Below are 71,221 nucleotides of genomic sequence, written 5' to 3' on the forward strand. Positions count from 1 at the left end.
TATGTTGCCCAGGCTGGATTCAAGTGATCCTCCACTTCAGCCTCCTGAGCTGCTAGAGGCTAGAGCCACTGTGCCCAGCCTTAGATTCTAAATAATTTTATTTATTGCACTTACATAATTATTATCTATTATATTACCAAATGCTTCATATACTAAAAAAAATCAATGTGTAGGGGCTGGGGATGTGGCTCAAGTGGTAGCGCACTCGCCTGGCATGCGTGCGGCCCGGGTTCAATCCTCAGCACCACATACAAAGATGTTATGTCCGCCGAAAACTAAAAAATAACTATTAAAAAACTCTCTCTCTCTTAAAAAAAAATCAATGTGTAGGAATATTGGATTTTACTTTACCCCCTCAACTTTTTAGTGTTTGTTTGCTTCTAGGTTTACCAAATAATAATAAATGAGTCCAGTTTGCCATTTTCTTTGAGGTATGATAATAGAAAGTCAAGAATATTGGAAAGCATGTTCTGATATTTAAGCCAGGTTTCATTTTATTTTATTCAGTTTGCATCTTTCTATGGTCTACTAAGTAGGTTTTCTTTTTTTACATAGAACACATGAAAGAACTATTTGCTTTTATGTTTGACTCTTTAATTTTGACTTAATTATAATATACACAAACAAGTCCCTTGATCTTGCCTATAAAACAGTTCCTATAGCTTCTTAGTACTTATGGGGCTTTTATATAACCCCTGACTGGCTCTTATTTTGGGGGCCAACTAAGCTAATGCATATACAATTATCTTAGCATTTTGGAGAAAGAATACCTCTGACACTAATTTAAAAATAGCCTTTTTTTTTAAAAAAAAAAAAAGCATTTAGTTTTTGGTCCAGGATTGCATTTTCCAAATTTTCTTTCTTTATAGCAATAAATTTAGTTAAATAATAATAAAAACACCTCTTTGAGGAGAAGGAATGAAAAATGCGTTATGTACATTGTTTTCCTCATTTATTGATCCCTTCACTAATTCACATATTCCGCCTATTATTACAAAATGTGCAATACTCTTGCAAAGTTTATTCCACAGCTTTCTACATTTCCTTCTGAATTCATCTTAGTTTTATACCAAGGGCTTGAGAATTTGATTTGGTTTAATCTGTGAGCATTATATTTTTTTCCCGCACTAACACACATTTCTCTCACGTTTGTTTGTGACGTGCCCCATATGTAAAAGCGACGACCCTCGTGTATTTTCAAACATGCAAGCCTGTTCTGCTCCAGGGCTTTTGCTCTATGACAGGTTGCTCTGCCCCTGCTCGCCACCTCGGGGAGCCTCCATTTCCCAGGCAATCCTTGTGACACCAACTTTATTTTTACCAAGTTACGAAATAACTGCTCGTTTGTTCTTCACAGCGCCCGCCCCCCCCCCCCCCCCCCGCAAGCTTGTTCGTTGAGGACGTGCCACCGCTATTTCCCGGTGGGGAGCAGCACTGGGCTAACGAAGGCTGCTCAACACATTCCCCTTAAATAAACTCAGCATTTTCACTTAGCCTCGCTGATGGGGCCTGATGGCAACTTAGCATGAGTCCGCACAAATCGTGTTGGAAATGAAATCGTGTGTATGCGCCTGCCTTGTGTCCTTGCAGAGCCTCTGGACCCAGACTCACCTTTCCCACCCTGACCCTCGCTCGAGTAGTGAAGGTCTGGGAATCGTTTCCCTAACGACCCAAGCGCGCCTCCATCCCAGCGCGCGCGGAAATCGCCACAGTCTCTGCCACGTCAGCCGGCGCGCGTGACGCCAGCGCGCAGGGAGGGGCGTGGCGCGCGCGGAGTCCCGCCCCTACATCCGGGGCTTAGGTGGCGGCGGTGCCGCCGCGCGGGGGTCACGTGGCTCCTTCCTTTCCGTCTCTGGCCGGCTGGGCGCGGGCGACTGCTGGCGAGGCGCGTGGACTCTCGCGCTCGTTCCCCTTCGTCTCCTCTCCCGGCCCGGGCCGCTAGGGAGTTCGCTGACGCCGGGTGAGCCGCGCCTGCCGCCAAGATGCCGGCCTATTTCCAGAGGCCGGAAAATGCCCTCAAACGCGCCAACGGTGAGTAGGGTGTCGGGGCGCGCCGGCGTGGGGCAGCCCGAGGCCTCGGAGGTCGAGGGCCCAGGCCTGCTGCCTCCTGCCCGGGCTGCGCCCAGAGCCGAGGTCGCTGCGGCCTCATTCGCCGTCCTGGCCCGGGTCTGGCATGGTTTCCTTCTCACTCCCAGCGACTGGGGGTGGAGGCGTGGATCGGAACCGTCGTACGGGCCTTACTCCCTCTGCTGCCTGCTGGTGCGACGCGGGGCGGCGGTCCAGTAGACAGTCCTGTCGGGGTCCAGCTCCTTCCTGGCGTCCGTCTCCAGCTGGCTTTGCAGACAGACCACCTGGCTCTGGTCCGCTTAGGCCCAGCGCCCCCGACCGCCATCTGGGAGTGCCCGGGAGGAGGAAACATGGCTCCCTCCCGGGGACAATGCACGCGAGAACCTCTGCCCCACCTCCCCCAGAGGCCGGGAGTCCGGCAGGTCCACCTCCGCCCCCCCCCCCCCAACACCTCTGCCCCCTAGACCCGCGAGGTGGTTTGCCAGGTCAGGGTCCACTTAACCCTTCATCCAGCCACTTAAGTGCACTTTGGGGCCTCTGACCCATTTAACCCGTTTCCTGTTTTTTTTTTTTTCCCTCCTCCTCTGGCATTGATTGGGGCAGTCCGAATGCCTATTCCGAAACATGGGAAGTTGGAACAGAGTTAATATAAAGGGACTTTAAGGTCCTTCCTAAACTGAGGCCTGGAAGGAGAATGGTTTCCCCAAGGTCACTCCGGCAGTTAGTTGTTAGCCGGGAGACTAAAACCAAGGTCTCTTGACTTCCAAATCGGTTTTTTCCCCCCCTCTCGTCATAGCGCTGCAGTTTGCTATTTCTATTTCCACGTGGGTAGTTAAACCCTCGCGCTTGCAGGAAAAACTTGTGCCCCCTGATCTGTTCCAGAGGCACTTACTACATGGACATTATGGGGGTGCAGATGTCTTTTGCATATCTCTGTTCTTCAGAAACTTTCTTGTTCAGGGTCCCCCCCACCCGACTTTTAAACGAACACACGTATTTTGTAAGCACCCGTAGCTCTTATTTTCATCTTTCCTACATCCAAACAAGTTTTGGGTCTTACCCATGTTGTAGATGGACATACCGTGTCTGTTAACAGTTTTATGTTTCAAGAGTTTGTTGTGTTTTTTTTTTTTCTAATTCAGTTTGTTTGAAACTTCATTTTGTGAAAAGACCAGGGGGAGTCAACACAAAAAATTAATGAAAATTAATGTATTGTTGATAATGTCGGGATCAAAGATGTGTTGTTTTCATACTTTAAAATAAAACTGAGTTTTTTGGGGAGGGACTAGTCTATGGAATGGACTAACTGCATAATAATTGTGTTCAAAACATTAAAACTACAACATAGATTTGATCCCTACCCATCCTAAACAGTAATCTAATGGCTAGAAGAGACACTTTAAGGATTTAAAACAAATTTTTTAGGAAAGAAAATATAATGGAATGGAAATTTATTGCTACAGACAAAACTATAGCTAAATTAATTACTTTTTTGATGTATTGAAACTTAGAATTTTATAATGGTATACAAAATAACTTGCATGAAATTTCTATTCTGCGCTGTTATTATAGATGAATTTTGGTCAGTTGCATGCCTCACCGGCAGACCCTTGTCTATGCTAGCAGGATGAAGTATTGTGGTCTCCTTGGCCTGAACATTGCTTACATTGTGTTCATAACTTGTTTCCTCATCACTCCATTTGGAATCTTCATATAAGCTTATTTCAGTAACTTTTTAAAAATAGAAAGGATGTAATGTGTTTCAAATCTTTTTTCCACAATTTCCAAGTTGAAATAAACTTGATTCATGCAGGGCAAGTTGGAAAGAATTTGAGAGTAAAGTAGTCAAAACGAGAGATGGATATTATGGGGGAAAACTTGGATCATATTTGTGTAGTTTTTAAGTCCTGTACTGACTCCTTGTACTTTGGTGGCTTTTGTGGCTAGAGATGCTTTAACTTCCAACTAATAGCTTATATACATTTGATCTTTTGAGTGAGGTATCTCTTAAAGTGTCAAAGGGATCAGATTGTGAATGGCACATGGCACTGCTTACCAAACATTAAGTAGAACGATAGGGCTGGGGATGTGGCTCAAGTGGTAGCGCGCTCACCTGGCATGCGCACGGCCCTGGGTTCGATCCTCAGCACCATGTACAAATAAAGATGTTGTGTCCACCGAAAACTAAAAAATAAATATTAAAAAAAAAAAGTAGAACGATAAAAGGGTATTCCACTCATTGGAAATTAATTTTATCTATAACATTGTAACCCCCGAACATCATTACATTATCTTAATAAAATAATATATTTTAGTAGAATAAACCTCTAAGTCACACTGAGTGTCTGTATTAGGGCATTATTTTTTGAAAAAGTGACAGTAATTGTTCTGGAAGGTAGGAAATTGTCCCAGCAGTTATAGGCCAGAAATTAATATCTCCTTATCATTGGGAGAAAGTGCCTTTTCCAGATTATGTTGTTACTAGTGTCAAACTAGGTGCTCCTGACCCAATAACTGCCTTTTAGTTTATACTTTACAACCAATGCCTTAAAAAAATGAAATTGTTATTAACCCCACAAATGGAGTAACATTATAGCTTATCTATTTCTTCTATTGGCACAGATTAGTAAAAAGGACTGACCTAAACTTTCTCTTTATTGATAGATACATAGTTTCAATTGTGTATTCAAAAGATAAACTCAGAGTGCCCACCCTCCTAGTAATAGTCCTAATTCTAGACTGATTGATTGATTTGGTTGATTGATTGATTGTGGTGGTAGAGATCAAACCCAGGGCCTTATGCACACTAGGTAGATGGTCTACCACTGAGTTCTATCTCCAGACCCCCAGATTTTAATTTTAATTTGTAGAATATTCTGAAAATCAACATTTTAAGTATTAGAATAGAACAATAATGCATAATAGTTCTTTCCAGCCTAAAAAAACTCCCCCAGGAGGACCTAAATCTTCCATATGAATACACACACACACACACACACACACACACACTCACACACACACATATACATACATATATGAATCATAAAGACAGGAAAACTCATCCTTGTGAATTACAAAAAATATTTCCATTCTAGTTTTTCTTTTAACATCCTTTGTATCCATACTTTGTTTTTTAAATTTGGTTGAGGTGAGGGTGTTTCCTAAGTTTGGTTTTTAATTTTTTTTTAATGTGTTTTCTTTAGCTTGCTTGAACTTGGGATTTGGAGTTATAAATTTTGTTTAATCCCAGGGATTAAACCCAGGGATGCTTAACCACTGAGACACATCCTCTGCTCTTTTTTATTTTATTTGAGAGAGGGTCTTGCTAAGTTGCTTAGGGCTTTGTTAAATTGCTGAGGCTGGCTTTGAATCTGAGATCCTCCTGCTTCAGCCTCCCAAACTGCTGGGATTACAGGTGTGCCTCACCACAGCCAGTATGGAGTCATAATAAATTTAGATCGGTTGTTTAGGAAGTGAAAAGTACTTGGTAGTTCCCTGACCAAAACTTAAGAATATTGTTAAGAAACTACACTTCCATTTAAAAACTGTATTATCTGATTTCTTTATTTTTAAAATTTTAATGGTTTTGTATTTTGTCATCACTCCTTGGTGGGTTTTGCTTTCAAATTTAACTCATTGTTCCTATTCCATATTATAAGCATATTGATTATGGTTACATATAGTATTTTAATATTTAAATCCATGTGTGAATTAAAAATAAGAGGTCATTTTAGTGTTACTACTGTGGTTTTCTTAATGTAAAGGATAAATTTGATTAAAGACATTTTCTCCTAAAATTTTGACCGATGGACTTTTGATTAAACAGCTTTGGAAAATTCCTGAAGCACTGGGCGCTCTTGGCTTGTAGCTGTAATTCCAGCAGCTTGGGAAGTTGAGGCAGGAGGATTGCAAGTTCAAAGCCAGCCTCAGCAACTTAGTGAGGTGTCCTGAGCAATTCAGCAAGACCTTGTCTCAAAACTAAAAAGAGCTGGGGATGTGGCTCACTGGTTAAGGGCTCCAGGTTCAATCCCTGGTACCAAAAGAATAAAGAAAGAAAGAAAAAACCCTGAAGTATCAGTGGGTTTTAGAAAATAACCTTTTGCATACTCCAGGAGGAGGATAAGTAATTTAAAAGGAGATGCTTTTTATTCCAGTAAAGTTTCTGGTTGTACTTTGTTTAATTAGTGAGTTTTTCCCCTCATTTAAGACTGACTTCAGTTGAAGGTAAACTTTCACCCATAATGGTGTGGGTTTTATATTTGCATGTGAAGAAGATTTAATATTATAAGGGATGATTCAAGGTGTTGTATAAAGATAATTATTTCTTTCCATATTGTGTGATTTGTCCAGTTGCAAACTTTTTTTCTTTTGTAGCAGGGATTGATCCAGGGGCACTTAATCACTGAGTTTTACATCTTTAGACCTTTTTATTTTTTATTTTGAGACAGGGTCTCAGCAAGTTGCTTAGGTTGTTGCTAAATTGCTGAGGCTGGCTTTGAATTTTTATGGTCTTCCACCTCAGTGTTCTGACTGCTGCGATTATAGGCATGTGCCTGGCCCAAATTTTTCAATATGTCTTGAGAGTTGGAATATTGTTTGTAAGTTTCACTGGAGGAAGGAATATTGGGAAGCACCATTCCTGAAAGATGTGGTAGTTAAAAGAAGACATAGTAGAGAATTACTGTATCTGTAGATGTAGTAAAACCCCCAAGTAAGAGACTGTTTGCCTAGCATAGTTACATGGTTGATAATGCTGTAACTTTTTTAGGTTAGCCTTTGTTTTGGTGCTGGAAATTGAACCAGGGCTTCCAGCATGCTTGCTGTCTCCCCACCCAGCATCCCCAATCTTCCCAGCCACACTAAAGAACAAGAATTATTTTGGGGGGTGGGGGGTACTGGGAATTGAACTCAGGGTCACTTGACCACTGAACTACATCCCCAGCTCTATTTCATATTATATTCAGAGACAGGGTCTCACTGAGTTGCTTAGTCCCTCACTTTTTGCTGAGGCTGGTTTTGAACTTTTGATCCTTCTGCCTCAGCCATTGGGATTACAGTCGTGTGCCACCACCACGCCTGGCAAGAACAAGAATTCTTTGTCCAAGATTTTTTCCTTAGGAGAAAAATACAGATCTTTAAAAATGGAGATGCAGTGTTTTAAGATATTTTATAGTGTAAATTAGTGATTTAGTTCCTTCAAATTTTTTCAGATGTGCAGTTGGAAGATTTTTCTGTTTGTGTGAAATTTGGTAATTGCTGAATTTTAAGCCAAACTTAACCAATTGGCTTGGATAAAATACCTCTTTTTCTCCCCAATTACTAAGTGTTTGGGCAAAATAAAACAAAGGGTGAGAAAAAATAAGATTTGCTTATGAGTCATTTATTTCTCTTGAATTTCCAAAGGAACAATATACATAGAATTTAGGATTATAACTGTATTATTTTTCCTTTTTTTTTTTTTTTTTGGTACCTGGGATTCAACCCAGGGGTGCTTAACCACTGAGCCTCAGCCCTTTTTTTTTTGAGTCAGGGTCTCACTAAATTGCTCAGGGCCTTGCTCAGTTTCTGAGGCTGGCTTTGAACTTTAGATGTTCTTGTCTCAGCCTCTTAAGCCAGGGATTGTAGGCATGAGCCACTCACTGTGCCCTGATCAAACTGGATTTTAAAATGTTGCCACAATCAGAATGCCTTCTGACTTAGGAATAGTAAATTCAAAAGAATTTTGCTCTATTACACTCCAGATTTTTCAAAAGTTACTCTGTTGTATACAGTTCCCAGTTTTTAGATGTACACAAACCTTTATTCTGTTTATTTATTTATTATGTGGTGCTGAGGATTTCCAGTTTTTAAAAAAACAATTTTAGAACAGTGTGAGACTTACAGAATTATTATGAGAGTAGTATAGTTCCCATTTATATTATACCCCATTGTACCTTTTTATGAACAAGTTCCTTCAGTATGGTACATTTGTCACAACTTTTAGACCAGTAACTGATAATATTTAATTCCATACTGTACTTGGATTTCCTATCTTCCCTGGTGTCTTTTTCTGTCTTGCATCTCATCAACAATCCTTCATTGTGTTGGGCATGGTGGTGCATGCCTATAATCCAAGTGACTCAGTAGGTTGAGGCAGGAGAATTGCAAGTTCAAAGCCAGCTTCAGCAATTTGGCTAGACGCTTTCTCAAAATGAAAAATAAAAAGGATAGGGGATGTGGTTCAGTGGTTAAGCACCTTGGATTCAACCTCAATCAAACAATTCTACATTGTATTAAGTTGACACTTCTAAGATTTCTTGGTTGTCACAGTTTCTTAGTCTTTTCCTTGTGTTCTCATGACCTTGAAAATCATGACTGTTTTAAGAAATACCGATAAGGTATTTTGTAGAATGTCCTTTGTCTTAGTCCATTTGTGTTGAAACAAAATAGCACATCCTGGGTACTTCTGCAACAACAGAAATTTATTTTTCACATTTCTGGAGGTTGTGAAGTCCAAGAACAGGCTGCCAACAAATTCCATGTCTGGTGAGGGCTTTATCTGCTTCCAAGGTGGTGCTTTGTTACTACCTCCTCTGGTGGAGACTAATGATGTTTCCTCAATCTTACTAGTTCCCTCTATTAAAGTCCTGATCAATTTATGAGGGTGGAGCCCTCTCATCTCTTTAATATGGTTGCATTAGGGCTTAAGTATCAACAAGAATTTTGGAGGACGACACATTCAAACCATAGCATACTATAGTTATAATTTGTCTTAATACTTTTCATGTTTAGACTGGGGTAAATAAATGGAAAAACAGACCATGTTCGCAGATTCTGAGACTCAGTATTATTGGTTCTTTGAACTCCCATTTATAGATTCAGTGAAATCCCAGTCAAAATCCTGGCAAGTTATTTTGAAGATGATACCAACTAGTTGTAAAATTTGAATGGAAAGGCAAAGGACCTAGTTTAGTCTGCACAAAACTAAAGGACAAAGATGGCACACTCTACTTGAATTCAAGACCTTATCTAAAGACTACAGTAATCAAGATAGTGTGGTATTGACTAAAGAGTAGGCACATTAATTAATAGAGAATGAATGGAACAAAAAGCCTAGAAATAGACCCTGAAAATTTCAGTGTTGTCAACTGATTTTAAGTTTTAAAGGCAATCTGATGTGTTTTTCTGCCTCAAGTGTTAGTGTAAATGAGCAAAAATTTCACCAGCTAGTTGAAAGTGACTTTGAAGTTGAACTTTTCTAAGTTGATAGAAATTTTCTTTTCCTCATTGTTTCAATTTCTGGAACTTTTAAGTCATAGTGGAATTGGCTGAAGTTGTTTTATCTGTACACTATTTTGACATAGTACCAGACTTTTAATTGTTCTATCTTAGATAATTATGGCATAGCTTTTTTAGATGTCAAAAATATATGTGATCTAAAAAGTCTGTAATGAGAAGTTACAGCAACCAGTTAAAAATGCAAGATTTAGACTTTTGTATATGTAACTGACTAATTCTACTGAATTATTTTTTTTTTTTCAGAATTTCTTGAGGTTGGCAAAAAGCAGCCTGCTCTGGATGTTCTTTATGATGTTATGAAAAGTAAGAAACATAGAACATGGCAAAAGATACACGAGCCGATTATGTTGAAATACTTGGAACTTTGCGTGGATCTTCGTAAGAGCCACTTGGCTAAGGAAGGATTATATCAGTATAAGAACATTTGTCAGCAGGTATAGACAGAATTCAGTTTTATATTTTAAAAGTGCTTCTAATGATTTGCAGAAGAGTTTACCTTTCAGATATATTTTCTATCATATAATTTACTCTAAACATTTGGGAAAAAGTGGTTTAAGTTCTTTTTCTTCCCCTCCTGCTTAGGTGAACATTAAATCTTTAGAGGATGTTGTTAGGGCATATTTGAAACTGGCAGAGGAAAAAACTGAAGCTGCTAAAGAAGAATCCCAACAGATGGTATTAGATATAGAAGATCTGGATAATATTCAGACTCCTGAGAGGTATGAATTAAACCTTTGATAAATATTTTGATAGTTAAGTCAGTGTTTTTCTTTACATGGGTCTCCATCATCCGCACTTGAAGTAGATGTTTATCAGAAGAAAAAAAAATTTTATTTGAAGTTTTAAATGTGTAGTAACCCAAACAGTTATTTAGGTAATACTGGAAATTTGTAAAAGCAGAAAATTGAAGCATTTAGAAAGATAGCTGTAATACAGATTGGGAATTAGATGTAGACAATAAGTGTGTATGAAGTTGTGGAAAAAATTTGTACTATTTTGTTGGTTTTGATTTTTTAATCATTGACACAGTAGGAAATATGTCTCATTGTTTTCAACATTTAAAATTTTTTTTTTTTTTTAAATTTTTTGTAGTGTTCTCCTAAGTGCTGTAAGTGGAGAGGACACTCAGGATCGGACTGACAGATTACTTTTAACTCCCTGGGTAAAGTTCCTGTGGGAATCATACAGACAATGTTTGGACCTTCTTCGAAACAATTCTAGAGTAGAGCGCCTCTATCATGATATTGCACAGCAAGGTAAAATGACAATGTGAAATCCAAATAATTTGATTTGAAAAGTTGACTTTAGAATAGATTTTTCCAGGACTGGGGTTGTGGCTCAGTGGTAGAGTGTTCTAGCCTTGCACATGTGAGGCGCACTGGGTTTGATCCTCAGCACCACATAAAAATATAACTGAAAGAAACAAAAAAAGATTTTTCCAGAAGTTTAACCTCTTTTTCTCCAAGATACTTCCAGGAAACAAGCCAGTTTTACCCTTATTGAAATGGATTGACATTTGAGTATTAAACAAATGACTTGAATAAGAAATTCATTACCAGTTAAGATAGTTCCATATGAAATATATGCCATTGATGTCATTTAAAGAGAGTTTTTAAGAAGTCATTTTGGAATTCTCTGGTTGACTGAAAAAACCAAACTTTCCATTGTTTTCTGTTAAACTTGAGTTCCAATTTTGATAGTCCTTTGGCTTAAAAGGATTCTATGAAAAATGTTTTTTCTTTCTTTCTTTTTCTTTTTCTTTTTTTTTTTTTTTTTGATGGGTACTGGGGAATGAACCCAGGGACACTTTATCACTGAGCCACATCCGTAGTCTTTTTTTATTCTTGTTGATGAGGGCCTCACCAAGTTATCTGAGGCTGCCCTGAACTTGAACTCCTGTCTCAGCCTCCCAGGTTGTTGGGATTTTAGGTGTGCATCACTGTGCCTGGTATGTTTTCCTTTCTTAAGCAGTAAAATTGAATATAGAATTAGGCCTTCTTGGTGATTGAGGATCATCTTAATATCTAATTGTTTTTCTGCATACACTTAATTTTTTTTAAAATATTTTTTTAGTTGTAGATGGACACAATACCTTTATTTATTTTTATGTGGTGCTGAGGATCGAACCCAGTGCCTCACCCACGCAAGGCGCATGCATGCTCTACCATTGAGCCACAACCCCAGCCCCAAACACTTAATTTGTGAAGGACTGTATTGAAAGTGTCTAGCCTCTTTACCCTTATTGTCACTTGTTATACTTTTCCTGTGGTGAATGCAGCCTTTTTACTGTATATGACTTTGCTCTTGGCCTTTTGTATTTTACCCTTATGACAAACTTGTGTCTGTGAAGCCAGTCTTACAGGGATGATGGGCTTTTCTTTATTCAAATAGTAAGTACTAAGTGATTTGCAACTAAGAATGTTTTACTGTGAATACTGGGAACTGTGCTTTTTTTGCTTTATGTTTTGGTACCTGGATGCTTAACCTCTGAGCCACATCCTCAGCCCTTTTTTATATTTTATTGATACAGGGTTTCACTGAATTGCTTAGGGCCTTGCTAAATTGCTGAGGCTGGCTTTGAACTCATGAGCCTCCTCCACTGGGCTGTGTTTTGTTTACGTGGCTAGCAATGTCAAGTTTCATTGTCTATAAGTGAACTTGTTTTTTTGCGGGTAATGTGATATAAATACTAACTTAAAGTTAAATTGCCCCACTTTGTTTTAGGCCTTTTGAAATAGAAATACTGTTTTATTTTTAAAGAGCAAAGGAATACTAATACTGCATATACATAATAATGTATAGGAAATTATTATATTTTAATTGTGGAGCAAGTGGTTTATATAGATATCTGTATATAGTTGAAGTTAGTTTACTGTAAATACCCAGTATATATTTTGTAATTTTAGTATGAAAGCATGTTGCATTTGTGTTAGTGAAATATGTAAGTTAATTGTATTTTAGCCTAGAATATTTTACTTGTTTCAGTTTGAAGTCGTATAAGTCTTTGAAGGGTGAGTTTTTCTAAATGCCAATCATTTACAATTTGTAAATCCCAGAACCATATTTTGGTCTCAGGCCAGGAATGATGACACTGTCCTTTTTTGTTTTGTCAAGGTTCAAAATAGGGCACTTGGAGGGAGTTGCCTCTCTTCATAACACATTCAGATGCTCAAGATGAGTTTGGTGAATCTTGTTAACATGGCAAATCTTAATAAAACCTCAAGTACTCAAGTCAGTAGTGGAAAATGCCTAATATGTTTGTCAATTATGCTTGTAGCATTTAAATTCTGCCTCCAGTACACCCGTAAGGCTGAATTCCGTAAGCTGTGTGACAATTTGAGAATGCACTTATCACAGATTCAACGCCACCATAACCAAAGTACAGCAATCAATCTTAATAATCCAGAGAGCCAGTCCATGCATTTGGAAACCCGGCTTGTTCAGTTGGACAGTGCTATCAGCATGGAACTGTGGCAGGTATGTTGTGGAATATTAGCTTTTTCTTCTAGTAATAATCGGCATTACTTTTTTCCCCTTAGTGAATATCTTCATCTTGGTATGATGGTTATCTGGAGCAGGATGAGTTCTAGACAGGAAGTCTCAGTTTTCAGGCCTGTGAAGTTTGGGCCTAGTCATGTAATCTCTTTTAGAGTTAGTTTCTTTTCCTATAAATCGGTACATTTTCAGTGCTGCTCAAAGTGTGTTTCTATGATTGGTGCCAGTCTAAACTGTTCAGTCTGGTGAAATAAGTATAGAGGAGAAAAGAACTTGCAAAGGTGTTTTGGTTTTGCTTTTTTGGGGGGTTGGGGATACAAAGGATTGAACCATAGCCTTTTACAAGGTGAATACATGCTCTACCACTGAGCTACATCCCCAGGCCCTACAAAGGATTTCCCCCCCTAATTGGATAATGAAAAATGAATTTATTTTCTGTTTCACTTTTTTTTTAGAGAGAATTTTTTTAATATTTATTTTTCAGTTTTTCGGTGGACACAACATCTTTATTTTTATGTGGTGCTGAGGATCGAACCCAGCCCCCCGTGCATGCCAGCGAGCACTTACTGCTTGAGCCATCCTCAGCCCCTCTTTTTCACTTTTATAGTAACATTATTTCATAGAAGTTTTTGTGGCGACAGATTGGAAATTACTGTTCTTTTAGAGATGGAGAAATGCTGCCCTGGACTTTTGCCTAAGCACTATGGCTTAGGAAGTATGCATGGTGAATACCACATATATAAAAGCTTTTATATATTTGATGCAAAATATTTAATTGTAATTACAAAGGAACAAACTAAAAATTGTAGTTTTTCAGCCAAGTGAAAGTGTTATTCGATTTCCCATTCTTATTTCATAATGTTTTCCCCTTTATAGAAACATCCATCTTAAAACACTACCTATAGAGGACAAATAAACATACTTATTATAGGAAAAAGGAGATAAAGTTAAATGTTCTTCCATTGTCATATCACACAGAAATTACTTGTATTTATGCTGCTGTTACACCTTTTTAGAGTTTTCCTTTATAAATTGCACTAAGTGGTATGATGATATGCGAATATTTGCTGCTTTTAGTCTATTCTATTTACAGTATTTCCTAAAGAATTTTGAAAAATTTGAAAAGTTAATGGTTGTTAGTTGTAGATAAATGAAAAGAACCATGTGTGAAGGCAGATTGATGCTTTTAATATTGTGTGTTCTGTGTTTTAGGTTTCATTCAGAGATTTGAACTAGAATTTTTTTTTGTTTCCGAATGCAGTGACTAATTTATACTACTAATTCTAGGAAGCATTCAAAGCTGTGGAAGATATTCACGGACTATTCTCCTTGTCTAAAAAACCACCCAAGCCTCAGTTGATGGCAAATTATTATAACAAAGTCTCAACTGTGTTTTGGAAGTCCGGAAATGCTCTTTTTCATGCATCTACACTCCATCGTCTTTACCATCTATCTAGAGAAATGAGAAAGAATCTTACACAAGATGAGATGCAAAGGTAAGAATGTTGTACTTGAAGAGTAGTATTGAAATTACGTATCATATCTTCTAAATGACCTATTAGAATGGTATAAATTAGGATTTCTCAGCTTCTGTACTACTGACATTTTGAGCTGAATAATTCTTTGTTGCAGGGCACTGTCTGTGCATTGTAAGATGCCTTAGCACCATTACTTAATCTCTACCCATTAGGTGCTAGTAGCAGTCCTCCTAGTTGTGACTACCAAAAATATCTCCAGGCATTTTCTTGGATAATACTCTTGGTCCTAGGAGTCATTCTTTATCTGATAGCCAACTCCATTAAAAACCCACATGAGAAATAGAGGAGAGAGAGAAAGAGAGACAGTGAACCTTTTATCTGTGTAGATATGTGAGAGACATGAGCCTTCTATGTACAGGTAGTCTATTCTTAGAAAAAAATTAGAGTTAAGATAATTATTGCATCAAGTTATTTTTTTCCCTGATTATACAACCCTAACTGTAGAATACAGATGTTCCTTGACTTAGATGGGGTTATGACCTGAAGAGACTATTGTAAGTTGAAAATATGATAGTTAAAAAAAATCATTTAATAACCCTAATCCACTCAGCATCATAGCTTGACAGCATAGTGCATTGCAGGGCATCCGTGTTGACTCTCATGATTGTGTGGCTGACTGGAAGCTGTGGTTCCCTGCCATTTTGAGAACATCAAAGCCTATACCACTAATTTGGGGAAGAAAATCAAAATTCAAAGTACTGTTTCTCTTGACCACACACTTTCACGTGGTAAAGCCAAAAAATTGTTAAGTTGAAGCATTCTAAGTTAGGCACCGTTTGTTTTTGAGAGTTATATACAAACATGAAAAATTTATGCAAATACAAAAAGAAGTGTCTGTAACCTAGCAATCTATAGATTAAATGTTTCTTTTTAAAAACACATTATATATAGCTTATTTTCTTTCAGTTACTTTTTTTTTTTCTTTCGGTAGAAAGAACCCTCTACCTGGGTTTTCTTTTGGGGATTGAACCCTAGGCCTTTTTTGTTCTAGGCTCTACCACAGAGCTACACAACTCTATACTTCGGTTACTTTTTAAAAAGTAATTAGGCACTTCATACGCCACTTATTTCCTTGAATTGGTTGACATTATTATTATTATTATTAGGATTAGAACGAAGGGCTTTATGCATGTAAGGCAAGCACTCTACCAATTGAGCTATATCCCCTAGCCTGACCATATTATTTTGGTTTTCTGTAAAATTATATATGCCAAATTATTTTTCTTAGAGGTTTATTGCAATGTAAGGAACCAACTAAATCTGCTAGTACTTTGCTACTTTCTTTGAAAATCTTGAGGATAGTATCCGTTGTCATTCATTGTTACATAATTCACTATATAAGAAAAAACATTTTTCCCTGTAAGATACTGATACTGTCCCTTCAGGGAGTACTGTAATAGTAGCAAGCATCAAGTTATTTACTTCTGTGTATGTTATTTGGTTTAATATTCACAAAAACCTTGTGACAAAGTTCAGTATTTTGCCTAAGGTTACAATATTGGAAACAGTGAGGCTGAGGCCTCAGAGTCTGAATTCATTGACTTTTGTCTTAATGTTTTAGGGCAAATTCAGCACCCCCCTCCCCCGTTTTTTTGGTACTGGGGATTGAACCCAGGGGTGCTTAACCACTGAACCACACCCCCAGCACTTAAAAAAATTATTTTACATATCTATATATAGACATAGATAAAGATATATATAGTGCTGAGAATAAAATCCAGTGCTTCACACATGCCAGGCAAGTGTTCTACCATTGAGCTACAATCCCTGTGGGTCCCCTACTCCCATGTTATATTTATTTGGAGACAGGGTCTTGCAGAATTGTGACGGGCCTTGTTAAGTTGCTGAGGCTGGCTTTGAACTTGTGCTCCTCCTGCCTCAGCTTCCCAAGCGCTGTGATCACAGAAGTGTGTCATTGTACCTGGCATTAATTTTTTCTCCTTATTGCCATTTATTTATTGGGTTCAGAAAATGTGTCTTTTCTGCCTGTTGGCCGCAAAAAAGCAGCAGCAATAGTGAGTGGGTGGATTGAAATTGTGATTCCATGAGTATTAATTTAAGCAAGGTCCATTTCTCTTTTGATTAATCCCATATGATGGGATAATGTGGGTGTGATGTACATCTTCTGACACTGGCATATCATACTATATGACTAAAGAAAGGTGATTCTGATCTGCTTTTTCTGCTCATCAAGCAACATTTTGACTTAACAGATTTAATCTCTTTACCACAGAATGTCTACCCGAGTCCTTTTGGCTACTCTGTCCATCCCTATAACCCCTGAGCGTACTGACATTGCTCGACTTCTGGATATGGATGGCATTATAGTTGAAAAACAACGTCGTCTTGCAACATTACTAGGTCTTCAAGCCCCACCAACACGAATTGGCCTTATTAATGATATGGTTAGTATCAGTCTGTGTTTTTACAGCTTTGGACAGAAAACTGATAAAGTTGAATAATTTGTGATTAAGTACTGGGAATTCTGATTAATTGTCAAAAGGATTCTCATTTTATACCATTGGTATAAATGGGGTATTTCCAGATGATCATTTCCAATAGGTTAAATTGGTGGGAGCTTTGATATAAGAAGACTTGGACTGGTTCTGAGGAATATTGTGGGACACTGAGTCCAAGGAAGTGTAACAATGGGCAAGCATAGTCATATTTCAGGAGGCTATAGGAAAACAAAGCAAGCTGACTTATGTAGCATTTTCACATATGGATGATGGGGCCCAGAGAAAAGGGGCAAGCTTTGGACCTTATTCTAGACACCTAAGACACTTTTTTCTATTAATGTTTCATTTTATATGTTTTTTTTTTTTGGTACCAGCGATTAAACCCAGAGGCACTTAACCAGAGCCACATCCCCAGCCCATTTTATATTTTTTAGGGACAGGGTCTCTAAATTCTTAGGGCCTCGATAAGTTGTCTTTGAATAACTGCCTCAGGCCCCGCTTGGATTATAGGTGTATGGCACTGTGCCCAGCTATTGTTTTATAGCTTTAAAGCTGTGGCTCTTAATCATTATTATCCACTTAAAGCTGTAAAGTAACAGTTGTTGTGTTCAAAGGATTGTTTCCAGATCCCCTGTGGATACCACAGTCCCTTATTTAAAATAGTGTAAATTTGCATATAATCTCCTAAAAACTTAAAATAAGCTATAGATTACTTATGATATTTAATGCAAAGTTAGTGCTTTGTAAAAAGTGATTTGTAGCATAGGAATAGGGCTTGATAGTTTGGAATGTACCCTTAAGACTCTTTACAGAACAATGAGAAGAAAATAAAACTACAAGTAGCCAGGAGTGGTGTCTCATGTCCAAAGTTCAGGAATTTGAGGCTGAGGCAGGAGGATTTGTTACAAGTTTGAGGCCATCCTTAGCAACTAATCGAGGCCCTAAGCAGCTTAGACTCTGTCTCAAAATAAAAAATAAGAGCTAGGGATGTGACTCAGTGGTTGAGCATTCTGGGTTCTATCTCTAATATGGGGAAAAAAAAAAAAGTACATATATAGCAGAGATGCAGTCTCCCTCCCCTAGTATTTCCTATATATGGTTGGGTGATCCTGAGGATGTAACTGCCAAATGAATGGAACACTGTCTTGTTGATGGACATTTGAGGTTTCTCTAATTTGGGCCTAATAGAAAGTATTTCCCTAATTTTTGTGATAATTTGCACAGATTTTTTTGTTGGTAATAAATTGTCTATGGTGGCCATATTTGTGCCAGTATCTTACTAGGTTGGCTTAGAGTTAATTCCTTTTTAAGTTATTTCACTATAGACAGATGTATAATGTGGGGCAAGAAACTCCCCTGGGTTATAGTTTAGATAGATTTAGGTAAACTTTGGTAAATTTAAGGGGGTTCAGGCTTTACAATCTTCAAATCCATTTTACAGATTTCTGACCCCATTGTTTTCTCTAAATTTATACACCGTTAGACTCTTAGTGGAAAATATGTTGCTGTTAAACCTTGTGCTTTGTTTACTATAGGTCAGATTCAATGTACTACAATATGTTGTCCCAGAAGTAAAAGACCTGTACAACTGGCTGGAAGTAGAATTTAACCCATTAAAACTCTGTGAGAGAGTCACTAAAGTAAGCATTTGTCTTTACGTTTTGGTTTTGATACCATGTAGCCAGCATTATTGCAGTTTCGGGTTGTATTTATCTTTGTTAAAAGATAAGTATTATCTTATGTTTGAATCAGTGCACATTTCATTGTCTTTTTTCTTTTATATCAAGAGAAAAGATATTTCTGATGTGCTAAACAAACTTGGAGGTAAATTAGCAGCATGACTGTCTTAGCCATTGCTGTCAGTCACCTTCAGACAAGTATCAAAAACCTTCATGTTAAATTTTCTATTTCTTTGCATTTTATGATGTTTTAGTGTATTAAAAAATTGAAAGCATTTCAGATATTTTAGTATTTGTTTCTTAAAAGTATAATTCTTTCTAATTTAATGGATTTTGTAGGTTTTAAATTGGGTTAGGGAACAACCTGAAAAGGAACCAGAGTTGCAACAGTATGTGCCTCAACTGCAGAACAACACCATACTCCGCCTTCTACAGCAGGTAAAAATACAAATACATGTTTTGTGGAGAAAGTGGAATTTCCTTTTTTGAGCATTTCTAGCATTTACTGGAAAAATTTAGAATTGCCCAGGAAGTGGAAGCTTTCAACAGTTCTGCCCCCATCCAAATTAGTCTGATTTGTTTTGAAAACAAAATGAAACAATGTTTACTTACTTTCTTGTTGAACCCTATCATTTTGCATTTTTCTTATTACTAAAGTAGGGTTTATTTGTTTTTAGAACCAGGGATTGAACCCAGGGGTGCTTAACCACAGAGCCACATCCCCAGTCCTTTTTTATTTTGAGACAGGGTCTCATTAAGTAGCTTAGGGCCTTGTTTAGTTGCTGAGCCTGGCTTTGAACTCTCAATCCTCGTGCTTCAGCCTCCTGATTGCTGGGATTACAGGCCTGCACAACCATACCTGGCTAATGTAGGGCTTTCTTATTTCTTTCATACCTATGTGGTTTTTTCATAGCCAGGTGGTATCATGGTGTACTTATTAGTGAAAACCTGTATTTATAGATTTTTTCCTGTTAGAAAATGTCACAGCATTGTGCTTCTTACATATACCTGTGTTTCCATGTGCATGGGATTTTCTTTAGCATAAGCAGTGGAATTGTCTTACACAATTACACAAATTTTCAACCAATTCTTAACAAGAATAGAGAATGAGACAACCTTTCTCTTTGTTAACACTTGTTATAGTACAGTTTTAAGTCCAACATCTTCAGTAAGGTGAAATGTTATTTTTAGTAATAGCTAAATGTTCTTTTTGGTTTTCATTTGGTGAGGGGTTCTTTAATTATATATCCCCTTAAGTATATGCACATTTCATTGACCTGCTTTCCTTTGTATATGTGAGCAGTGTTATTTCTTATGTGCTACACAAATAGTTGAAGGTTAATTAGCAGAATAACTATAAATAGTAATGCTGCCAGTCTCCTTCAGACAAAAAATTTTACAAAAAGTGTTTAAAGGTACTAGATGAATAGTAATTCTTATTGATAAATATGTGAGCTTTTGTATGTGTATGGTGCCGGGGAATTACATGACCAGTTAATTTTGTTTTATGAAACTAGGATTTCAAAAGATGACACACTTGAGGAGGAGAAGTATAATATGATGATTTACAGCATAGGAATAGGGCTTGATAGTTTGGAAAATGTACTGTGAAGATAACTGAGGTTCAGTTTTGTGTTTTTCTGAACAGTTGGATGTCACGAGATTGCACATCAAAAGTGCTGAATAAATGGCAGCTGTTATTATCAACCCTGTGTTTTTTATGCAGGTGGCACAGATATATCAGAGCATTGAATTTTCTCGTTTGACTTCTCTGGTTCCTTTTGTTGATGCTTTCCAACTGGAACGGGCCATAGTAGATGCAGCCAGGCACTGTGACCTGCAGGTATGTACTATAAGGGGACATTGAGGTGGGCAGAAGTTCCCTGAGGACTAGAAAGACATATACCTTTTGTTTTTTGTGCTTCTGGTATAATGGCACCTTTTTTAAAAAAAACTACTTTTTTATACTTAGCATTCTTGTTAACTTCTTAAATTCAGTTGAATTTTATTTTTATCAAGATACTTGTCGAATGATTTCATGTTAATATATCAATTTCATCTGGTAATTTAATTTGCCAAGGTTCGTATTGACCACACTTCTCGGACCCTGAGTTTTGGATCTGATTTGAATTATGCTACCCGAGAAGATGCACCAATTGGTCCTCATCTGCAGAGCATGCCTTCAGAACAGATAAGAAATCAGCTCACAGCCATGTCCTCAGTGCTTGCAAAGGCACTTGAAGTCATCAAGCCAGCTCATATACTGGTATACATGTTTTTTTGGGGAAATGAATTACCCAAGTCGTGAGGGACTCTTATGCTCTTTCACGAAAAGGCTTGAGATGATATCTGAGAGAAGGGAGATTGACTATTTTTTATTCACTTGGTAATTTTGTTATTTTATCAGATTTCTTAGATAAACAAATCACTTTATTATCTTTCAGCACAAAATACTGCAGAGGTAATGTAGTAACAGATCATGTAATATAAAACAGAAGGCCGTTCATATATTATGACCCCCAAAGAGTGAAGTACACAGTGATTGGGCTTCTCCTTCCTGCTTAAGTTGTTTGTGATCTCAGTTAGTATTTCTTTGAGTATTTAAGGTAGATTTGGGCACAGAGAAAAGTTGACCTAGCAAGTAGAAATGGTTCTTTAGCTAGGTAATTGCTATCAGTGACTGAATAGGTGTAGCATCACAACAAATGGCTTGGGTAATGCTATCTTCTCTTATTAAATGAAAATTCAGATAAGGGCAGTGCATCAGGGTTATTTTGTACATTTTTTGATGTTTAATACCAGGGTCTGTTGCTTTTAATGTTTTAAAAAATGCATTTGTTTTGAAGCAAGAGAAAGAAGAACAACATCAGTTGGCAGTGACTGCATACCTTAAAAATTCACGGAAAGAACATCAGCGTATACTGGCTCGCCGTCAGACAATTGAGGAAAGGAAAGAGCGGCTTGAGAGTCTTAATATTCAGCGTGAGAAAGAGGAATTGGAACAAAGGGAAGCTGAACTTCAGAAAGTACGCAAGGCTGAAGAAGAGAGACTGCGCCAGGAGGCAAAAGAGAGGGAGAAGGAGCGGATCTTACAAGAACATGAACAAATCAAAAAGAAAACTGTTCGTGAGCGATTGGAACAGATCAAAAAGACAGAGCTGGGTGCCAAAGCATTCAAAGATATTGACATTGAAGTATGTAGAATATCACTTATTAACAATCGAGTTTGACCCAGGTCTTCTGTTATTCTTGCAACCATAGTCGTTTGCCATTAATTGGTTTATTTTGGGGTTTTAGGATATTTCATGCATTTTGTTATAGCTGTCTTGGTGAGTTAATCTGAGAGTAAACATTTGATTTTAATTGGTCCATGCAGTTTGTAACCTGTGTCTTCATCTGTTGGTAATTTGGGTGGATGTAAAGTGGAGGAGGCAGAAAGAGATGTTAAGATTGTGTATGTTTTAATTTAGGATTTGATTTAGAAAGCAGTGTGTCCTTTTGATTGTTAGGTAGTTCTTTTATGTTTATATTAATGATGGTACATTTGAATTACCTTTTAGGATCTTGAAGAATTGGATCCAGATTTTATCATGGCTAAACAGGTTGAACAACTGGAGAAAGAAAAGAAGGAACTTCAAGAACGGCTGAAGAACCAAGAAAAGAAGGTAAATGAAAGGTCCATTAAACTTTCAACACAAATTAAAAGAAACTGGGTATAGTGGTATACACTTATAATTTTACTTAGGAGGCTGAGGCAGAAGAAGGCCAGTTTGGGAAACTCAGCGGGAATCTATCTCAAAATAAGGGCTAAGAAGGTTTGGTAGAATAGTTGTCTATTATATATGGGTTCAATCCCCAGAGCTGGATAAAAATGTTTATAAAAATGTTAACAACTGAATTCATTTTCATGCCATTCAGATTGACTATTTTGAAAGAGCTAAACGTTTGGAAGAAATTCCTTTGATAAAGAGTGCTTATGAGGAACAAAGGATTAAAGACATGGATCTGTGGGAACAACAAGAAGAAGAAAGAGTAAGTTTTTCATTTAACTAATATTTTTAGGTTGTAAACTGTAATAAAATCTTCTGCCCTCGATGGGACTAGGGTTTCACAGTTGACTTATTTTGTTAAAAATGGTGATTTAATATCTGTTTACTAACAGATTAATGGAAAGTAGAAATTTTTACAGTAGAACTGAGTATGGTGTAGCATGCATGTATTCCTATTTACTTGGGCAGCTAAGGCAGAAGGATCTCAGCAACTTTGTGAGACTGTGTCTCAAAATAAAAAAAAAGGGTTGGGGAATTATCTAGAGGTAGAGCACCCCAGGCTCAATCCCTAATAGCAAAGAGAAAACGAGGAAAAAAAAAAAAGGAAAATTCATGGTCTAGATTACAAACGGAGTAACACAAAGGACAACTGGAATGCTTATTTAAAAAATAACTTTATGTACACTTTATTTATTTTTTATTTTTAAATATTTTATTTTTTTAGTTGTAAGTTGGACACAACACCTTTATTTCACTTATTTATTTTTATGTGGTGCTGAGGATCGATCCCAGGGTCTCGCACGTGGGAGGCAAGCGCTCTACCGCTGAGCCACAACCCCAGCCCTAATGTACACTTTAAATGGGTGAATTGTGTGTGTGTGTGTGGCTCAGCAGTAGAGCGCTCGCCTAGCATATGTGAGGCCCTGGGTTCGATCCTCAGCACCACATAAATAAATATATTGTGCCCCAACTACAACTAAAAAATAAATAAATATTTAAAAAATGTATCTCATAAAAATTTCTGATATCATGGTACTAAATAAATCCTATCTCTTAAATGATAGCTCCCCCAGGACTCCTTGTGCCTGAGTGCCTTCCTGGGGACCTGTGGGCAAAAATGATGGTTATCATGCCACTTTTATTGGAAGATGGAAGAAGGAAGGGAGTAGTGATTGCTAATTGTTTGAGAATGTTGGCAATTTGTTTGGAGTGATTTAGTAATCAGTAATAAATACTTTCAAATTTAACTGTATTGTGTACTTGCAGATTACTACTATGCAGCTAGAGCGGGAAAAGGCTCTTGAACATAAGACTCGAATGTCGCGAATGCTTGAAGACAGAGATTTATTTGTGATGCGACTCAAAGCGGCGCGGCAGTCAGTTTATGAGGTGAATATACTGGTTTTAAGGAAAAGTTTATTTATGAGCTTTTTAGTTTTGCTTTAATATTCTCTGTAAACACAGTGGTACATTCTGTCCTGAGTTAATGTGTTTACTAAAGAATATTCAAATGTTATTTTAGTAGAAATATTTTGGAAAAGTTTTCACCTTTTCTAAATGTGAAAGTCTCTTTGTACAGGTTTGTTTAATGTTTCAGAAATGAAACAGCAACTTTGAGATCAGAGTTCCTAGGCATTGTAATTTTAATAATTTTATCAACAATGTAAAATGTAAGAAATTTGGCATGCAGATATGGTTGGAAATTCTGGTCTTTGTATTTGGAGGTTCCTTTTTCGGGTTCTAAGAAATGTAGTTTGTTCTTTTGGAAAAAAATTATTATTTTTTTGGTTGGGGGACTGTTTCATTGTAGGAAAAACTTAAACAGTTTGAAGAGCGATTAGCAGAAGAAAGACATAATCGTTTGGAGGAGCGGAAGAGGCAACGTAAAGAAGAGCGCAGAATAACTTACTATAGAGAAAAAGAGGAGGAGGAGCAGAGGAGGGCCGAGGAGCAAATGCTGAAAGGTAAAACCACATAGACATGGTTGGAGGGATGGATTCTGGCTGATGTCAAATGTAGTGTTTGGCAATCTTATTTCATAGAAAATATAGGAATCTAGATAGGTGAATTTTTAGCACTATAGCGAACTGTTTTCAGAATCCAGGTTGTTACATTGAAGATGCTGTGTCCTTTGTGGATTTGTTTCCACATATTTGATCCTCTGTTTTTTTTTCTTCCCCCCTGCGGTACTGGGATTAAATCCAGCGGCTCTACCACTGAGCTACATCCCAGCCTATCTATTTATTTATTTATTTTCTGAGGCAGGGCCTTGCTAAATTGTCCAGGCTGACCTCAAACTTGGGCAACTCTTGCTTCAACTTCCTGAGTCTTGTTTGATCTTTTAAAAATTCATGCTTTTTGTTTTTCATGACTGAATTCTGTAAAGGTATTAACATTGATTGAAGAATGAATGCCAAATGAAGGCTGTCAAATGGTCGTCTGTCTGGAATCTCAGATTTGCAGGAATGGAGGGAGGGAATCTAATCTCATCCTTGTTTTCTTGAATATCTTATGCCATTTAGCTGTTTTATAATTTCGTTCTACTCTGTGCATCCTGTTTATTTAACACTAGAAAATTAGGCGTAAAACTAGGGGAAAAAGTGCTGGTGAGAGGAACACTTAGTAACCAAATAAATTATATAGAGCGAGAAGAAAGAGAGAGGGCTGAGCGTGCCAAACGTGAGGAAGAGCTTCGAGAATATCAGGAGCGTGTCAAAAAACTAGAAGAAGTAGAAAGGAAAAAACGCCAAAGGGAGTTGGAAATTGAAGAGAGAGAACGCCGCAGAGAAGAGGAGAGAAGACTTGGCGATGACCCACTTTCTAGGAAGGTGAGCACAGATGATTTTCTGTTGTAATGAGTTTCATGTTTGTCAGCTAACGTTCTTTTTTTAAAATTTTTTTTTATTGCTCAAAACATTACAATAATCTTGACATATCAACTAATGTTCTTGCATGATACCTAGAAGGTGACGTGACACAAATTCTCTCTTGGGCAGAGATAAAACAGTCTGCATCAACTGAGAGCTTGTTCAGGCCCACGCCCAAACCTCATGATTCAGAATCTGCAGTTTAATCAGATTCCTAAATGATTCAAACACTATTCTAAATATTTATAATACATATTGTCAAACTGACCTGTATTCTCACTACAATCTTGTGTCTCATGAATTTAATTTCCTGATTGATTGTATGTTACCCACTTAATCAAAGAACTCTTAAGCTTGTTCTTTGTGTCCCTACATTAGGCTTCTCTTGGTTATTGCGTTTTTCACTAGTTTCTACTGTCACCGTTTTTTTTTTATTGTAGATGGACACAATACGTTTATTTTAAGCTATTTTTATGTGGTGCTGAGGATTGAACCCAGTCCCTCACATGTGCCGGGCGAGTACTCTACCACTGAGCCACAACCTCAGCCCTGCTGTCACCACTTTCTTCTCTTTCTGCTTTATGTATCTGATGCCTGTCTCTGTATTCTTCCTTTTCCTTGGAATGTGCCCACTTTGCTCTTTAGAGAAAACATTGTTTTAACATTTTCTTTTCTTTTGGTACCTGGGATTGAGTGCAGGGGTGCTTACCGTTGGGCTACGTCCCCAGCTCCCCCACTTGTAGAATTTTTTAAAATATATATATTTTTTTAGTTGGCAGTGGATCTTTTTATAATTTTTATTTTTAAAATATCTTTTAGTTGTTGATAGACCTTTATTTTATTTATTTACACATGGTACTGCGAATTGAACCCAGTGCCTCACTCAAGCTAGACAAGTAAGCTACTGCTCAGCCCCAGTTCCAGCCCCTATAATTTTATTTAATTACATGCAGTGCTGAGGCTCGAATCCAAGGCCTCACACATGCCAGGCAAGTGCTCTACCAAGCACTCTATCACTGAGCCACAACTCAATCCCTAATTTTTAATTTTGAGATAGGGGCTTATGAAGTTGCTTAGGACCTCACTAAGTTGCTGAGTCTGGCTTTGATTGAATTTGGCAATCCTGCCTCAGCCTCCTTTGTTGTTATAGGTGTAGGCCACTGCATCTCGTGGGTCAACTTTTATTTTAAGAGAAATAGCTTGGCATGACATTCTCTGTGTCACACCTGTATTGGATGCTTATCTTTATGGAAGGACCTCATGCTATTACAATATGGTCTTTACTTTTACAATGTATATGGACAGAGTTTTGGGGCCCCGCCCCCAGATTGAACCAAAGGGTATTTTATCTCTGATCTATATCCCCAGGCCTTTTTAAATTTTGAGACAGACTCACTGAGTTGTATAGGCTGGTCTTGAATTTAATGATCCTTCTGTCTTAACCTCCCAAGTTGCTGGTATTATAGGCATGTGCCACTGCACCCTGTAGGATTTTTATCCTTGTTGCTAATTTCCAATTTTATTTCTGTGCATTCGAAAATACATTGTTAGGTTTTTGTGAATATTTTTTTCTGTTGGACAAAAAGTTTTGTATATATATGTATGAAATCAGAGCTGCTGTGTTATTTAAAACTTCATCTTCTGAGAAAAGAAAACAGACCTCCTGTAATTTATGTTTTAAAAAATTCTTTTAGTTAGCTTTCCTAAATCCATCTGTCTATACTTGTAGTCATTTTACCCTATTATAGTCGTGCCCACCCCATGGCTATAAGGGCATACCATTACTGTAATGCCTCTCTTTTCATACTGTCTGCTTCCATATTCTTGAGAGCCTTTTTTCTTTAAGGCAAACTTAAGGACTTTTCTCTGCTTATTTTTATTTCCTCCTCTTGTGGTTACCACTAATTTTCCCTAAAATTTATCTAAATTTTTATAGTATAAATTTTAGTTTCTACTTCTACAGAACAAACCAAATTCTGAGCATGACTTACTTAGGTATTATTGCTGGGTATATTTTGCCTCAAGATCATTACAACCTCTTCTCTTTCTACTTAGGACTCCTTAGCAGTAAATTTTATGGCTATGTGAGCAACTGTTAGTTTATTTTTAAGGTATTTGTTTTATTTCAGTAATAATTAAGAAATATTAATTATTCTGTCAAAAATAATAAGTTATTTCAGAAATTTCCAGTACGGTGGTCATACAGTGAACCAACACAGTAGACAATAAAATCAAAGGCAAATAGTTTTCCAGTTTTTCTTTTGTAGTACTGGGGATTGAACCCAGTGACTTATACATGTTAGGCAAGCACTCTACCATGGAGCCCCTCTTCCAGTTTCTCCTCCTCCTCCTCCTCCTCCTTCTCTTTTTAATGAATTACTGATATATCAAATTTACAGTTTTGTCAATATGAGCTTTTAAATTTATTTTGTATGTGGTGCTTAGGATCAAACCCAGTGTCTCATGTCTGCTAGGCAAGCGCTCTACCACTGAGCCACAATCCCAGCCCTCTACTTTTTCTTGAGGGGAAAAGTCCCAACCATGTAAGCTGCGATGCTTTGTTTAAACAAAAGAAAACAACAGAAAAATCTTACTAGCAATTGTTTAGTGCTAAATATGTTTATACTGTATCATGTTTTCCTCTTTGCAGATACATTTTGGTTTTATTTTGTATATTTTAGTTTTTTTTTTCTTTTTCCACAGAATGTCTTTGTGTGTATCTCAAGAGATTTTGTTTCTTTCTCATATTTGAACAATGGTTCAGTGTTTGGCCATTTCAAAATCATCTTTTATTCTTTTTAATGCATTATCACACAGGGGAGGATTCTTGTTACTGATCTTGGTCTTTTTTTTTTTTTTTTAATTTATGTTTTAATTGTAGTTGGACACAATACCTTTATTTTATTTATTTAGTGTTGCTGAGGATTGAACCCAGAGCCTCACATACTAGGCGAGCTCTCTACCGCTGAGGCACAACCCCAGCCCTAGATGCTTTTTTTAAAAAAAAATATTTATTTATTTAGTTTTTAGGTGTAGATGGACACAACACAATGCCTTTATTTTTATGTGGTGCTGAGGATTGAACCCGGGTCCCGCCCGTGCCAGGCGAGCGCTCTATCGCTGAGCCACAATCCCAACCCCCTAGATGCTTTTTTATTCCTTGGAAATTTCTACAGTTTTCTTTATCCTTAAAAGGAATTTAATCATTTCACTGATGATGTTAGGCTCATTGTGATTGGTCTTTTTTTCATTATTCACTGTTGGCATTTTTACTCTTAAAATCAGAGGTATAATTCTCCTTAGACAAGATAAGATTATATTAACTTAAGGAAGTTTCCCTTCCTTTTCTCTTCAAAATCTCTTTTGTGTGGTGACTTTAACTATCTATTTTAGTGCTGGGAATTGAACCCTGGATGCTTCACCACTGAGGCATATCCTCAACCCTTTTCTTGCCCTTTTTCTCTTTTGAGACATGGTTTTGCTAAGTTGCTTAGAGCTTGCTGAATTGCTAAGCCTGGCCTTGAATTTGTGATCCTCCCTCACCTCCTGCATCACACACTGTTACACATGTGTGCCATCATTGCCCGGCTGTACCCTGCCACCTTTTGTTGTTGTTTAAGGCAGGGTCTCACTAAGTTGCTAAGGCTTGCCTGGATTTTGTGTTGTTTGTGTGCTTCATCCTCCTGCCTAGCTGAGATTACTATAACTGTGTACCACCATTACTGAATTATCTTTAAAAATTTTCTTTTTTTGTGTGTGTGTGTAGTAAGTTGTCTGGAATTCCTGTTTGTTCATTAGCATGGCCCATTCCACTATTTGCTCTACTGGCTTTAAAGTATTTGTGGCCAGTCCTGGTGGCACATGCCTATAATCTCGTCTACTTAGTAGGAGGCTCAGACAGGAGGATTGCAAATTCCAGGTCAGCTTGGGCAAATTATCTAGACCCCGTCTCAAAATAAATAAAGATATGGGGATGTAGCTTAGTGTAGGGAGAATACTGCTGGATTCAGTCTTCAGTACCACCCTCCTTGAAAGGGAATTGAGGGGGGCGCAATATCTTGAATTCTTTGTTTTGCATAAAGATGACAAGGGTAAAATAAACATTAAAAGATAAAGAAGAGCACCTTGAAAAGCAAAGTTGGAAAAAAGATGAAAAACATCTTTAAAGGAAATGTGAGGAGTGGGAGAAATGTGGTCTTTGGGTATGTATGTCCCCCTCCATTGGAGTGACCATGTAGTTATTAGTTACATTGACTTTTTAATTTGTGTCCACTTGGGAAAGTCTTGGCACAGCCTTCCTCTTAATAGGCCAGAGTCATCCATGATAGCAGAAGAACAATTATTATCTGACTACATGTGTCCTTCAGTGCTTCTCATCTGTAGGCTGTATCTTCCAGCGAGCCTTACATACCTAATTATGGCTGAAGGTTATGTTTATAGGAGCAGGCAAGCTGCGTCAGAGGGTGCTCATTGAAATGTTGTGCCAGATTTTCATTTTCATTGGTATTAATGAAATACCAATTAAATATCTCATGATTTTTAGTGCAGTGCTTTCAAGAGAGAAACACTGTTAATCTAACCATTCTGTTAGACATTTCATTTATTCTAGTCTTTTGCATGTGCTCAGTAGGAACTGTGATGTATGTTTCAGAGCACTTTTTTTTTTTCCCCACTTCATATTTTTCAAAAGGGAATTTCTAGGCCAGTGGTAATCTGTAGATCTTTTAGGTGCTCCAGATGTGTACTCTCAGGGTGATTTCAAGTGGTGTTTTACCAGCTTATAAAAGCCATGTACAATATTTGACAATATTAGTTTGGTTGTACTGGCAGTCTGATTGCAGATTAAAAAAGAAAATTTTAATACATTCTTATATTTAAGGGCTTGAGGTCAAGAATTGACTATGTTTGGTAATACCAGTAGTTGTCGTTATGAATCGTTGTCATTGTGGTGCTTCTTGTTTGCTTTGCTTATGCAGGATTCTCGTTGGGGAGAGAGAGACTCTGAAGGCACGTGGAGAAAAGGACCTGAAGCTGACTCTGAGTGGAGGAGGGGTCCACCAGAGAAGTAAGTAGAGTCACAGAATTTTTGTTGTGGATCCTAGTAATACTCCATCGGGGTGTGTGTGTGTTTTTCCCCAGTACCTAGGATTATTGAACCCAGGGATACTTAGCCACTGAGCTACATTCCCAGCCCTTTTTTATTTGAGATAGGGTCTTGCTCAGTGGCTTAGGGCCTCACTAAGTTGCTGACACTGGAACTTGTGATCCTCGTACCTTGGCCTCAAAGGATTACAGGTGTGTGCACCACACTCAACATCTACCAGTGGTTTTAAAAATAAGCTTATTTGTAGGGATGGAGAAAGGAAAAGCTGAGAATTATTATCATGCCTGATTCTTTATTCCACCCTTACTATGATGACTAACCTCTAAACACTTATCTCAGATATTTTAAATTCCCTAAGAGTATTGAGTTTAGAGAGTAAGAAGGAAGAATTCTGTAACACTTTTTCTTTAGATTTGTTAAATAGATGTAGCTGTCCTTGAAATAACTACTAGTGGTAGACAAGAATGCCAGCTTTTTAATTTCTGTTCAGAAAGTAAGTTTAGAATAATCATTATAACAGATTAGAAATTGCCAAGGTTCTTGTTTCCCCACTTTGCCCCCCGCCCTTTTGGTATTGGGGATTGAACTTGGGGATATTTGACCACTGACCCACATCCTCAGTCGTGTTTTGTATTTTATTTAGAGACAGGGTCTCACTGAGTTGCTTGGTGCCTTGCTTTTTTGCTGAGGCTGGCTTTGAACTCATGATCCTTCTGCCTCTGCCTTCCAAGTTGAAGTTACTTACGGCCTTGCTTTATTGCAGTTAATTTTCCTGTTTCTTCCACCCAAGCCACTGGGATTACAGGCATGTACTACTGTGCCTGGGTGGTTTTTATTTTTTGCTGCTGGGGATGGAACCCAGAAGTGCTCTACCACTCAGCTGCATCCCCAGATCTTTTTATATTTTGAGAGATGATCTCATGAGTTGCCTAGGCTGGCCTCAAACTTGGAATCCTTTTGTTTCAGTTTCCTGAGTCCTGAGATTTTAGGTGAGCATCACCATACTAGCCTGAGGTATTTTTAAAGGCAATAAAATAGAATACAATTCCTGAATGATGGGATGTTTTGTGAAAATACTTGACCTTAAAAATGTGTGGCTGTTCCTCTGTAGGGAGTGGAGACGTGGAGAAGGGCGCGATGAGGAAAGGCCTCATCGGAGAGATGAAGATCGACCCAGGCGTTTGGGAGATGATGAAGAGAGAGAGTCCTCTCTTAGACCAGATGATGATCGGGTGCCTAGGCGCAGCATGGATGACGACAGAGGCCCTAGACGTGGTCCTGATGAAGATCGCTTCTCTCGTCGTGGAACAGATGATGACCGTCCTTCTTGGCGTAATGCAGATGATGACAGGCCTCCCAGACGAATTGGTGATGATGACAGGGGAAGTTGGCGTCATGCAGATGATGATAGACCACCTAGACGAGGACTGGATGACGACAGAGGAAGCTGGCGAACAGCTGATGAGGACAGAGGACCAAGACGTGGAATGGATGAGGACCGGGGGCCCAGGCGAGGAGGTGCTGATGATGAGCGATCATCCTGGCGCAATGCTGATGATGATCGGGGTCCCAGGCGGGGCATGGATGATGACCGGGGTCCCAGGCGAGGGTTGGATGATGACCGAGGACCTTGGAGGAATGCTGACGATGATAGAATTTCCAGACGTGGTGCAGATGATGACAGGGGGCCTTGGAGAAACATGGATGACGATCGGATTCCCAGACGTAATGAAGAGGATCGGATTCCCAGACGAAGTGAAGACTCCAGACCTGGTCCCTGGAGGCCATTTGTCAAGCCAGGTAAAATTCTGGTATATAGACAACTAGTTGATGCTTTGTGGCATCTGATATGTTTCTTTTTCCATAAATGCCTTATGTAGTCAATTTCATGTCAAAAATTTCCTTTGTTGTTCCACACCCCAAAACAGGTACTGTCTTCTGTAGTGGTGTTGGGCTCATTTTCTTTCTGTTCAGTTGGATGTTGCTTTGAATGCTATTTTTCTGTTCCCATCACTTAAATATTAAGTGTTCTTCAGGTTCTGTCTTAGGCCAGCCTTCTTGAAAATAGATCTTTAAAATATACCGTTATTAAATATTTATGCAGACTCCTGTCCACCGTAGGATTATACATGGAAGAACTCTTCATTTTTTTAGTTCTGGGCCTACTCATCTTTTTCACTTTATGATCCTTCTATAGTTGTATGTGTCTATGACACATTTGTGACCATCTTTAGGTGATGTCTGCGTATTGCACATTGGCAACAGCTGCTTTTAACACATGGTACGTCTCTACTGGGAAACCTCACTGACATTTTAGACTCAACTTGTATAAAACTCCTACTTTTCTGTCGGCTCACCACTGTCTTAACTGTATAATCTAGGAATTTGGGAGCTCTCCTTTCTCTGGTCTCTTTCATCCTTTAATTTAATCTTTGATTCAGTTTAGTTCTGCCTTTTTGATGTTCCTTAAAACCACCCACGTTTGTATTCTATCTGCTTGAACTTGAGTCTGGGCCACCATAATTCTTTGAGGCTTTTACCTACTAACTTATCTCCACTGGTTCTACTCCCAATTCTTTGTGCTGTAAAAAGCCATTCTAAGTTTGGATCTAAGCAAACAGCTTCTTTGTCTTTATCTTTGGTTTCTACTATCTTTATCTTTTCTGTTCTGACCCTGGGCAAGTGACCTTTGGGGCCTCATGTAAAATGTAGTTAACTGTACAGTAGGTACTGAGGAGTCCTAGAGGAAATATAACATTAGGTTCCTTTGGGCCTCTGGTCATATTTTAGCCAGTCAGAATAACTATGTTTATATGTTTTTTTCAGGGTACCTTATTTGAAACATAATATTGCTTCATGAGCATAGAATTCACTGCCAACAGTACTGTAACTCATGTCTGAGCAAAGCTTTTTTGATACATAATATATTTTCTGCCTAAGAGACATCATTCATAGCCCTCTTGTGCTTGGGGATACTAGATAGCATTTCAGTAGTATGCTTGGGTTGTTTGAAACAGTGAAGTCAGTAGCAAACCGCAAAGGTATGGAAAACATGGCACTAAATAAATAATCCCTGGAAAGGACACTTGTTAGAGTAAGAGCTGAAACCAGAAGGCAAAGTGCTGCCCACTTTAGCTGTGGTCGTGTAGGTTGGGCGACTCACAATTTTTGCTGCTTTGGAGTGACTGTAAGGTGCCACAAGACTAAATTTTGGGGTTGCTAGTTTTTAGCAAGCACAGAATCTGATAATATTAAGACCGACTCAGGTATTGATAGGATTGAGCAAGGCAATTTAGGCATATGGTTTAGGTTAGTGCTTTGCCTATGGTAGTGTCTTGTGTTGGTGACAGTAATAATTATTTGTGGTACAGCTATAAGTTTTCACTGAAATGTTTGCTTCCTTTGACCTCTTTGTAAATTTCAGATCCATGGCTACATGCAAGACACGGGGCAGGATCAAAGCATTTGTCCTTGTTTCATGACTAGATGGTGGGTGGTAAGTGGTGGATGACAGGAATATGAAAAGAGTCTTTTTTGGTGATGAAGATTCTGAGAATGTTGCAAGGTATAAATGACTCATAATTTGGGCTTTAATGCTCAAGGAAAGCTCTTTAGGTTTTCTGCTAAAATGAACAGTCTGCTTATCCTCAGGACAAATTGTATACCCCAAACCTTTGCTTACAGTAAAAGTTCAATGATATTTTTATTTTACGGAACATAAACCCAGGTAGTCTATGCAGTGACACACAACAGCTTTAGGATTTTTCTTTTTAAATGAAATTGGAGTGTCTTCATCATTCTAAATAATGAGTTAATGTCAACATACCTTTATGATTACCGATCTGTTTCTTGAGTGAAAAAATACTTTGTTGCTTATTTTAAAAAAAATAGGCGGATGGAGAGAGAAAGAAAAGGCCAGAGAAGAGAGTTGGGGTCCACCTCGAGAATCAAGGCCATCAGAAGAACGTGAATGGGATAGAGACAAAGAAAGGGATAGAGACAATCAAGATCGTGAGGAGAATGAGAAAGACCCTGAAAGAGAGAGGGACAGAGAGAGAGATGGTGGGGATCGTGAGGATCGCTTCAGAAGACCCAGGTTGGGAAATTTTTTTTTCTTTCTTTTTAGGTTGGATGTTTCTAACTAAACTGTTTGTAGAGTTACAGTTTTAATATTCTTTTAAATACTCTTCGTGTATTCCAAACTGTTTTAAGAAACCTTTCTTTTCTCATTTATCTCTTAAATCATGTAATAAAATTTTAGAGTTCATATAATTGAATTATCCCTTTGAGACAATGTCTTAAACTGTGTGTAGCTATCTACAGGTTATATAAACTGGAAATGAAACCAGCGTGGGTGCAGTATCTGAGGTCCACTTAGGAGTTTAAACCTTGTCCCTTATATATTCATAAACTAAGCATCAAGTTGGGTATGATGTGTTCACTTAAAATTGCCTGTATAGTTTATCTTCAGCAAGAACTTGTCATTTTAAATGGTTACAGGGATGAAGGTGGCTGGAGAAGAGGACCAGCTGAGGAATCTTCGAGCTGGAGAGATTCAAGTCGCCGAGATGACAGAGATAGGGATGATCGTCGTCGTGAGAGAGATGATCGTCGTGATCTAAGGGAAAGGAGAGATCTCAGAGATGACAGAGACCGGAGAGGGCCTCCCCTCAGATCAGAACGTGAAGAAGGTATGAATGTTATTTATGCTGGAGTGTTGGAGAACTGTCATTCTGGCAGTTTGGGTTTTATGTAGTTATTTTGTAAATTTGCATCAACACCCCAAACCAGGTAAACAGTCTTATTTTAGTTTAGAACTTGTGATTCTCATTCACTTAATGGTCAAGCTGTGACCTAGCTCATCTCTAAATTTAAAGTACATTAATAGACCAAATTGGATAATGAGCAATATGTAGTGATGAAATTTATTTAGCAAAAAGGAAAAAGCAGTTTAATCAGTTATTTTAGAATTAAGATCCTGGCAGATTAGCACAAAGTTTAATAATTCTTTCTCTGAAATTTTAACAGTTGAAACGTTAAAAAATATTTTAATGTATTTAATATGCCCATTGCACTTAAGTACTTGTTCTCACACCCTTTTAGTATTTTTTATTTGTTTATTTATCCATTTTTTTGTAGTTGTAGATGGACAGTGTGCCTTTATTATTTATTTTTATGTGGGGCTAAGGATAGAACCCAGTGTCTCACATCTCTGCCACTGAGCTACAGTCCCAATCCTACACTTTTAGTATTTTGCCTGTACAGCAGTATTATAAGTTTATTCTCTTATAGCCAATTTAAAATTTTATATTTTTATGGCTAATTTGTTGTTAAATTTTTCAACAAGAGCCCCAAATGCTTTCAATTTAACAATGTCCATTCACCTAGTGTCCTCCACCCTGTGCTAGGGATTGAACCCATGGCATTGTGCATACTAGGCAAGCAGTTTACCACTGAGCTACACCCCCAGTCCTTTTAAAAATTTTTGGGAAAGGGTCTTGCTAATGAAGTTTAAAGTTGGCCAGACTGTCCTTGATCTTGCAATCCTCCTGACTGACACTAGAGTAGCTGGGATTATAAGCCCATCAGGTCAGCCAGAGTTTTATCACTTTGTATTAAAATTTTATAACTACTAATATATTTCCCAGGCCAATGATTTCTGTTTGTTTTGAAATTTTGAGTTCTATCTCTTAAGTATGTTAAAGATTTTTTTCAGGAATTAGAGTCAAAATAATTAAAATATGTGGAACTTTTATTGATTTTTTTTTTTTTTTTTTTTTTAAAGTTGTGATTCTGTACTGTTAATCTTCAGTGTGGGAAGTATTCCTTTTGCTGGAGTTATGTTTAGCATGAGCCAGAAGAATATAGTATATACTTAAGCTTTATTTTCTAAATTGAACTTTTTAGTAAGCTCTTGGAGACGTGCTGATGATAGGAAAGATGACCGGGCAGAAGAGCGGGATCCCCCTCGCCGAGTTCCTCCCCCAGCTCTTTCAAGAGAGAGAGAAAGAGACCGGGAACGGGAACGAGACCGGGACCGGGACCGGGACCGGGACCGGGACCGAGACCGAGAAGGTGAAAAAGAAAAGACCTCATGGAGAGCTGAGAAAGATAGGGAATCCCTTCGTCGTACTAAAAATGAGACTGATGAAGATGGATGGACCACAGTACGACGTTAAGTCCCAAGATGGTGGATTCAGACTCGTGTCTTACATAGGTTTGATCACATTCAAGGATTATTATACTTGTTCTTCAACCAATCTAAATTGGATTCTTTAATGTTGTTTCACCATAACACAAAAAGCATGAACTTGTATTAATCCTATATAATAGATTGATCATGCACCATATCCACAGAAGGTTGGAAAACCATGCCATTTTCTGGAATTTAAGGTGTTGCATTATTTCATCAATCACTTGTTTACAAAAGAGAAAAACTAAAAAATAAATTTAAAATGTGAACCCGTCGGGTATGGAGTAACACCTTTATCTTGGTATAGAACTGATATTTTTTTGTTTGATTTTGAAATATCTGATATTAATTTGGAATGAGGTGTTAAGCTTTTGTTAAAATGTATTCGAAGACCCTTTAAACCATTGGATCTGAAACAATTTTCACACCATTAGCGGTTGAAACATACCTCTTTAGGTATTTTGAGGTATTTACTATTAACTAAATTTAGGAAGTTTTTAGGTTCACTCTAAGTGCAGTAAATATTACAGACATTGGATACAGTGGGATTTTCTGTAGATTTTACTTAAGAAGAGGTGAGTATAAAGCAATTTGCAGTCATTATTGTAATGACAATACTGTTCAAGTGCAAACCCAAAACAGTGCAGCTTTTAAATTTTAAAGCATTTGGTAAACTATTGCTGTTTTTTTCTGTTGCCAATAGCAAACTGCTTTTCCATTAATGGAGACTTCATGCCTTTCAAGCATTTTAAATATGACAATATTTATAAATGTGTGATTTGGAGGAATTCTTTAAATTCTTTTTCTTAATTTCCTTTCTCTTCAGAATAGATTCTTTCAACAAGTAATTTGTAGTAATGACTGTGTTGACTTCAATTTTTGGAGTGTAGTAGCTATGTTAAAGATTAACTATTTGGTCTTATTGAAGCCAACACAGAACTTGCTGCTGTGTTTTTTCTTCAGTGATAAATAAAATACTTACAGAATTTGTTTTAGTGTTGATTTGTGATTGTAAAGTGTTATATAATGGTAAGTTTGCATTTTCAGCTGAAGTTTATTTTACTTGAGTTTGTATCAGTGCCATTAAATGTCTCAATGTTCAATATCAGAAAAAAGAAAACAACCTTAATTATAACACAGAAAGCAAATGCAGCTAGGGAATTTCCTATAAAGTGCCCTCCTTTCTTAACTGAAACTCCTTAATTTCACCTGGTGGGGGGCATGACTTAATTTTAGAGAATGTTATTTACTAAATTTTAGTGGCTGTGGGCACGGGAAATTTGATTGTTACTGAGCACTGTTGAGAGTTCCTGTTGGTACAGTTACAAGGCCAGAAGAGGGACTGTTGATGCTTTTTGACTTAATCAGATGCAGCTTTTCTGTTATCAGTGATCAGTTTTAAACACTTCATTTCTGGTGTATGAAACATGTGGAAGTCTTAAAAGCTCTTCTGTGAGAATCTTTTCTTTCATAAAAAGATCAGTGATTATCTGGGGCAATGACCTGCTATGAATTTGTTACTGTAAAGCAAATTGTACATATGATGTCATAGATAAGTCCCAGTCAAGATACATTTTATCAGACTTGTTTAGGTGAGTCATAGAAGCATGTATAACAGGTTTCAAGGCCAGTTTGCAAACCTACCCCTTTGGCTTGGACCGTTTCCCAGACATCCTTCTCCCAGGGTTTCTTTGTCCTGGGAATCAGAACTGAGAGCACAGTGGAAGGGCAGAGGAGTCTGATGCTGTTGCTTTGTGATCCAGCACTTGGGTTTCTGCTATCCTGGACTCTGACCCTCTCTGCTCCCACACTGTTAAGATGTTAAATTTAAACAACCGACCCACTCACTGATGTGCTAGGAGGCACCCATGTTCAGTGGCTTCTGCATTTTTAAAAGGGAAGAACATTGTTATTAACATAGATGGCCTGAGGGTGGAGATCTCATTGGGCTGTATTCTCTTCATATTTTAGCTCCCAGTATTTCAATGTTAGCTGTAAAACTGAGGCAGATTTGCTAGGGCAGGGTTGTGTGAGATATGGGGTACTTTAAATGGATTAATATAATGGCCAGCCAACTAATTCTAAGGAGACCTTTCCCAATACTCTCCATGCTTAGTGTTCCAAGTTCTGGTAAAGTAATGTCAGAACAGTGAATGAGTGGGCTGAGTAGTTCAGCTGTAGAGCTTGTTGTGGGAGACCTTGTGTTAAAACAGATCTCAGTAAAGGGGGGGGGGGGGGAAGCAGATTATCATTTACATCTAATCACAGTGATTTCTCTTGTATTAAGGGTATGTCAGTATCACCTGCTTGAACATGTATAATTTGGAATTGGAATTATAATTTGGAACAGTATAATTTGGCTTAAAAAAATTCAAAGCAGCCAAATTGATTTGGTCACTTGTCTAGGCCTTTTGGCCTGGAAAAATGCACTCTTTGTTTATACTGATGTCGACCCCCGCTGGCCCCCCCCCCCCCCCGCCTTTTTTTAGTTGTTGATGGACAGCATGCCTTTAATATTTATTTTTATGCAGTGCCTAGGATCAAACAGTGCCTCACACATGCTAGGCAAGCGCTCTGCCATTGAGCTACAGCCCCAGCCCTATAGTGAGTGACCATTTTGAAAAGGTAGAGCAGAGCAGCCAGGGAAGTACCAACTTCATATTGACCTACATAAAACAAAGCTTATTTAAATTGTATATCTTTTAGCAAAAGAACAGAACAAGTAATTAGTGGTTTTACTAAGCTACTTAAACTTAGGCCCAGTCAGATCTGCAGTTAGACTTCCCAGTGGATTGTTTTCTTGGTTTAAAAAAAAACAAAAACAAAAAAAACCCAGGTTGCCTGTCTACCCCTGCCCCCTTGGTTCCAAAAGGGCTCACAAGCCACCCAGTATGATTTACCTCAGCCTCTGTCATGCCTTCAAATGAGTGTTCCAGATCAAGTCAATTTGCTATGGAGGAAGTTAGCTGTTTAATACCAAAGGAGTCTGGCTCCTAATACCCTAGCTAAATCTGCCTACTGGTAGCTTTATGTACTTAATCTCTTGGTGGTATTTTCAGATAGTTGTGTTCATGCGTTCATCTTAATTCACTTCGTTTTTTTTGCTGCGTACATCTGTCTTCATGGGTAGGTGTCTACATACCATAGTATGGCATGCAGCATGTTGAATTTAAATGATCTTGGAAGTAAGGTCATGATTAGAAACCTTTGCCTATGAATCAGGTTTCTCACTGATAACTGGCAGGGTTCCAGAAGCATATGAGTGTCTTCTGTGAAGACTGGGAACATGAGGGGAGCCATGTTTCTTCTCTGCAATCCCCAGCAGTTATTTTGATCAGTGCCAATTCCGGTGTGCCAATATCTGAAGCCAGATAACCTGTACTGAAGATTCCACTCCATGTTATTACATTAGTTTTCCCATCTTGTGTTGTAGTTTGAGGGATAATGGCTACAGTAAGCTTTCCTTCACTATTTAGGAATCCTGAAATTGAGCAAGTCAGGATGAGCCTGAGCACTGTTGGGTGGTGGGCTGGGTTTGTGGCTCAGTGGTAGAGCGCTTCCCCAACTTTTGCAAGGCACTGGGTTCTATTCGCAGCACCACATATGAGTAAAATAAAGGTCCACTGGCAACTAAGTGTTTAAAAAAAAAAAAAACTGGAAATGGGAAGTTGGGGGCATGAAGAGAAAATGCTATGCAATCATACTGTATAAATATTTTTTTAAACAGCACCATCTCAAAGTGTATACACAATATGATTATGACTTGGCACAGTTTTTAAAGGTGAAAAAGGCTAGTTGCTAGTTCAGTAATAAAAGATCTGGTACATAAAAGGAGCTGTATTCTACCTGCTACAGACTGCATTTTACACCTCCAGTTAGGACGGAAACAAGCCACAAGGAGGGAATACCCACCCAAATTAATACTGAAAAGAACTAAATTTCACTTCTTATAATGCTTATAATTGCTTCACCTGGAATTAGAATATAACTAAGGACAACTAAAATAGTGCATCAAACAATAAAATAGTCATTTTGCTGACATTCCATAAAATTGTCAGTTTTAAGCTCAGTTCAGAGGCTATTAAAAAAATATACTAGACCTAGTAAAGTGCCTCCATTCATAAAACGAAACACCCAAGATTAGAGATAATTTCATACCGACGCGCATCTAAAATAGGTCGACGTATACAGTAAATAAACAGCGTCTCTCGGCTGCCATATTCAATTAGTGAAATACACATCCAGCCTTCTTCGCAGTCCTGGATGTGTGCAAACTAGAAACAGTCCCCCTCATCCATCCCCCTCCAAAAAAAAAAAAAAAATCAGCGTCTAGTCTCAATCTGCTTGACAGAAGTACTCCCGCACAGCCGACTTCACGACGTTCCAGGTTGAGCCAGTGCTGACAGCTCCGCATCTCAACCAATAAACAGGGAAAGACCGTTCGCAGAACAAAACGGAGGGCAGGCAGCGAATGCAGTAGCGTCAGGTGCCCGCAGACTGGACGCCGGGCCCTCAGCGCAGCTTCTTGCCTGGCAGGCTGTCCCTAGCGCCGCGCGGCGGCAGACGCGCGGCGGGCGGTGCTGGCACTTTGGAGAGCGGACAGTACTTGATGGTGTGCGCGTTGTCGCCGCTGGCGCCGCACAGGGGGCACGTGTAGCGACGCAGCACCGGGCACAACACTCTCCCGTCGGGGCCCTTCAGGATGTGGGTGGTGTAGAGAGCCACCGCCTCCTTGTTGTTCCGGCAGAACACGCACACCTGCAGCTCGGGTTTGAGCAGCCGGGCGGCGGCTGTCCCCGAGGTAGCTTGCAGTCGGGGCTCGGCCGCCCACGCCGGGGCCCGCTCCTCTCGCGGCGTCACCTCGGGGGTGGTGGCGGCGGCGGGCGCGCAGCCCAGCAGCACCGCAGCAGCGCGACCTGCGAACGGGCTCAGCTCGGCGAAGCGCTCCTCCAGCAGACCATTTTCGGCGGGGCCTGCGCATAGCTCCAGCGCGCGTAGCTCCAGCGCGCCCCCCAGGAAGCGGCCCCGGGACCCCGGCTCGTCGCTGTCGTCGTCGTCGTCGTCCTCGTCGTAGTCTGGCGGCCCCAGCGCCGGCCCCAGCGCCCCGGGCCCGGCCCCCGTGTGGGGGGAGCAACAGGACGAGGACGACGAAGAGGGCGGGGAGCCGCCACCGCCGTCCTCGCCACGGGCGCAGCCGAAGCGCGGTTCGCCGTCCACCGCCTTGGTGATGAGCGTAGCGAGCCCCAGGTAGTCGTTCCACGAGCTGAAGGGCTGCGGGTGCGCCTGACCCTGGGCACTCACGTAGCGGGCACTGGGCACGACCGCCATGGGCGCGGGGGCGCGGCCACGGCGGGGCGAGCGGGGCGCCCAGGGAAAAGCCTCCATGGGCGGGCTGCGGGCCGCACGCCGCCTCCCCGCCGCCGGCGCAGGCCGGACGGAAGGGACGCGCCGAGCCTGCCCGCCGGTCAGCCGCGGGGTGGGGCCGCCTCGCTGCTTTTTATCGGGCCCGCTCCTCCCCGCGCCCCTCCTCGCCGCCGCGGCCCTGCCCCCTGCGCTCCCCCGCCCGGGCCACCTCGCCTGCGCCCCGGACGGAGGCGGAGCAGAGGCGGGCGCGCCGAGGGCGGGCGGGCAGTGCGCGCGCTCCGCTCAGACCCGCGCGGCTCCCGCGCCCAGCGCGCTGCGCCCGCCTCGCCAGCTGCGGGGCGCCTTTCATATTGTGAGGGGGCGGGCGAGGCGCCGCCTCGGACCGCGGCGCTAACTGGCTGCGGACCGGAGCCCCAGCGCCACGGGCGCCGCTCCCGATGCTGATTGGTGGCGGCTGGGGAGGGGGCGTGCGCGGCACGCGCAGCGGGGAGGTGAGGGAAAGTAGGGGAGAGCCGACCCAGGCGGAGGCTCGCCTTGATTCCAGAGCTGGACCCTGGGCTGGAACAGGTGATCAGGCCTGGGCCTCCCTGGGTCTGGTGGTGAGGGTCGCCGAAGACAGGGTTCGGGATGGCGGGCGGGGGATGCCCCAGGGTTTACTCACCCACCTTCCAGCCTAGGATGGCCCTGGGCTGCGGACTGAGAAGCCCTCTTTTTGCCTCCTAGCTTCTCGCCAACGTGCGCAAGAAAAGCCGTGGAAGGTAGGACACGGGGGAGATCTCAGGATGCACCTCTTACATCGTAGCCGCCCAGCGACCCAGTAACTTTGATCGCACAGGGCTCGGGAACGTTTTCTGGCGAATGAAATACTCACAAACCTCCAAGGCTCAGAGAGCTTTCGGTTTTAGTAAATAGCGGAGGTGCGCTGGAGTTTCCCACAGGACTAGAGCCTTCCTACAGGTGTTCAGTCTGGGGCCATTCGCTGGTGACTTAGGTTGGAGTGAGGGCAGGGCCAGAAAATCGTCTCATCCGTCACAGAGGTTAGGACAGTGATGATGATGATGGGTGTGAAGCCTCTCTCCCCTGGGGGGTCTGGATTGAAATCTAGGGTGTATGCAATTTGAAAAATAGCATATCCAACATTATAATTTAATGCTTTGAGGCAAATAAGATTTTTATTTGTAAAAAACATTGGAGAACAAAATGTAGATACTTTTTGATTGACTGATAGGATGACAGGTTGTCTTGCCTTTCCCAGGAAGAGGTAATTTTTTTCCCCCTTTAAGATTAAAAGAAGGAAAGTTTTGAGGCACTGAGGGCTCTTCTAGGATGTGACCTAGATATTGCACAGTAAAATGCATGCTCTGGGCCAGTGGCAGGTCAAGGCTTTCCTTCCCCGGCTCTGGACCGTGCAGTGGGTATTGAAACTAAGAGATGGGATCCCTGAGGTCGGAAGCCCTGGTTAGGCCCGAAGTCACACTTCCAGGTCTGGCTGTACCCTTCAGGTTTAGGATGGCCTGGCAGAGGATGCTAATGTTGGCCTGGGCTGACATTAAAATGAATGAGTGGGTGAATCAGTGTTAGTGGTGGAAGAGGTCTTTGGGCTCATTACTACTAGTCTTTACAGATGAAGAAAATGAGCTTCTGAAGAGAAAGACTTTTTTGAGGTTACACAGTTAACTGTGTGACAGCCACCACCAGGACTGGGGCCCAATCTCTCTTGACCCTGTGGCTTCCCCACCATACCATGTCTAGAAGATATTTCAAGAGATGGAATTGGTACATGCATGGACAGAATTCAAATGCAGAGCAAGGGAAGGTGGAAAGAATAATGAGATGGTCTGATGTGCCTGTGGCTTGGGCCCCTACCTGCAGGAAGCAATCCAAGGCCTGCTGGCAGGCACAGGGAAGGACTTGAGGCAGTAAAGTGGTGCCTGTTCTGATCACCTGCTGGGTTAGGGCTCTTAGCTCTGGACAAAAGGTGATATGAGACCTGCAACCAGGCAGTAGTACAATCCACTTGCCCATACAGTTCCTCATTCAAGTTTGTGTTGGCACTCAAGTTAAAAAGTCATCCTTTATTTCTTCCCCCTCTTCCACCAAAAATAAATAGAAGAGCCCAAATGCTCTGGGACTCCCACAGAAGCCTGGCAGGTTTGCTGACACTGAACTTGAGCTCTTCTTGCAGGCCCCAGAGTGGTATGAAGATTATTATTCTATAAATGGAAAATTCCACCGTGATCCTGCACCTGCATATCTCCAAGGGATGCAGACTTTTTGAGCTCTGAAGAGTGGGAACCATCATTCTGAGAAAAAGTTCAGCAAGGAAAGTTTAAAACTACTGTGTCTGCTCCCTCTGGGTCAGGCCCAATGAAGGAAGGCAAACAAACGGAGACCTTCTTTCTTGCCCCACATAGTTCTTATGTAATGGAATGAGGAGAATAAGAACTTGGATATTAACTTGAATAAGAACAAATGCCTTGCTGGGGACTTGCAGCCTGAGTGAGTGGGCAGTGGTGACAGGACAGAGATGCCCCAGAAGGAAGTGGAAGGAACAAGTGTGTTCTGGAGTCTGGCCACGTGCTATTTCCGTGGCTGCTCACCTTGCTCGTTGTCACTGTTGCCCGCTGTCAAGCAGGCATTTGGCCCAAAAGGAAAGTCTGAAAGTGGAAGCGAAGCATAAAGGTGTTTGTCATGGGCGCATGCTGGGCATAGTACCCTGGAAGCCTTTGCTGTTAGTCACCATAGAAGGGGCAAAGTGGCAGCTGCTCCAGCTCTGGGTAAAATAAATGGTTACTTTTGTCACCAAGCACAGTCCTCAGCCTGGCAGTGAGCTTGCCAGCTCTTTGAGGTGGGAGGACTGACTTGAGAGTGGCTCTTAGTACTTCCCATGAAGTCTGACTGTCTTTTGTTCTCTTTCTAGGAGTCTGGAACGAAACAGGTGGAAGTAGCCAGGGTGTGGACATTTCTCCAGAGGACACCCTCAGACAGTCAAGGCAAGAAGACGGGTGGGCATCAGGCCTCATCTTAGCAGTCAGGGGTGTTGCTCAGTTTCCTATGGGTGGTGGTGGTGGGGCTGCCTGGGCTCTGCATTCTCACCTCTCTGCATGTCCCCAGCCAGGGCTGTTTCCTTTGCTGGCAGAAGAGCTGAACCCTGAGAGACTGCACACAGGCCTTGTGCTCTTCAGAAGCATGAAGTCAGCCCTGCGGAATGAGGCAGCTTGGCTGGTGTCCAGCAGCTCTAGAGGTGCTGTTTGTCGGGCTCTGGGTTCTTGCTGGCCTGCTTGCCAAGCTTTTGCAAGGGGCCAAAAGTGCTTTAGTTGCCCCAGCTGTGGGGTTGCAGGGGTGAGGAGGGGCTGGCATGGGGGGGATCTTGCCTGCAGAGTGTTGACTCTGTCCATGTCATGCCTCTGGAAGCATCCCTTGCTGAAATGGGGAGCTTGCTGGGCCAGGTTGCAAAGACACAGGTGGCCTTGGATGAGGAACCTAACGCCTCTGAGCCACAGCTCTTTCCTCTGAAAAGTGAAGGGACTCCTCATGTAAAGTGGCAGCCGCTTACAGGTTTAAGACAAGCAGAAAACATCTCATTTCCCCTGGTTACAGTGGGGGTAAGAAGAGGGCTGCTGACCCAGTCCTGGGGTGACTTGGTGACTGTTTGCACAAGATAACTCAGCATACTGGAAGCGTACACTTCCTTGTTTGAGCCACTTGGAGCTGGGTATTCTTGTAGCTGACTCGGTTGACAAAATTGCCTGTGTGTAGACAAGGTCTCAAAGGGATGGGGGGATTGAGGGCAGGTGCTTTAGGGTATCACTTTCCCCTGCCTGTGGGCTAAAGGCTCCCAGCTGATAGGAATAATTCCTCTACGTGTCTCTCCAGCGGCTCCCACCTCGCCCAGCTGCCCTGTAGGGCTAGGGCTGATTCGCTCTGCTACTGCAGAGACTCCTGCTGCTAAGAAGTAGCAGGGCTGAGACTTGCACCTTTGTTGTTCTCACTCCAAGCTGGGTGTGTGCCTCTTCAGATGCACCAGGTCGTTCTTGGGGTAGCTGAGTTTCTGCTAGGGGGGTTGGAAAGGCCAGCAGTGCACAACAGTGGGAAGGGACAGAGCAAGTACCACTTGGGGCAAAATGGGTACATCACATACCATGTCAGATGTCCCCCAAACAAAATCAAGTCCATTTAAAAGCACTCTAGTGGGGCACGGTGGCACATTCCTTTAATCCCAGCAATTTGGAGGCTAGGGCAGGAGGGTTACAAGCTCAAGGCTAGTCTGGACAATTTAGTGAGACTTTGTTTCAAAATAAAAAGGGTTGGGGGTGTAGCTCAGCAGCAGAGCACTTGCCTAGACTGTGGGAGTCTCTGGGTCTGATCTCCAGCATGGCCAAAAACCAAATAAAAAATAAATAAATTTACCATATGACCTGTACTCTTAGAGCATGTATGTGCCCAAGAGAAATGAAAACAGAGGTCCAAAGCCTAGTACACCAGTATTCTTAGCAGTATCATTCATAATAGCCTGAATATAATCCACCAACTGATGAATAAACAAAGTGTGGTATATCCACAGAATGAACCACTACTCCTCAGCAATAAAAAGGGAAAACCTATGGGTATATACAACAGGATGGATGACACTCAAAAACATGCTAAGCGAAAGAAGCCAGACACAAAAGATATTGTACAGTTCCACTTGTATGAAATTTCTAGAAAAGATAGTGGTATAGAGTTTGGAAGCAGATTAGCAGTTGCTTGGGGATATTCCACGGTGGGTGGGTGGGGCTGACTGCAGATGGGCAGGAGGAGCTCCTGGGTTTTTTACGGAAGTGTTCTAAGATGAAGTGGGGAGGGTGCACAACTGTATGCATTTGCACAACTATATGCATTTATAAATGGGCCCATTTATAATGAGTTTTGTGTGATATAAATTATACCTCAAAGTTGTAAAAGATGTTCGCAGCAGCATTCTTCTTTTTTTGGGGGGTGGGGTGGGTACTCTACCGATGAGCCACATCCCCAGCCCTATTTTTGTATTTTTTTAAATTTAGAGACAGGGTCTCTGAATTGGTTTGTGCCTTGCTTTTGCTGAGGCTGGCTTAGAATTAGCAATCCTCCTGTCTCAGCCTCCTAAGCCACTGGGATTACAAGTATGTGCCATTGCACCCAGCAGCAGCATTACTCTTAATTGCCCCAAATTGGAAATAGCCCAACTGTTCATCAACAGTAGACAGGATACATAACTTGTGATGTGTTTATTCAGTGGAACACATTGAGCAGCATTAATGCGTGAATTAGAGCTACGTGAGAAAACGTGGGCATAATGTTGAATGAAAAAAAATATGATTGCAAAAGAATGAAATGTATTCTGTTTCAATTTTGATAAATATAATGTTAAATAGTATTTTGCAGGTGGCCGTGAACTTCTAGGAGCATCTGCACCGGGCCCCACACACCAAACCAATATAGTTTAATTGCAGTGACTGAGCTGTGGTTGGTTGCACGAGGCACTGTAGCCAATTAAGCTGTAAGCAATTAACTAGTTAATCTGTAACCAATTGACTGGTTGATTGACTAGGCTATAGAGAATTAGGTTGTTTTCCCAGCCTCACTTCTGCTCTCCTGTAAGTGATCACACTCTTCTGGCTTCAGGAGCTGCCGGATTTGAGAATTGTTTTTGTGTTGCTCAAACACACTTCACTGAATTTATTTGGTCTAAGAAATTTTAACACCAAAAAAACATGCAAAACTGATTTAAGAAACAAACATATCTGGTACAGCTGTAGGGGAGAGCAAGGGAATGACTGGGAGGCTTGGGACAGTGCTTCTCTGGGGACCGTGTGGGACCAGAGAAGGCGATTGAAGGCGATGGAAAAGCACATGGTTTATACATAGTTATTTTGTACACCTTGCTCTCTCTCTCTCTGTGTATTTGTCTTTTGAAGCTACATACTAAAAATGAGAAGTTTTGCTGCATGTGGTGGGGGTACCTAGTAGTCCCAGCTACTCGAGAGACCAAGGCAGGGGAATCACTTGATTCTGGGAGTTTGGGGTCAGCCTGGGCCACACAGTGAGACCTTATTTCCTAAAAATAGGGGAAAAAAGTTTTGGCAAAGTGTGAATTATTTGCAGTCTTTGGTCCTTTATTATTAGTAGGTCCTGGCTAGACACTGCCGTTGAGAATTACTGCTCCAGGCCTGGGGTGTAGCTAGTGGCAGGGCACTTGCCTAGCATGTGTGAACCCTGGGTTCAGTCCTCTGTACCGCACAGACACAGACACACAATGGAGAAGGGAGAAGTACTGCTTCAGGTTGTAACGCATCCCCTCCTGGATGATCTGGCTTCTCTATCCAGGAGGACACCCATCTCCACTTGGAGTTGGTTAGAGGAGTTTCCATCCTTTCTCCCCTGGGTGTGGGAGATGGACTGGGAAGCAGAACTTGGGCAGCCCCAGGCAGGGCCTTTGGCTTCTTTGTGAACTTGAGCATGGCGTGGTAGAAGGAGGAAGTCCAGGGCAACCAGAGCATCTACTCCAATGGCCAGCCCTAGGGATCTCAGTGTGAGGCAGGAAACGTTGAACAAGGCTTTGTCTGTGGAGAGGGGATGCTTCTACTGGGGGGTCTCGTGTGATCGACTCGCCCTTTGTGCCTAACAGCCTTGCCGCACCACAGCAAGGACACCTGTAATCTAGTGTATGTCACATTCAAGCTTGCTTTTGCTAAATTTTTCTTGGGGTTATAATTTCACTTTTCCATCTGTTTATAACTTTGAAATGTTGCATGAACTGTGTCTTCATGGTTGGCATTTTATGGTCCAATGGGTTGTAAATTAAAGAGTTAAGTTTAGGAAATTAAACTGTGCACACACAACCTAGAAGGAAATGCATGTAAATATTTATTCCTTTTCTGAACAGGGAGGGTCTTGAAAGGCATTTAGATGATGGATGAAATTCCAAAGGAAAAAGCAAAAGATCTAACAACCTGGGGGCAAAGAGGGTATAAAACAGTAACAATGACAAAGTTTTAAAGGGCCACAGCAAACGACTGTTTATGGCAAATATCTTTATAAAACATGACAAATGTACATGGCAAATACCTCCCCAAAATATGGTTTCTAAAATGTCTATTGCACATATGAGAATACAGGGCCACTGTTTTTATTGTTGATATTTACTTATGTAAACAAACCTTGCTGGGCAAGGTGGTGCATGCCTGTAATCCCAGCTATTTGGGGAGACTGAGGCAGTCAGGGAGACTGATTTCAAGTCCCAGGCCAGCCTAGGCAACTTAGGCCCTGTCTCACACTAAAAATAGAAGTGACTGGGGGTGGAGGCCAGTGGTAGAGCACCCCTGGGTTCAATTCCCAGTGACAGCACACACGCACACACACACACACACACACACACACACACACACACACGGCTGGGAGTGTGGCTCAGTGGTAGAGCACTTGCCTAGCATGTGTGAGGCCCTGGGTTCCGTCCCTGGCACTGTAAAAACCAACCCAAGCAAAACCATGAACTGATTAGAAAATGAACATAGAAGATAGGCAATGTGTATGGAAAAAGGATTCTTGGAGGAAATAAAATAACTAATAAATAAATAACTCACTTCAGAGTGTACCAAATCGTCTCCACGTCTCCACACTACTCCACAGCACACTGTTCAAACCAGGGTGAACGTACCTGTCGCCTCAGACACCATTTCCGTATGGTGGAAACATTCAGAATGCCTTTTTCTAGATTTTTGAAATACATATTTTACTTTTCTCAATGCACATTACTATTATAGTAATTAAAACTAAAATTATTAAAAATGTGGGGCTGGGGTTGTGGCTCTGTGGAAGTGCACTCTTCTGGCATGTGTGAGGCACTGGGTTTGATCCTTAGCACCACATAAAAAAATAAATTATCCATGTATGATTAAAAAAATATTTATTAAAAACCCAAACCAAAAACTCCCAATATTGGGGTATGAGACCTGAAGAGTAAGCACCTCAAATGCAAAAGTACCTTTTCAATGAAAACACTAAAAATACATGTTAATTATTCAAATAGTGGATTTTTTCTTATTATAAAAATTCAAACAATGCAGATGACACTAAAGTTGCCCCACACTGCCTCATCTTACCCTCTGTGATTTCTTCCCCAGGGGCAACCCCTGGAGTGTGAGCACTCTGGAAGTGGGGGTGGGGCTTGGTTTGTGCTGTTTTGGGAATATGGGAAGGGTGGGGCCAGGCACACAGCATCCCTCAGTTCATTCATGAATGAGTTTAATGTTTAAAAAAATTGCTGCATAAATCTTAGCAATTTTTGTTATATATCTCATGGTCAGGTTCCGAGACCTCAGAAATTTCAGTGGGGTTAATGGTACCACTGCACGGGCTTGTGAGGTAGCCCTGTGTTTTTTGCCATGTGCTTACACATGCATGCACATGTGGGCATTCTTTTTAAGTTTAATGTAGCTGAGATCCCATAAATCCTGCATTTTGCTTTTTTCATTAACTATGTCTTAGGCCCTTTTGGGGTCAGTACCTGTAGAGCCCTGCCGTCCCCTTGCTGCTGTAGGGACAAGCTATGGTCTATTTAAGGGGTGGTGCACACTCCCGTCTCTCTTCCCCGGTCCGGCAGGTGCTCAATGAGCAGATCTGCTGCTGATGGAGCCAAGGGCTCCGCAGGCTGCAGGAGCCTACTGATATTTGGGTTTCACCGCCTGTGCCAATCTTGGAGTCTTTTTGGTTTGAATGCGTCAGTCTTGTCTGGAAATCTATCCCGGGGCTATTTTTAGCTGGTTTGCCCAGGGGATCAGCTGCTCTATGAAAACATTGTGTACGCAGGGCCAGTTGCTCCTCTGTGGTCACTGATTTCAGCAGGTGACCACAAGATCCCTGCTACTCCAGCACTGGGGATTGAACCCAGAGATGCTGTACCACTGAACTACATTCCCAACCTTTATTTTATTTTATTTTGAGACAGGGTTTCACTCAGTTGCTGACGCTCATGCCTCAGCCTCCCTAATAGCTAGATTACAGGCACGGACCACCATGCATAGCGATTGCAAGGTTTTAAGACATGCCTGTTCCTTGGGTAGACCTGGCTGGGGGACTGATGTGGAACCTTGGGTTCCTGAATCTTAAAACAGACCTAGGGGTCTCCATCATCAGCTCTTGGGGATTTCTGGTCCCTTTGGGACAGTGTGGTGACTGAATGCTGTAGGGATGTTTGTGCTCTGGCCTCAACTTCACACAAACCTCTGCACAAGCCGCTTGCTCGGCCAGGAATACACTTCCCTTCCCCCTTTTAGGCTTTCAAGCCTTGACTCTAGTTTCCCTTCAGAATGCTTCTCCTTTTCCCACGCAGCAGAGCTGGTCACTTTCACCTCTGAGTCCTCAGGGACTTTGTACCTGTCACCTCCCCATCACGTGATAGGAGGCTTGAGTGGACCTGGCTGGTTTCTGTCTGCTCCTCCACGTGGTGGGGACTCTGGAGGGAGAGACCCTCGGTGCCCGTTCTGGTTTCTGCACATCACGGGACTTTGCAAATGTCTTCTGGGCAAGGCGAGCCAGGACTGCAGAAAGGGAACGTGGGGGCCCGCGGGGCACTGTGAGTGCTGTGTGGAGTGCTGGGGAGTCACAGGTCCGGAGACCCACACTGTTTCCATGAGGGCACTCGCAGCTGGCTCTTCTCAGGATGACAAACCCAGATGTCAGAGACTTTAATTCACTTCAACTGAAATCTCTAGAAAGGAACTTGTATGTCACACTTCTGGGAAGTAATGGTCACTTTTTTTGACCAGACACCCCAGCCCTTGGCCATCCAGGGTGAGGCTGCAAAGTGGGAAGTGAGTTGGAAGGCCTGGGATCAATGTCTTTGAACAGAGATGACCTACTGCTGCTGTTTTGCTAAGCAGAAGGTGGGCCCCTCTCTAGGCGCCTGCTGGCCCTTCCTTTGCACACATTTTTACATACTATTTTACCTGGTTTCTCAGCTCAGACCAAAAGTTATTGGAAGTAGAGGAGGAGGTGGACATGCATCTGTAGGTATTTCTGCACGGGGCAGAATATAGTAATTTGGCAATGTTAATTCTGAATTCTTGGGTATGCGTTAAATTTCATTTACTCTGTTTAAGAAGGCAAGAGATGGGGCTGGGGATGTGGCTCAAGTGGTAGCGTGCTCACCTAGCATGCGTGAGGCACTGGGTTCGATTCTCAGCACTGCAGAGAAACAAAATAAAGATATTGTGTTCACCTAAAACTAAAAAATAAATGAAAGAAAAAAAAAAAGAAGGCAAGAGATGTAGACTACAGCTTAGAAAGTGACTAACACATAATTTGGTGTTTTGAGTATCTTATCATATGGCCGTTATTTACTAACATGATAGTTTGCATGACTGCCAGCCAAATAATAAAAACCAACCCAGTGAGACCCTGTCCCTAACTGAAATACAAAATAGGGCTGGGGATGGAAGGGTCCCTGAGCTCAATCCCTGGTACATACACATACACACACACACTAACGATAAGAATCAAGAGTAGCATACCCGGTACTGTTAACTCATTTAATCCCCAACAACCCAGGGAGGATTATTATGGGCAATTCCATTTTATAGATATGGAGGGTGAGGCTCAGAGAGGAATGCAACATACCCAAGGCCACACAGCCAGTGAAAGCTGGAAGGGAATTTGAACTCAGTCCAATAGATGAACAGCCATCACCCATCTGTTCTCTGATTCAGCTGTGATCGTCCTCCTGTGTCTCAGGGGACAGCAGCCCTATTGGGTGTGTCTCAAGCTATTCTTTGATCTGTCCGCTTTCCTCTAGTTCCCTGGGAAGGTTCTGGGTGATGAAGTTGCCTTTCAGGATGCTGGATGCATTGTCAGGGCCCATGGCGTCCAGGTGGGTGGCATTTGCTAATGACTAGCTCCCTTCTGGAACCAAAGAAAAGCGCAGCACGTGTCTCCAAGCCCTGCAGAGAATCCTGACCACCTGGCTATGCTTGGGAGGTGCCCACTTCATCTCGCAGCCAGAGATAAAGTGTAGGGCCGTCTCCCTGTGCAGCCCAGTCCAGCCAGAGGGCAGGAGGCGACAGTCCCTGGGAAACAGGGTCCTGGCCAGGCCAGCACCATGGCTGTTCTGCAGGCTGCCCTGAGGTTGAGGGCTGGGTGCATGCAAGATCTGTTGGGGGAGTCCAAGGCATGATCTCCTGGCTAGCAGCTGCCTGCCACCGGAGGCCACAGGCCCCTGGTGGAACACTGGTGCCACCTTCAGAAGAGAAGTCACGGGTGGTAGCAGTGTGGATGGAAAGGGCCTGAGTGACCCAGAGCCAGGGTCCCTGTTTCAGACCCACCTGTGACTTGCTCCGTGAAACTGGCCAGTCGCTTCTCTCCTTTAGGTCCCAGGTGCCCCTCTCTGCAGTAGCAGGGCAGGCAGTGGCTTGGAAACGTGAACGCACCCCACTGTGAAATGGGGTCACCAAACACAGTGAACTCCCCTTCTGTTAAACTGTTGGTGTGTACCTTTGCTTTTGTATATATGCATATATAAAAGTATAGGAAGATAATAAAAGGTTGTAAACGGTGGCCTTAGGTGGTGGGATTAGAGTGTTTATTTTTCTTTATTGAGCTGTTTATTGGCTGACTCATTTTAAAAAAAAATACCCAAGTTTGGATGCAGGATGTCAGATTCCAGGTGTGGACAGAGCTCCTGTCTTCTCGTTGCTGCTGCGTCTGCCACAGAAGCCTGACAGCGATGGCCTCCCTTGTCCTGGAGACTCAGCCAGATGGCCTCTGCAGGGACCTCGCCCACCTGCCAGCAGGTCTCGGTAGCTATACTTGCCCAGGGGTTGGCAGCACCGGACGCCTGGGGGGGCTTCCAGCCAGGACCTGGTGGTGCCGACGTCATTCTCAGAATAGCCCACCCAGGAGTCCTGTCCTCTGGGCTTCTTCACCTCTCCCTCTGCACCCACCTGCCACCCCCAGGTTCAACAGAGTGACAGCCCTGGGGAGGAGAGAGTCATAGCACAGCGAGGAGGTGCCTGAGCTCTGGGGCTCTCCTCTGCTTTCCACTCCCTCGCCAGATGTTCTCTGGGTCATTCCTGTCCCATGCTGGTTCCCTCTGCTCTCCTCCAGTCTCCGGGGAAATCCTGCCTGGCTGTCAAGGCCATGGGCTGATGAAGCGTGCTTTCCGCACTCCTTAAGTTTTTCTGGATAACGCCTGTCTCATGCCAGGTGGTCCTGGAAGGGCTGACACAGACCAATCCAGCATCCTTTCTCCCCGGTCACAGGGATGGGCCAAGGCATGGGCTCAGGCATGGGTGACGGGACCCAACCAGGATTAACCAGACCCTTCCCTGAGATTGATGAGAGAATCTTGCAAGAGGAAAGTGTTCTTTTTTTGTCATGTCACCTGGGATGTTAGGGGTTTGTGACTGCCATTGGCCATCTTGCCTGCACAGAAAGAGCACTGCCATACAAAAGAAAATCATATACTGTCAGAGCCCTAAGGACAACATTGCTTGAGCCTCTGGATCCAGCTATTCCTGAAGCAGGATACCCCTGGATTTCCCAGTTAGATGATCCAATAAATCTCTTTTAATGTGACAGTTTCATCTGGGATTCTGCTTCTTGCCTCTAAAGGGGACTTGACCAGTACCACTTCCCTGACCCCCATGGGTCTCCACCTTGCCCCCCTTCCTGAAGTTAGTGACTCACATTTCCCTGACACAGTGTCCTTACATTCTGCGTCCTCCTCCGCAGGACCTCCTGGCTCCTCTTTTGGCTCACAGCTCTGAGCTGAGGTTTATTCAGTAAAGGGTGAGTAAGTGATTGTGGCCACCTTGAGCCCCTTTCTGCAGCTGCTAACACTTGTATTCAGTGACTAACTGGATCTGAATTCACCTGGCAGAGAAGCTTTTAAAGAAAAGAAACAGCTCTAACCCTACCGGGCACCCATTTCTACTTCAGGAAGGGGGCTGGGCTTGGGTGGTGCCTCCGTGATCCTGTCTGACCCGCCTCAGGCTTTGAGAACAGATAGAACTGTTTCCAGATTGATGAGGAAGCCCAAAGCCCTGGCCCAGGCATCTGCCAGGACGAAGCTGGCAGTCAGAGCCTGTCCTGGTCTCTGGGAGGGGTGGCCAGGGGGTCAGGCTGGTCCCCTGTGGGAATGGGCTGCAGCCCAGTCAGGGATCCATTTGGAGAGGTCAGAGAGCTGACTTCCTGGGGGACCTTGACAGTGCCCAACTTCAGCTCCTGGGAAAGTTGAGGTTTACTTTGTGGGATACATATTGGGACATACTGTTTTCAGTTACTATGCACAGACCATGTTCACAGACCACAGCATGATAAAATTACAAATCAATCAATAGAGAAAAGTTAGCCTAAAAATGAGAAAGATTATGCCCAAGTTTCTCAACCCCAGTCAAGCTCCAGGAGCACAGGGCTTGGGCCCTGACTGGCAGCTGCCTCTGTGGGCCGGTCTGCTCTGCTGTTCTTGGGGCAAAACATCCCTCCCTGGCCAGTTGGAGGACCTGAGGATGCCTGGTGGTCTGTAAGCAGGTACTGTGGCAACTGCCTGTGGGCACATTAGCAGGTGGGTTAGTTCTTGGGGTTGATCCCAGCAGCAGCAGGAGTGGCCAAGTCAATGGACAAAGTGGAGGTGACACTTCTGGGCTCTATCTTTGGCTCCCTCCCCAGTTCCCTTTCTAACTCTGTTTCCCTTCCCGTTGAAAACCCCTTTTCAGGCTGAAGTAGCCTCTGCACTGATTGCCATGGGGACGTCTCTGTTTGTACCTTTGCTGGCCTGTGGCCTGGACACTGTGGGGTTGGGAGGTAGAATATAGCTAACCGAGTGCACTGGTTAATTTGAATTAAACTTGATTGGATTAAGAGACACCAAAGATTAAGAGGCTTCTGGGTGTGTCTAGAGATGATTGGCATGTGGGATAGCCAACTGAAATGGAGACTCTCCCTAAGTGTGGGCAGCACTGTCCAATAGGATGATGTCTCCTATGAGTTTTTTTTTTTTTTTAATATTTTTAGCTATAGATGGACACAGTACCTGTATTTTATTTATTTATTTATTTTTATGTGGTGCTGAGGATTGAACCCAACACCTCACTTGTGCTAGGCAAGTGCTCTACCACTGAGCCACAACCCCAGCTCTTGAATGGGTTCTTGATTGCTGTTGTGATCGCCTGAGGACATCTCACTCCTTTACTTTTCTAAAGTGGACTCTGCCAGTGATCTCCAGGGGGTTTCCAGAAGCCTTCAGTCTTGGACTGGGGCAGCACCGTTGATCCCTCTTGTTCTGAGGCTTCAACTTCAACTGCGCAGCTCCTGGTTCCTCCAGCTCTGCAGCCTGCCGTTCTGGACTATCCAGCTTCTGCTCATGTAAGCCCATCTAATAAATTCCCTTTTTATAATTATACTTCCTGTTGATTCTGTTCCTCCAGAGAGCCCTGACTAATACACCAAACATCTCACTCTTGGTTGCCTTTGGTGGCTTTGGCTACTGGGTCTGGTCCCATGCTGGACCCCCAGGGAGAGAAGGGGAGGCGGTGTGGCATATGGGGGGTGGCCTGAGAATTGGGTGGCCTAGTTCTGATGTCAGCCCCTTTCTAAGCCTCTCGTGACCTCAAGCAAGTCATCACCACCCTCAGGCCTAGGATGTACCCTTTATGAAAGTACCCAGTAAATGAGAGGTAAGTTGGGAATCTGGGAGCCTTATCTAGGAAAAACAAGAGTGACGGAAAATCAAGTGACAGAAAATCACCTTAGATGCAAAAAGGAAATTCACTGGCTGATGAACCTGAGGAATTCAAGAATGACACACGCTTCAGGCACAGCTGGATCCAGAGCCTCAGACAAGATCATCAAGACCTCTTCTTCTCTCAGTACCACTCACCTCCAAGCTGGCCTCCACTTGAGGGTCATGCTCCATCCCCTCAGCAGAGGGGCCACCTGTGGACTTACACTTCCATCCAGTGAGCTTCAGATCCCCAGTGGAAAGAGAAGGCTGCTTCTCTAACAATTTCTACAAAACCCTGATGGAGGTCCTGTTTCCATACCTGAATCCGAGCTTGGCCATGGCTTCCCCTGGAGCTGAGAGGAAACACATTTCTAAGACTAACAAGACATTAGGAAAGCAGCAGGCTGCAGCCCCGTGGCCGGTCCCCTCTCCCCGGCCACTCTGTGGTTACTGGGCATCTGACCTGGACGCAGAGCTGGGTTGGGAGCTCATGTTGCTCACACTCTGGGGGAGGCAGACACCAGGAGCCCTCATAACAGCCAGGCCATTTCACAGCCTACGTAGCTGCCCAGGCAAAGGGCTGCCCGAGTCCAGAGGAGGCCGTCACCAGGTGTGCCTGGGAGGTCAGGAGGGTTCCTCAGAGGAGACAATGGTTCCTCTGGTCTCATCTCTCCTCTCTTTACTTTCTGCCTACACTCATGGGTGGCAAGACCCACAGGCATCTCAGGGAGAGTCTGGACGGGGACGTCAGCCTCCACTCCACCCAAATGACAATGTGGAGAATTGCTGCCACAGCCGCAGATCTGATTATTGGTAACTGAATGGCTTCCAAGGACTCCTGGAGGAGCTTGGCTTTGCACGTCTAAATATGGAAATTTAATAACCGTACTTAATATAATGCTCTATCTCTGTCTGTAGCACTCCGGAGAGAAAATTAGTCTTGGTGTCTGCAATTTTACAGACATTAGGTTGCAAAAAACATCAGTCCATGAGTGGGGGTCTGAGGTGAAGAGCCTCATTGCCTGGTTGGGCTGTTGATAGAATCAGTACGAGAGGTGGTGGGACTTACAGGTGAATCAGCCAGGGACCTTCATGTGGGAATCGAGAGAGTGTCTAGGTTGTAGGTCAAATTATGCTTCTGTGCTTGTGTGTTTCCTAGCGGGGGCGGATCATTGCTCTCATCAGACTCCCACAAGTTCCTCAAAATACTACCAGCCCTGAATGGGAGCTAAGTCCCTTAATTACTGGTGGAGGGAAGTGGAGCCCTGGGGAGAAGATGTGCCCAAGAGAGCCCCTCAGGCCAGTGTCTGAGCTAAGTGCTGAACCTCAGGTGTCCGCATTCTGGGCAGAGGAGGGCTTCCTTTAAACCAGATGTTCCCCAGGCTGAATGAGCATCAGAATCTCGGAGCACTTGGCCATGCTCTGGTACCCAGAGCTGGCTCCAGACACTGAATCAAGGTGTGGACCAATGCGGGAACCTGCATGGCCAGCAGGCTTTCCAGAAGGTTCCTGTCCTGGTCAGCCAGCACTGGTGCTGGGACAAGGTCTGGGTCCATAGTCTGAGGAGAACGTGCTCCAAATGAGGGGAGGGTGAAGGGCCATCTGTGGGAGGGGGAGGGGGAGTGGGTGTGTTGGGGGTGGTTTTCAGTATCACCCCAGATTCGGACTCAAAGGATTGAATCCATGGCTGAGATTTATGATAGAAAAAGGAGACAACGAAAAGCAGCAAATGGGAAAGGCAGGTTGGATGATGTCCAGAGGCAGCCAGGTAAACTTCCAAGAGCCCTCTCCCCACAGAGTCACTGGGAAGCTCTTCATTCCTCCAGCAACAGATTGGACAGCAGGTGTGAGTGCTGTCCTCGGGGGACGCTTGTCAGAGTCTTCTTGGAAGAAATGTGAATTCAAGTCCTTTGTCCATTTCTGAATTGAGTTTTTGTGGTGGTTGTGATGTTGTGCAGTTCTTGATACAATCTGGATGTGAGTCCCTTACCAGATTCATGATTTGCACACATTTTCTCCCATAATGTGGGCTGCCTGTTTACTTGGTTGGGTTGTCTTTTGATGCACAGAAGTTTTTAATTTTCATGAAATCCCGTTTGCCTAGTTTTTCTTTTGTTGCCCTGCCTGAGCGCCACATTCAAGAAATCATTTGTTGCCAAATCCACTGGCATGAAGCTTTTTTTCTGTTTCCTTCTAGGAGTTTCTCTTTACCTAAAGGTTGGTCAGTTTTGTTATCTTTTCCAAGTATCAACTTTGGTTTCATGATTTTTTTTCTCTGTTGCTTTTCTTTTCTTGATTTTATCTATCTCTACTCTAATTTTTAATGTATTTCCTGTGCTGGGGATTGAGCCCTAGGCCTTGAGCGTGCTAGGCCAGCACTCCACCACTGCTCTGCAGGCTCAGCTATCGGCTCTGATCTTTATTTTTTTCTTCCTTCTGCTAGTCCAGTTTGCTGAGTTGTAATGTTAGGTCATTGACTTGAGATCTTCCTGGTTTTTAATGCAAGTGTTTATAGCTGTACGTTTCCTTTTTAGCACTGCTATTTTTTTCTGCATCCTGAGAGTTCTGGTATGCTGTGTTTTGTTTTCTAATTTCCCTCGGGATTTCTTCTTTGGACATTGGTTGGTTAGGAGTATGTTGTTAATTTCCACAGATGTGTGGCTCTTCCAATTTTGCTTATGTTATTGGGTGTTAACGTCATCTTATTACAGTTGGAGAAGACACTTTGTTATGATATCCATCTTTTAAAATTTACTGAGGTTTAACTTGTGGCCTAACCGACATTCTATCCTGGTAGATGTTTCATGTTCCCATGAGAAGAATGTATGTGTTGTTGGATGAAATGTCTCTATGTGTCTGTTGGATCTTGTTGGTTTATTGTATTGCTTAAGTTCTTTATTTCCTCACTTATTTTCTGTCTGGTGCTAGCCATTATTGCAAGTGGGGTAGTGAAGTGTCCAACTGTCATTATAGAACAATTTATTTCAATTTTGAATTCATTCAGTTTTTTTGCTTCATCTATTTTGATGTTCTGTTATTCGGTGCTTAAATGTTTATAGTTGTTATTTTCTTGCTGTATTGAACCTTTTATTACTATATAGTGCCCTTTTGGTCTCTTGCAACTTTTTAAATTTAAAGTCTATTTTGTCTGAAATTAGTAAATTACCTCTGCTCTGTTTTGGTTACTGTTTGCATGAGTTATCTTTTTCTTTCATTGTTCCCAATCTATTTGTGTCTGTGGATTTCCAATTTTTTTCCAGTGCTTAGGTGTGAATATAGGGGTGCTCTACTACTGAGCTACATCCTTTTTATTTTTTGAGACAGGGTCTTGCTAAGTTGCTCAGGCTGACCTAGAACTTGCAATCCTCCTGCCTCAGCTTTTCAAGTTGCTGGAATTATAGGCGTGGGCCACTTTATCTGCCTATCATGTCTATGAATCTAAAGTGTGTCTCTTGTAGTCAGCAAATAGTTGGATTGTGTTTTTTGTAAATCCATTTGCCGATCTCTGTTTTTCAATTGGAGAGTTTAATCCATTTACATTTAAACTAATTATGTACAGAGGGATTTATATTTGTCATTTAACTACTTATTTTCTATATGTTTCATAGATTTTTTTTGCTCTCTCATTTACTATATTATTATTTTCTTGTATTTACTTTTTTTGGGGGAGACAGAAATGTTTAAATTTCTTCCTTATTTCCTTTTGTATATATTCTATTGCCATTTTTCAGTGTGGTTATCATGGAGATTACATTTAACATCCTAAAGTTTTAGCACTCTAATTTGGATTTATGTCAGCTTAACTTTAGTCATGTAAGAAAACTCTACTCCTTTGTAACTCTGGCCACTTCTTTTAGTTGCCGATGTCATAAATTATATGTCACACACACACACACACACACACACACACACATTGTGTGCCTCCAAACATAAACTAATAACTACTTTAAATCCATTCATTTCTTACATTATGTAGAGAAAGAAATGTTGATTTACAAACCAAAGTAACAAAAAGTATTTTAGCTTTTAGACTAATTGTTTTAAAAGTATTTTATTCTCTTAAATCATGTAGAAAACAAAAAGTAGAGTTATCAACCTTCAGTACAATAATACTAGCTTTTATAATTGCCCAGGCATTTACCTGTGTTGGGATGTTTATTTCTTTATGTGTTTTCAAATTACTGTCTATGTCCTCTCATTACATTCTAGAGGACTCTCTTGAGCAATTCTTACAGGGCAGGTCCATGGGTAACAAACTTCCTCAACTTGTCTTGATTTCTTCCTCATTTTCAAAGAACCGTTTTCCTGGACCTAGGATTCTTGGTTGACAGCTTTCTTTCTTTAGCACTTTGAGTACGTATTTACTCACTGCCTTCTGGCTCCAAAGTTTCTAGTGGGAAATCTGCTGATAGCCTTATTGGGATCCCGTGTATGTGATGAGTTGCATCTATCTTGCTTCTCTCAAGATTCTCTCTTTGTCTTTTGAAAGTTTGATTATAATGTATCTCACTGTGTTCTCTTTGAATTTGTCTTACTTGGAGTTCTTGAGCTTCTTGGTGGTTTATATTCACGTCATTAAATTTGTGAACATCTCAGCCATTCTTTTTTAAAGAGTTTTTTTTTTTTCTCCTTTCTCTTCTGGAAGTCCCTCAGTGTGTATATTGATCTGCTGATGGTGTCCCATAGATCCCTTAGGCTCTGTCCACCTCTCTAATCTTTTTTTTCCCTTCTGTTCTTCAGCCTTAATAATTTCCATTGACTTATCTTCAAGTTCACTGATTCTTTCTTCTGCCTGCTCAAATTTGCTTTTGATTCCTTCTAGTGAACCTTTTATTTATTTTATTATTTTCAGCTCCAGAATTTCTTTTTAGTTTCTTCTTTCTTTCTGTTTTTGGGTAGTACTGGGGATGAGGTACACCACCTGTCCTTTTTATTTTTATTTTTTTATGTGAAACAGGATCTCACTAAGTTGCCCAGGCTGGCTATGAACTTGCAATCCTTCTGCCTCAGTCTTCCAAATCACTGGGATTAGAGACATGCGCCATCACATCTGGCTCTATTTTGATATTTTACCTTTTGTAAATACCATTTACAAAATGTATTTACCATTTCTTGACTTTTGCTACATCTTTCTTTAGTTTTAGATAATATATATGATAATTGTGGTTTTAAAATCTTTGTCTAGTAGATCCATATCAGGTCTTTTTCAGAGACAATATGTATGAATGTATGTAAGTATGTAGATTTGTCTCTCTAATGGGCCATTTTTCCCCTGTTCCTTTGTATGCTTGTGATTTTTTTTCTAAATTGAACATTTGAATCTAATAATATAGTAACTCTGGAAATCAGATTTTCCCCATTTGTCATACTTTGTTTCACCGCAGAAACACTTTTTTTAAAAAAAAATTATCATCATCATCATTATCATCATAGGCTGCCTTAGTGTCAAGGATCACTTGAGGTATAAACACAAGGCTTTCTTTTCTGAGAAAAGAAGATCTTTTCTAGACCTGCACCTTTTCTTGGGCATGCATGATTACTTTCTAGGTTTTCCTTGATATGCAGTTGATTTCAAACATCCTACTTGTTAGTGTAAGGCCCCAAAAGGAAGAGACAGATCTCTATTGCTTTCTAATCTGCCACCTTCCCAGAATCCTCCCTCCTCTCCTCTTATAAGAACGCCAGTTCTATTTTGTATTAGGGGCCACTCAAGGACCATTCAAGGACCTCATGTAACCTTAATTCTCTCTTTAAAGACCCTATCTCCAAATAAAGACACATTCTGCAGTACTAGGGGTTAGAATTTCAACATATAAATATTGGGGGCGGGGGTCACATTTCAGCCCATAACAGTATGGAACTCCTGGACTTTATGGAGGGGGTGTGGAAGTTGGGCAGCCTAGGACAAGCCTGGATTTTAGTGTCTGGGGGCTTCTGTGACCCTGGCTCTCTTGATCCTGTCTCATTGTCCCTTGGCAGTATAAGTGTCCTCTTCCTCTCCTGGAGTTACTTGGTTCTAGAGGGAGAAAATGCAGCCTGGTTTATATGTAGCAGAAATAAACCTATCATCCAAGTACAGCCACCCATCAAGAGACGGTGGTGCCTGCAAGACCAAGACTGTCCTCTTCTGGAGCTGGGTCTGAGGGCTTCGTCCACATGGCAATGCAGGAGAATTTAGGGTGACTCTGACCCCTGTGCTCACCTACTTACCCCACCCACTCTCAGGTGTCCTTGGTTTTGATATCCAGGTACAAGAAATGTGAAATGTATGAAAGTGTCCCAAACCCCACCCAATTGTGTCATCTCTTTCTTGGCTTTTTGAAGAAAAGTCTCTGGTTCCACATATCTGAGGGTGATTTCTCAGCTGCAGAGGTGTTTTGGGAGCAGCAGCTGGGCTGTCTCATTGCCTGGACGCGGGCAGGCTCTCCAGGAGTCAGGGTCATCAAGGGAGGTCACGGGCCTTTCTTGGAACCCAGACCTGGATTCTGCTGAGCAGAACTCCCCAAGCCTCCTGGGACTGAGAGACTGTCACCTCCTGTGTAATGCCAGCCTGGTTGGAAGGCAGCATGGAGCAGACAGAGCTCTGGCTAGGGGACCTGGTGGCTACAGAGTCATGTGACCTTCTGGGCCTCCATTTCCCTACCTGCAAAATAGGACTGATGGCCACAGCTCTGCCTCCTTCACAGGATCTGGTAAGGATGGGATAAAGGGGGCAGATGGCAGGACCTTACGGATGAGAAGGCACATATTTCCTCTTGGGATGGATTGTGACAGGTCCCGGATTTTCATCTCTGAACTGCCTCAAGACCCACACAGACAGCCCTTGGGTCTGTTGCAGAGGAGTCTGACTGTGGGCCCGGGGGTGGGGCTGGTCCCACTCCCACCTCATTCACTGCAGGCCAGAACTGCCCTCTGTGCTTACCTGAGTCTGTCCCTTAACACACCATGATGCAGCTGTTGATTCTGAAGGCCAGAGGTGGCTGCTTCTCATGGTGTGGGGGTTGCTCAGAGTCAGCCTCCCTCAGGGGAACTGGAGTTCCCTGAGGACAAGAGAGAAGGAAATAGGAACCTGGTCATGCTGCAGCGCCCCCCTCCCAAGGCTGTGGACGCTCAGCACACTTACTTGATGAATGAGTTTGGTGAGCAGCCCTGCTTTATCCAGGGGAGAGCAGGGGGCAGCAGGACAATTCCCAGCACTTGGCCTGCGAGCTTCTCTAGGACACAGGTCCAGTGGCTTCCCGTGTCGGGCTGCTGTGGCCATTGGTGGTTTGATTGTGTTGTGTCTGTTGAGGTTCATGGTGTTTTTCATTTTTATTGTTCTTTGTACATGGTGGTTGTTGTGCCTTGGAGTCATTGTCAAACCAGTTCTTCCTGTGGCACAGGTGAATTTCAGAATGTTCAGAAGGTCCAATCTCAAGGGGAGGGGAGGAGGGATCTCCACTGTAGGGGCGGTTGGAAGGTTCGGGTAGTTGTCTGAGAATTTGGGCTAGAACAAGACCTTGAGTATCTTAAAGGCTTTCCTGCTGGCCTTGGGATGCCTGCTACTCCAGCCACTTCTGCCTTGGATGGGAGAACATATTTGCACTGGGCATGGTGGCACATGCCTGTAATCCTGGAGACTCAGGAGGCTGAGGGAGGAGGATCACAAGTGCAAAGCCAGCCTCAGCAGGTAATAAAAAGGGCTGGGGATGTGGCTCAATGGTGAAGCACCCCTGGGTTTAATCCATAGTATCAAAAACAAAAACAAAACAAAAAACAACAAACCCCCCCTAAAACCCAAACCCCAAACAAACAAAACCAATAAAAAGAACAGATTTGCCTTTTGGCACCTAGGATTAGGAGATGCTCTGAAGGGACTATTGTTCTTGAAGAGAAGGAGGTCAAACACATTTTAATTCAAACAGATTTCACAAAGTCAAAGACATGGCCCTCTCTTTGCTTCTCCTGCCTCCTGATGCCTGCAGTTAATGATGCTGTTTCCCCCACAGACTTAGCTCCCTGCACCCTTTTTTAGGCAGTAGTGAAGTTAGAGTAATTGTGAGTATTTTGTTTTTGCTTTTTAATTTAACTGAGTTTATTTAAGCAAAGAACAATTCATGAGTTGGGCAGCACTCAAAATGGTAGGAGGTTCCAACACATATTTTAAATTTATTTTTTATTAGTACACTATAGTTATACATAATAATGGGTTTATTTTGACATAAATGCCTAAAGCATGGTTTGCTGCATTTCCATTCCCAGGGCTTCCTCTTTCCCTCCCCTCCTCCCTCCTCCTAATCCCCTTTCTGTACTCTATTGGGCTTCCTTCTACTTATTTATTCTTAAATTGGTGCATTACAGTTCCATGTAAAATTGGAATGCATCAGACATAGTCATACGTGCACCTAACATATTTGGTCTTTGGTCTTCCTTTTAATGATGATTGAAGTGCACATCTGGGAAGCGACTCCAAGGCCAACTTCAGTGGCTCAGGCTGCAGAATGGGGACCTGAGATCATGCCAAGATCTGCAGGGCAGGGCAGATGTGCTGGGCAGCTGGTCTGAACATCTGTAATGGTGAGAGTCTTCGTCTATTTTGTGCTGCTACATTAGAATACCCAAGACAGTCATTTATCAAGAAGAGAGATTATTTCTTCCTATTCTGGAGGCTTGGAAGTCCCAGGGCTGGAGAAAGGCAGAAGGACAAGAGAGTGCACTTGGGAGAGGGAAGGGAAGGGGCCAGTCTCATCCTTTAACCCCCCTTGTTCACTAGCCCTCCTCTTCCATGATGGCATTTTTTAATCATCCATGAGGACGGGACCCTCATGACCTCATCATCTCTCAAAGGCCCTGCTCCTCTAGGCTGTTGAACGGGGGATTTGAGTTCCCAACACATTAACTTGGGGACACATTCACACTGTAGCAGGGAGTCTGGGGTGGAGCCCCTCTCCCACAGGTGAGGGCCCCTCCTCACCACCTGTTCCTGAGTGCCTGGGGCTGCATCCTGGGCATGCTCTTCAGGGGATGCCGCGTCTCCTGTGCCAGCCCCCTCATCCTGCAGCTGGTGTCCAGGGTCTCCACAGAGCTCTGGGGGCTCTGGGATACTCAGAGTGGTCAGGGTAGAAAGGCTGGCCAGGTGGGTCAGGACCAAGTGCCGGAGAGACCCCATGAGGGCCACTGCACCCGTGTATAGAGGGAAGTAGGACGGGCTGAATAGCCCAGGACTGTGGTGCTCAACCAGGGATGACTTTGCCTCCCAGGGGACATTTGGAAATATCAGAGACAAATATCAGGCACTACAGTTGTGTGGGGAGGTGCTTGCTGCATATCATGGGTCAAAGCCAGGAATGCTGCTTGGTTTAGTTAGTTTTTTTTTTTTTGCTGCTGTGACTAAAAGATTGGACTATAACAATTTTAAAGGAGGAAAAGTTTATTTGAAGGCTCATGGTTTCAGAGGTCTTAGTCCATGGAAGGCCGGCTCCATTCCTCAGGGCTTGAGGTGAGGCTCAACATCATGGTGGGAGAGTGTGGTGGAGGGAAGAAGCTCGCATATGGTCAGGAAGCAGAGAGAGAGCTCTCCACTAGCCAGCTACAAATATATACCCCCAAGCCACACCCCCAATGCCCACCTCCTCCAGCCACACCGTGTCCACCTTCAGTTACCACTCAGTTAATCCCTATCAGGGGATTAATTCACTGACTGGGTTAAGACTCTCACAACCCAATCATTTCTCTTCTGATCTTCTTGTACTGTGTCACAGGGGAGCTTTTGGGGGAGACCTCACATCCAAACTATAACACCACTAAACACCGTGGATTATCTGGCCCCAAAATGTTACTTATAATGAGAGTGAGAGACCCTGGCCAGGATGAGTGCTGACGGCTTGAAGGGCCTTGGTGTCGGGGAGGAAGATAGCAGAGATCCCACAGGTGGGTCACGCAGATCTCTTAGAAGAGGTCAGCTGGACAGAGGCCGGCTGCAGCACATCGCTGTCCACCCCCCGCCCCCCAGGTCTGTAAGACATAGAATTTGGAAGCCGACCCAGAGAGAATTGAGGGGATGGGATTCCTTGGTTAAGTTTCTCCCACTCAGCCGGAAGGGGACTTGCAACAGAAATTAAGTTAGACAAAAATTAAGCTCAGCTGTAGATCTGAGAGACGGATCCGGGTTAAGCTGGGTGAACATGGTGCCTCATCCCGGTTCACTTCATGGATTAAGTTGGATTATTTTCCTCTTTTTATTCAGGGCATGGCTGAGGCTCAGGGAAGGGAAAAACATGCCAGGTCCCAGCAGGTTGGGTGCCGTGGGATTCCTCCCAGGTCTGCCTGAGTTCAGGGCTGCTGCCCCTGACAGGTATTCCCAGCCACGAGCAAACTCCTGAACGCCCTCCCTCAGCTCAGCCTGTGCTCCTCCTGCCTCTGCCTGGGCCAGGTGGTCAGGCCTACAACAGCTCACGGTCTTGGCTTGGAAACTCTGTGGTGGGAATACCAGTGGCGGCTGGGTCTTCAGTTCATCTTGCTGAGGTTTGGTTTCTGAACTTAGTCCTTACCTCTTCCTAGCAGACATAGGAAAGATGCGTCTTCCAGGTGTACCACAGGTGTACCTGACTTTGGCATTGCTGCAGGTGGGGCTGTAGCTGGGGCAGCAGCCCAGGGTCCACTCTTTGGCCTGACCTTCCACTCCATGGTTCTGGGACTTCACCCCACCCTTCCTGGGAACCAGATGGGACCCTTGGCACATCACGGGCCCTCCCCAGGTCCATGGATTCACCCCCACTTAATTCTGCAAACAATGCAGCGATGTTCCCAGAGAGCCCTGGGCAGCTGGGACCAAAGGAGGTGCTCCAAGAAGGGGACAGCGCAGCAGGCCTAGGAGCCGGGGCACTTGCTGGGAGGCTTCAGCACGCATTTGACCTTCAGAACCTCAGTGACACTCCAGTGGCTTGTGGTGGGAGCTCACGACCAGGCCGTGTGAGGATAGGAGGATTATGGACCTTGCAGCCTGTGGAGTGCAGTCCAGGGGGCCTGGGCTCCTCCTTCCTGACCTCTCCGGGAGATTCTAATATTTCCTTGACCCTGCTGCTGGGAGACAGCTGGGGCAGGCAGAGCAGAGGCAGAGGGCTGGCGGGGAAGAGGCACTGAGAGAAGGGCGCCCCCTGGTGTCCACCACCTGGATCCTCAGCCTTTGTTTGGGATCGACAAGGTGACAGGTTTCCCCTTCTGAGCCTTTATAACCTCTTCCACAAATGCAGGAACGTAGGAGCGCATGCTGAGAAAATTCTTGAGCATCTCCTCCTGCTCTTTTGTGTCCCTGTGACTACGTCATTGCTTACCTGGAGGTCATAAAGATATTCTCTTTTAGTTCTTCCTAGCTTTTGTTTTACTTCTCATAGTTTATACTTAAAAAAAGAGATCCACTAAAATTTGTTTAAAGATTGGAGACTGGATGCTGTGGCGTGAAATCCAATTTGAGGCAAAGAGGTAATAACCTCTAAGTTTGGTTCCCTTAGCTGGGACGTGGGGATAATAACTGTCCCTGCTTCACATTCAGTGTTGTGACATTAAATGAGATATGATAGGTAAAGCTCTCAGAGTAGGGGTGGGAGCACAGGAGGGGGGACTCACCGTGGGCTCTTAACTGTCTGACCTGTGGGCAGTGACGGTTTGCAGGCCGTATGTCTTTCTGCTGCGAAGAGGCGCTGGCTCCTGCAGGACAGGCTGTGGCAGTTCTCCATGGCTCCACACTCTGTCAACCGCCCTCCCAGACGTGAAGAGGATGCAGGACTCCTCCTGGGCTCTACCTGCCCCGGGAGAGGGTGGGTGGCCCAGCGGTAAGCTGCTGGGGATGGCCAGAGGAAGACAGCTCAGCCAGGCTGCAGGTGTGGAAGGAGCACATTTTCTACACGCAGAGAAAAATGGCCGTGGGGGGCTTTGTTTCCTGGAGGAGTAATTGCCTTTGATGGGCCGTTAATAGGAGCCATTATGTGGCTATTAAGGAGGGAGGCAGGCGCCCAGCTCTGCTCACTGAATCCCTGGGCCTCAGGCCTCAGGGGTGTCTTTGCCTCCGTACCTGAGGAGCAGGCCACTCCCCCAGAGCCCCTGGGGACAGGTCAGAGGTCTTGACCTTCCATTCCCCTGGATGGAGAGTTCCTGAGGGTGCTGGTTAGTTCCTGGGGCGGGAGTGGGGGGAGGGAAGCAGGAGATGGTGAGGAGGGAGGGCATGGGCAGAGGTGGAGTGATGGAGTGAGATGAAGGGAGAGGGGTGGGGGAGAGAGAGACAGACAGACGTGGAAGGAGGAGGGGAGGGAGGAGGGAGAGAGACTGGGGGAGCCCTCTGGCCTCCCAGCCTGACTCTGTCCCCGCCCACAGCATCCCAGACATCCCACAGCATCCCCGCCCACAGTTACAAATGCGGATTCCCAGACTGCGCTGCCCTCCTGACTGGACAAGACCCCTGGGTGGTCACTCTGCAGGCTGGAGCTGGAGACCACAGGCTGGTGCTCAGCAGGTGCAGGGCTGCCGCGTGGCCCTGGAGCCTGGGGCGGGGAGCAGGGCCTTCTGAGCCCCCAGGACAGTCTGCAGAGAGCAGGCTGGACTCGTGCCACGGGAGGCGCATGATGTGGCAAAAGTGTGTGTGTGTGTGGGGGGGGGCGGATAGGAGAAGAGGAGTTGGAGATTCTGGTGCAGGTGGTCAGCGAGTCATGCAGGTGACACTTGAGGAAAGACCCCACAGGCTAGGAGAGGGCCTGTGGATCCCTGGGAGGAGGCGGGGCTCTTGCAGTCTGGGCCCCTTGTATGTTCTTCTCACCTGCTGGTCCTTCTGAGCTCCCTGCTCCCCCGAGGGGGGCTCATATCCTCACCCTCCTGCTCCCTGGCCCCAGCCCATGCTGAATTCAAAGCCAGGAGGGGTTTGAGCAGTTTTGTGCCACAGTTACCTGCTTCACTGGAGAGAACCAGCCAGAGCAGTCGTAGTTGTTGAAGATAAAATAATTTTTTATAAAAGTACTTCTTGGGCATCATCCATACCTTCTCTTTTCTGGCAACTGACTAGCTGTGCAACTTGGGGGAAATCACTTTACCTCTCTGAGCCTCCGTTTCCTTATCTGCAAAATGGATATAATCCAAATAGTACCTACCCATAGGGTTGGTTTGAGCATAGGTGCTATCAGCTGTTCAAAATAATAAAATGCTGCTGGGTGCGGTGGTGCACACCTGTAATCCCAGTGGCTTGGGAGGCTGGGGTAGGAGGATCCCAAGTTTGTGACCAGCCTCAGCAACTTAGCAAGGCCTTTCTCAAAAAATACAAAGGGCTGGGATGTGGCTCCGCGGTTAAGCGCCCCTCATACCAAAATAATACCAATAATACGAAAAGCCATGCATTCTGTCTGTGTCATTACCCTTGCAGCCTCTCGGGCTTCCCTCATCTTCCACTCAGAAGTTCCGTCTGGAGGGCCTTTCCCGCGAGAGCGACACCTGCAGTGGGGACATCGGGATGGCCACTCGAACAGGTTGAGCTGGGCCCAGCCTTACCTCCGGCCAGGAGCCCTGCTCCTCCAAACAGGAAAACAGGCCTCTGAGCACACAGGTGCCCACAGCCACCCCCAGCACAGTACAGCCTCCTGGACACCTGCTGGCCCTTGCCCGGGGGCTGCTTCTCCTTTTAGGAATGGGATGGCTCTGGGCTTTGGGCTCTGGGGACATTCCACGGGGCACCACGTCAAGCCCAAAGGGAACCCTTGCTTCTCCTCCCTCCGCCTGCTGCCCCAGCCGTGTTTGGGGACGGTGAGGGGAGCTGTCCTAGGGATGGGGATGGCTCAGGGCCCAACCAGGCAGAGTCCAGGCTCCGTGTGGTGCCCGGGGCCATGCAGAATCTGGGGCTGCTTGCGCTCCGCCCTGTCCCCACCTCGCTGCAGCAGTCCCCGAGACCAGCGTGTGCCAACTCTGTCTCCAAGCACACGTTCGCGGGTCTCTGTGCCAGCCACCCACCTCCGCCCGCTCTCCCTCTGGCTCTTGGAGGTCCCAGGAGGGCCATGGGGTCAGGCCAGCCTTCCGTCCCCTCCCAGCCTGGGCACTGGCCTCACACCCCCGCCTGAGTCAGGCTCCCTGGGCGCATCAGCTCCTGCTGGGCACCGAGGGAGGGAACGCTGCTCTCCCAGGGCAGAGCCCTTTGCCTTCTAGAATGAAGCCTGAACCGCCACAGTCTCTGCTTCTGCTCCGCCAAATGTCCAGGGGTCCCGTTTCCTCAGGCAAGGGGAGGGGGAGAGGAACTGATCTCCTATGGCGCTGGTTTTGCGGGAATACCTGAATAGTGTGGCGGGAGCCAGACCTTATCAGACCAACCTTATCAAAATGAGAAGAGCTGGCAGAGATCCCCTCTCTCTTTCTGTCCTTTCCTGGCTCCCTTCCCCTTCCTTCCAGGGCTGTTCCAATCCAGATCAAGAGGATCAGAAATCCAAGAAATGGGACGAGACCTGTTTTTTTTTTTTTTTTCTTTTTCTTTTTAATGTGTCCCATGTGATTCTGATGTATAATCATTGCTTCAGGGAAATGATTGTTATTAGAATCAGAAGTCCCGAGGCCCACAGACACTGAAGGGAAACACTAGTTAGCTACAGTGATATCACTGGGATGTGGCATCTTTTTCTTTTTTCCTGTTCTCTTCCATGTTGGCTCCATTCTCAAGACTTAATCCAG

General features: G+C 43.1%; 2 protein-coding genes and 2 non-coding genes across 4 annotated transcripts; 3 read left to right on the plus strand and 1 right to left on the minus strand.

Moving 5' to 3' along the window:
• Positions 1-1,834: 1,834 nt before the first annotated feature.
• On the plus strand, positions 1,835-37,440 carry Eif3a (eukaryotic translation initiation factor 3 subunit A). Its single transcript, XM_027930014.2, has 22 exons — positions 1,835-2,031; positions 9,589-9,779; positions 9,928-10,064; positions 10,438-10,601; positions 12,623-12,822; positions 14,128-14,336; positions 16,612-16,783; positions 18,373-18,477; positions 18,856-18,954; positions 20,243-20,359; positions 20,597-20,782; positions 21,363-21,710; positions 22,077-22,181; positions 22,435-22,548; positions 23,553-23,675; positions 24,097-24,250; positions 24,930-25,114; positions 30,130-30,218; positions 31,369-32,057; positions 34,149-34,353; positions 34,758-34,948; positions 36,165-37,440. Exons 1-22 carry the CDS (start codon positions 1,983-1,985, stop codon positions 36,434-36,436), a joined length of 4,104 nt encoding a protein of 1,367 aa, XP_027785815.2. The 5' UTR covers positions 1,835-1,982; the 3' UTR covers positions 36,437-37,440.
• Positions 18,589-18,716, plus strand: LOC114088719 (small nucleolar RNA SNORA19). The gene has a single exon (XR_003582040.1). It is a non-coding gene; the product is annotated as a small nucleolar RNA SNORA19 (small nucleolar RNA).
• Positions 19,777-19,908, plus strand: LOC114088718 (small nucleolar RNA SNORA19). Its single transcript, XR_003582039.1, has one exon. It is a non-coding gene; the product is annotated as a small nucleolar RNA SNORA19 (small nucleolar RNA).
• A 3,522-nt stretch (positions 37,441-40,962) lies between the features above and the next one.
• Nanos1 (nanos C2HC-type zinc finger 1) lies at positions 40,963-41,835 on the minus strand. Its single transcript, XM_027929922.2, has one exon. The coding sequence runs from the start codon at positions 41,833-41,835 to the stop codon at positions 40,963-40,965; it is 873 nt and encodes a 290-aa protein (XP_027785723.2).
• Positions 41,836-71,221: the final 29,386 nt, after the last annotated feature.

The sequence above is a fragment of the Marmota flaviventris genome, chromosome 4 (genome assembly GCF_047511675.1).
Source record: "Marmota flaviventris isolate mMarFla1 chromosome 4, mMarFla1.hap1, whole genome shotgun sequence".
NCBI classification, from domain to species: domain Eukaryota; kingdom Metazoa; phylum Chordata; class Mammalia; order Rodentia; family Sciuridae; genus Marmota; species Marmota flaviventris.

Bases quoted from the DNA above. Each gene is read 5' to 3' on its own strand.
- Nanos1 (XM_027929922.2), bottom strand. From the start codon at position 41,835: ATGGAGGCTTTTCCCTGGGCGCCCCGCTCGCCCCGCCGTGGCCGCGCC.
- Eif3a (XM_027930014.2), top strand. From the start codon at position 1,983: ATGCCGGCCTATTTCCAGAGGCCGGAAAATGCCCTCAAACGCGCCAAC. The intron at 10,602-12,622 runs GTAAAATGACAA...TTATGCTTGTAG, and splicing joins TCATGATATTGCACAGCAAG to CATTTAAATTCTGCCTCCAG. The intron at 30,219-31,368 runs GTAAGTAGAGTC...GTTCCTCTGTAG, and splicing joins AGGAGGGGTCCACCAGAGAA to GGAGTGGAGACGTGGAGAAG.